The sequence below is a fragment of the Pocillopora damicornis genome, chromosome 1 (genome assembly GCF_964200805.1).
Source record: "Pocillopora damicornis chromosome 1, jaPocDami1.2, whole genome shotgun sequence".
Lineage (NCBI taxonomy): Eukaryota > Metazoa > Cnidaria > Anthozoa > Scleractinia > Pocilloporidae > Pocillopora > Pocillopora damicornis.
In genome coordinates, this window is record NC_142670.1 from 19,113,647 (window position 1) to 19,178,949 (window position 65,303).

Consider the following 65,303-nt stretch of genomic DNA (forward strand, 5'->3'; position numbering starts at 1 on the left):
CTCTCCTGTGGGCGTCTTCTTTCCTTTCTGATTGCATTCAGGGACACGACAACTCGTAACCATATCGAAAAGCGTAGAACAGAACGACTACAACACACTTACTCGATGGACTCGAAGGACGCGTTGTCAAAACAAACTCGAGGCCTCACTAGCCTCGCTTTCGCGCAACTAAACCCAGTCCTCCCAAGTGGTCCGCCATATTTGCATTCGGTGTATATTTCAAGTTTCCTGGCTTGAAAGTTACCTTGCCTTCAAGGTCAATAAAGCGAATCAAAGATGAAGCACGTTCTGCGATGAAATCAGTACCATTGATAAAACACAAGTCTCTAGCTTCGTTGAACGTTCTTTCGAGCACTTCAACCTCTACAGGTTGGTGCAATGGCAACTCTATTACACGAACCTCACGAGAGTCAAAATCGTAGTCCAACACAAGAATTTTGCTTTAGGTTCCACGTGTAAGGGCGATAGGTCTTTTCCATGAAGATGCCTGTACACCTTGATTTGATTTCCAGAAGCGACACTTTCTGGCACCACGGTGTGAACCACAATCGTGACTTCTTCTAAAACATCTAAGACTGCTGGTTTGGTAAGGCACACGATTGGTTCAATTGCCATGCGATCTTTATTTCGCACACAATCGAGGGTAAGGCATTTCTTAAGTTTTCCTCGAATATCAAGGCCTCCAGAATCACGTAGGGTGCGTATCAAGACAAGGTTACTTCTTGCGCCTTCAAGTTCAATGAATGTTGGCCCAGCTGCACTTAAGACTCTTACTAAGGTAGGCCACATGTGGCAAGGCAACAACAACGGACAGTTCTGCAGGCAAGGTCTCATTCTTTGCGCTAGAATTCAGTACTAACAAGGCCTTCCTATATTAAAAAAAAAAAAATATATATATATATATATATCTGGCATTTTATACTACAGAGTACGATTTTTAATTCGTTTCCTGTTCCAGCCAGCATGGCCGGAAGCTCCAGATTCCATTGCTCGTCCGTAGTTCAGGAAAAATTGTCGCTATTTCCTCCTAATTTCGGAGCCTTGTGATAAAGTTTCACATAAAAATCTCCCAGGCCATATTTACTCGACAAAAACTCCTTTGACCAAGGAACAAAATGAGATGCTTTTTCAGCGCCAGTACGGTGTTTACATCATTAATAGGAATGCGGCCTCTTTGACGCTCAAATGCCGTTTCCGAATCAGTTCGATAGAAGCGTACAACAGCTTTTGAAATATCAGCATTGAAGGCCATCGCGTAAGTCGACGATCGAGTCAGGTATCAAAGATCATAGAACCGATACATGACATATGACCTTGATAGGGATGGTCCATGCGGTAATTATTAACGAAATATGACACTCCGGCGTACTCCTACTTATATGTAATAAAAAATGTACTTTTATAGAACAAAATAAATCAACTGTCCTTATTTTAAATCCAGTTCTTAGGATATCTGGGGAGATCCGGTCTTTTGTCAGCTGTCAGTAAAAGCCCCCCACAAATGTCAGTTGTCAGTTAGATTTTCAGAAATTTTGGATGTCAGAAAACATAACGGATATTGGTTGAAAATTAAATTTGTTTAAATAGAACCTGCCAATCACTCCCGAACCAGCCAATCAGCGCGCGCTAAGGGCACTATTGACTCAGGTGTCAGTTACATATGAACAACAGGGAGAGGATGGCTGATAACTCAAAAATTAATTATGCAACGAACACTACTGAGACATTTTTTCTTTTTTTTGCGCCAGACCAAGTTTGAGACGGTTGCCCGTGCGAAAGATCATCCGCCTTAATTCCAAAGGAAATATTTCTTGTAACAATAAACGAAGAAATTCATAAGAAGGAAAACCATGACTATTTGAACTGAATTCATGTTGTAACTTTTTGATGTGGTTATCTGGCCGTAAAACTATTTCGCGACTGACTCCATTTGTGTCGTCGTGATGCCTGGACATCGGCCGTTTTTTTATCAGGTTTTTTTTCCCGGAGTCAAAAACGTTAAGATTACTACACCAGGAGATTTCAATCTCTTAACTACACTAATAAATAGCGTAGAGGTCATATTCTATGCAAATCAAATACCAAGGGTTTTACGTGGTTTGTTTCGATTTTTGGACATTCGTCAACCTTTTCTACTCTGTCTATTTTAGAATGTCAAGACTATAAAAGTCTGACCGGGGCAGGAAGAAAGATAACCTACGGCAATCCAAAAAAGGTTTGTGACCAAGGACTGAAGGGTTGGTATCGTTTTGAAGGAGCAGCAGGTACACGAATGCCTACTTCATGTCCACCAAAACACCGTTGTAACACTCACGCATCTGTTTGGCTAAATGGTGCCCATCCCACAGTGGCTGATGGTCAGGTCAACAGGACAGTTTGCTTCCACTGGGGGTCAAACTGCTGCAACTGGTCAAGTTCCGTCAAAGTGATAAACTGCGGCGGTTACTATGTTTACTACATTACAGGAACACCCACATGTTACCTCCGTTACTGCAGCGCAGACTAAATCGATGCTGGTTTAGAAAATTATCAATTGCTTGAGTCGTCTTGTGAAAGATGTTAACCATAATTCTTGAGCATTTTAGTTTAGCTATATCAGATAGTAAGTGTGTTGTGATTGGTCACAAATAATAATAATAATAATAATAATGATAATATAATAAATTAAAATTTTAAAAAATTAAGAAGAAGTAACATTAATTGAGGGACTTGTCATTATTTATGGCCCGGTACGTGAAGAATTTTGGAAGATCACAAGGTTTCTCAAGGGGGCACGGAGAAGAATTAGTCTTCGCCAACAGAGTATGAGGGAAGAAGACTGTAAGAATAATAAACAGTAAACTGGAAATGAGAGCGAAAGGGTGGGGATCATAAAAAATGTAGAGAGCGGCATGGAGAGGTATCAGGTAAATTATATTGTGACTCCAGCAAAGTCGTCCATCAGCAAAGCCCTTCACACTTGTCCCCGCCCGCTCCCCACACAAGTGATAAATAATGACAAGTCCCTTAAGTGTAGCTGTTTGTAAAAGTTTCCCAATAGTCTTAATGATAGAGAAGTTAGCCAGTGTGTAAAGCTTAAGGTTCTCCATAATCGAAACTTCCATTTTTCTCGCGTATTTAATGTAGCATTTTGCCTGGCTGAGGGCTGATAATGATTTTCAAGGGACGAGTTTCACATTGAACACACAAGAAACTTTCCTCGAAATAATTGCATGAAGTGGTACGCTGTGTTTTTGGTGGCAAAGGGTCTTTCAAATCACTTGCACTGGTTACTCATTGAAATAAACAAACAAAATACTCGCCAAATGCCTATGAGAAGATCCACTCTTAAGTTACCTTGACCACAAATAAACTGAGTCAGAACACCCAATTATCTTGGTTAAAAATAAAATGATTCAAAAACTCAAAATATCAAAGGTGGATTAATGAGAAACTTTTAAACTCAGTGTTTTCTAGTTATACTCGTAGTTTTGTTTTTACTGCTACCAAGAGAGTCTTAAACAATTTTTTTTCTTTTATCATAAATTTCATTCTATTTTTAGTTAAAAAACCTAAAAACAAAACCAAAAAATCGCCTGTGACATGCTGTGTTGAACATGGTCAGTGTGGCGTTTGATAACGAAACTTTATGTAAATTATAGGACGGCCCAATTCGACGAGCCTCCCATTTAAATCAAACTCTTTTCATTTTCTTCCACCGCCCGGATGAGTTTATGACATTACAGATAGAAAATGATGTACCACGATTTACCAGAGCAATTTATGGGCATAAGGTTTTTACGAGACCTCCTCAGGAAATTAGGTGCGCCCTGATTAGGAGGTTAATTAGAAAGAGATCAATTTGCAGTTGAAGGTTTGATATCAATTTTTTCATTCAAGATGACTTTATTATGGCGGTGAAAACGGTAACTTTCACTATTATTGAGCAGGGGTAAATTTGAGCGCTTGCCGCGAAGATTCGGAGCCAATTTCATATACAGACATTAAATTGCAGTTGCAAAAATTAGTTCAGCTGCTTTACCAGACTTCAACGTTTGAAAATTGCTCTTTGAACATGCTTCTGTATTAATTGCAATGGAATGGGCCGGCGCTTGTGGATGATTGCAAAGAAGAAATGCTAACTAAATGCGAAGCGTTAATTGGAAGTTTTTAAAAGACTTAAACTAACAAAAAAAGGGAGAATTTACTACAAAAAAACCTTGAAAATGCGGGCATTTAAATTGGGTGTCTCTGTAAGAGCGGTCGCGTCGATTTTGCTTGAGACACGGATTTCGCTCATTTCTTGTGTGTTGTAAGACATTCATGTATCTATACTAAAACCACAATCCGTTTGATCAAATTTCTTTATTTTTCAGTTTTATGGAAATTAAATTTCACTCCAGCGAAGGCTTGTCATGACGCTTTTCAAGATTTTAATTTAAGACAACTTTTGAGGATAATTTACAAAAAACTACGTAACTCAGCAAAAATTAAATACCACAGCCATGTACATTAACTCTATAATATTTATCGAGGCGACTTTCGTGAAACATCACGTTTCAATCAAGCAAACAAGAAGACTTATCGGTTCACCTAAGTCACACACACTAAAACCGATCAAATTCAAGGTATATTTTTGAAGAAGTGAGGCGTTCTTAACTGAACCAACTAACATAGCTAGGAAGTAGGTGCCATAGAAAAGGCAACTACAGAAAAAAACTTTGCGGCCCGACCTTTACGAAAGCTTTATAACTCTGTGAATGTACCTAATTTTCGGCAATCTAGCAGGTAGATCTGAAACCGTCAGAAATACATACGAAAGCAATTCAAATGAAATTTACTTTCAATACAAGCGGCAAAATTTGAAACTGTTCGTTAAACTTACCATTCCTACATCCCCATGCGACCATTTATTCCAACAATTCAAACACTAAAACTAGTGTTGGAATTCCCCTCGTCGATTCAACCGTAAGAAATAACCTGTGCTACCCGAGCTTTGACTCAAATGTGAAGTACGAATCAAATTACATAACTGCTTCATCTTGGAGACAATATCATGCTGGTATTTTTATTTTCAGATCGACAAGAACGGTGATCAGATATCGATCGCAATGCTTACCTCATAAAACTGATCGCTGACCAGCCGCTGAGTGAAAACAGTACGGCTCAGTGGGGACGGTACTCACCAATCACCAAGCCGGAGACAGCAAAATCACTTCCCAACTTCACACCTTTAGGCCCCTCAGAAAGCTTTTCAAAGAACTTTTCGATTGACTGATTTATACCAATTATTTATTAAACCTGGGAGATTTCTTGTTAAAGTTTAAATCGATTAATGAAAAAAAATAATATTGCAGAGTGTATACGTGTTATTTTCTAAAATAAACGGTAACTTACTTCAACATATTTGCGTGTCCTTCTTACCTACGCATTATCTATATAATGACGAGAATGCCAAATTTTATTCGCTAATTTTGAACTTCTCCAGGTTGTGTATGGTATGTGACCTGATTCAAAGAAAATTATCGACCGTCTACATATTAAGTCATGCAAGCGTTACGACTGATAAAGTTTATGCAACGATTCAGGACAACTCAGGATCCCTTTTACTTCCAATCGTTAGCAAAACTTTAAGCCCTTTATGTAGAAGATAAACAAAAGAAGTTTGAACGGTCAAAAAGATGTCTTGGTTGGTTTTCAGAATTATGCAAATGAGCTCTGACACTGGCGCAATGGAGGAAACACATTGATTTGCGTTGTTTTCAAGATGTTGGTAGATGAAAGCAAGAGAGATAACTGCAGGCTTGAGGTTATCAGTGACCTTACTGGTGTATGAACTTTCCACTGATATGCTTTTTTAGCCCGATTTACGCCTACATTTTGAGAATTCTTTCTTATACATCGGTGAACTTTTGGTATGCAAATTATGTTCGAACAGATGGGTCTCTACTGATCACGCTGGTATAAATAATATTTCATGCGAAATTTCCATATTCAATATGTACTCTGAGTGAATGAATCTTGTATATTGTAGCTAGAGAAAATTCTGTGAGCTATACTATTGTAGTCGCAGCGCGCTCGATTGCTGTCCACACGGGCAGTCTAGCCAAAAAATCAATTTTAGCTTGTGACGCCAAAAAAACAAAGAAGAGAGAATTGGAGAGCGACCAAACTATTTTTTGAGACATGTGTCTTCAAACTATTTTTTACGTGCAAAAAAATAAATGAAACCTTTCTTTCGACGGGAAGCGAGAGTACCGTTCTTGGCGAGAGTAGCACATAACAACGAAGTTTGCCTCAGTAAAGCCATGTTTTCTAAAAATGTGCTCTAAAATCTCTGAGGAAATTTGGTCAGAATAACACAGAGTTAGCAAGTGAAATATTAAAAAAAACCGGTTTTCTAGGCTTTTTTGTGCGCTTGCACTTTTACAGAGTTTAAATAATGTTTTCTTTTCTCTCGATGCTGCCTATAATGATTGAAATGTCTACAAGAAGGGTCCCTTTGAATAGCGAGTGAAAGATAGAAATAAATGCCTGAGGACAAAACTAACAAAATTATTTAGCCTCTCTGTGAGGAGCTGTTAGACATCTTTCAAAGTTCCAAATGTGATTGGCTAACATGTTTCCAGAAAGTTTGGCGTCAAATTGGTGATACATCACAGTCAACAAACTGCTGTTAAGCTTCTCGATTTGCTCAACAGTTACAAAACATCGAAATATTTCTTTTCAGCCGGCTTTAGAGGACATGGGAGTTTTTCTCCACTTGTTCTTCATCTCTGTGACTGTCCCCCTCGGACAAGTTCTATCCTGTCCAGATGGTGGGTTTTGAATCTTGCATTTGTTGATAAGAAACTTAAATATTTCTCTTCTGAAATTTTCAGCTATGCAATTTACTAATTTAAAAAGGGAACGCGAATTCTTAAGGACTGAAATATTTAAATTGTCGTATATACATGCAGAGGCCTAACTAACAAAATTGCGACAAAATACATAGTCCAATTCAATACGTGGTTGTCTTTTATTCATTCGAAGATATTCTCGATTCTTTTTCACCATATGCGAACGTATTTTTGCATAGTTTTTTAGGTATGACCGAACAATCTTCACTATTTCTTACCTAATCATATTTTCCGCTGCTTATAGTCTTGAATTCTTTGAAACACTCATATCAAAATAAACTAAAATTAAAATTAATGACAAGATTTTCGCAAAAAAGATCTTATTGTTATGAAAAGCCATGCACTCAAGGAAAGACAAATTAATGTGCTAACTAGTTGAAAAGGAAATTTTTACATTCCTTTATTTTTACATTCTCTTGTGGAATAAAAATATTCCTTTGGGAACATAATCATTCGTTGTGTCATACTTTTTTGACAAAATTTTATCATTCAAGACAACTTTTCTAGAAAAATTTTCCACCTTGAAAATATAATGCAGGCAGGTGTTAAACATAGACCAAAAGCTTGTCTTGTAACTTTTAGAAATCGGAATTTGATGCATATTTTCCTTGTTATAGCACTCCTGCTGTGTTTTGTATTGTGCGATATTTTAAGCCTGACGAGTAAGTTTTTCATAGCCAATAAAAACAGAAAGAAACTTGTTTAAATGCAGGGAAAGCAGTTATGTTTTCAATCATGCAAACGGAGTACTGACTGCGAATAAGTGGGCGCATTAAAACTTCTCACTTGACTGGTGGCTAACATATAGAAGTTATGGATGTGTAACCATCCCATGGTGATATTAATTAACAACTCTTTATTAGTACATTTTCATACTTCAATTAAAATCGAAGCACAATGAAGCGACGGGAAGATCTTAAACTTCAATAGCGGTTTATTAGGGGTCTTTTTAAAGATCTATTCAACACGTTCGCGTTTTATCGAAAACAAGTTTAATTGATACGAATGATGGAAAAACAAAACAGAACAAAAACAAAATAAAGATCATAATGTAAGACTAAGCATGGTTTGTGCTTAACGTGTGCATATCGTTGAATGGTACGGTGCACGAATGAAGTTTGCAGAGCCAAAAGGACTTTTCGACTCAGATACTTACTGTTCAAAACAAGAGTTTCCAATTTCGCAAGCCTCACTTGGGGTCAGAAAGCTCAGTTTCCTTCTTCACCGCCATAACTCGCACAGCGGTTAGGAATGAGAAACGGTTAAGTGCAAAGGTATTTTCGTGGATTGACAGAGCTTAAGGTTTTTTGTTTTGTTTTGTTTTTTTTTTTTTCGAGCAAGTATTATCTAGCATGTTTACAATTCATCTTGAGCTTCAGAAGGTGAATCTACATCAGGATGGAACACAAAAAACAATCTTTAGAGTTTTGAAACCACTCGGAGAGGGTAGACGGCAACTTACCTGCTGAAGTAAATTACAAACCTCGTGTTATGTTTGCTCGGCCATGCCTAAGTCGAGACACAATGAGAGCTCATAAGGAGTTTCGTAGGACTTGCAAACTCGCGCTTTGACATCATGACTTTGATAATAAATTTTGATTTGAAAGAATGTACAAAAGTTGGAAGTTCATGACTGAAACGTCTTACCTATCATATCATTTAACGTTAATTGCAGTTTTCTGAGGACGAATTTTTCATCGGAGTTTGGGCTCAACAATTTTACATTTTGAAACTTTTGAAGGTCACACCATCCTTTTCTGCCAATCATCTAGGCTCGAAAAAAAATCCTGTCCGATGGTAATGTTAATACAACTTGATCTCCGGTAACTCAGTGAATATGACATAAATATCGATATACTTACCACGTGCATCGAACAGCATCTGAGACCCTCAAAATTGATAACCCACTTCGCTTTTTAACTCTTACTAATTTAAATTTTTTAGATCAATGCCGTATATTGGCATTTCCATCCACTTTGTTTTTCGTGGGAGAACGCCTTCTTAACCACACCATAGCAAACATCAGTGTGATTGACAGGGACACGTGTGAATATCGTTGCTACTTGGATCACAACTGTGTCAGTGTTAATTTTTATTTTGGAGAAAAAGGAGCAAAAGCACACAACTGTGAACTGAATAACTCAACGAGTAAAGAGTACGATAAGGATCTGGTGAAAGCAGCGAACTATGTATACCACGGAACTAAGGTATCAGTCGTTAAATGTCAGTCCCACTACTCTCTCTTCTTTCAATTCATCAGAGCTTATATTCATGTCTAGAAAACGCTTTTTTATCCATCATTTGTTAATAAAAGTTTAGAAAAGTGCTGATGTCGTTACGAATCTTTTGAAGATAAGCACCAACAAAGAACAAAAGTCCTTTGAGTACCTTGAGGACACCCAACTCTATTAACAAAAGCAAGTAATTTTTCTTAGTCATTTCAGAACGTTGGTCGCCGGCCTTAAGTAAACAATTGATCGCTGTTTTTCTTGCAATAAAGAAAGCACAACTACGAAACACTTCATTCATCTTAAATATTTTTCGTGGGCAAGAATAAATGGAATGGTCTTTCGAATGCATTTCTGCTAAAGGTAGCTAGGGAAAGACAATTTACTCTATAATAGCCTGTCTACAGACACCCTTTCCTGACTTTTCTGAGTGATGGCAGTGACTTACACGGGCTACATTTGAATTTCCTTTCTCCGCCAAAATTATACTCAGGCTCTCGACGAAACTTCGAAGAGGGCTGTCAAGATATTAGACAGTTACTTGTGACATCTTATCCAGGGGAACGACAATTCATGTCACCTCATGCTGAAAATGTGGTATATTTAGCTCTTGAAGTTATGCAATGCGTCTAATGCAGAATTTCTCTTTTAAACCAGTGACGAGTTTTTATTATTATTATTATTATTGTCGAAGAATTTTTGCGCTCAAGCTCCATGCAAGAACTACGGCACCTGCCAGACGGGATTTACAAGAAAACTATATCGATGTTTATGTGCGTCTGGATTTACTGGTCACGATTGCGAAAAAGGTATCACTTAAAATGATAGAAATGATTTTTTTTTCGGATTTTAACACAGTGGTCTATTTTTTCATAGGTTCGATATTTAGAATCGTTTGCATTTATGACACGTATTAAATATGACCCATTGTGGGGAAAAGAAGGATTGGGGCGCAATTTTAATTTTCACGCTCTTTTTCTCAACTCTCGCTAGGCGTCTTGTTTACGATGAACAGCAAAGAACTCAAACCTCCTTACTTAAGTTTTGAATGCCTTTTTTTATTTCAAGATCATCCCGCCTCTTTCAAGTTGCGGTCTTACCCCAGGCTAGACATTCAGTGCCGGAAAAAGCGGGCTAAGAATTTTCCTCTCCACAGCCCCGCATTTTATTGCTCACTTGCTTCTTCAGTCGCCACTACTGACAAATAGCATGACACATCATATCTCCCCCCCCCACCCTCCGTTATTCAGTATCTTGAGCAGAGGTCTATTGATTATGATTTAGACATCGACGAGTGTGCTACAAATACCCACAAGTGCAGCCATGAAAATGTCACTTGCTTAAATACCGAAGGATCATTCAAGTGCATATGTAAACATGGATTCAGTGGGGATATATTTAATTGCAAAGGTAATGAAGATTGCTTAGAGCGGAATGTCTCGTCCTAAGTAACCTCTGGTAAAACAAACGTTTTGTAATTCTAATCATAATATACTCTAGTGATCACATCTAAGTGGTCACATCTAAGTGATCACATCTAAGTGATCACATCTAAGTGATCACATCTAAGTGATCACATCTAAGTGATCACATCTAAGTTATCAACTATCTTATATGAATAACATATGATAATCACAAATTTTTCTTCCTGTAGAAATGGATTAACGCGCATTAGCCCCTCTCCCCCCTTCATGGTAGTGACAATAACGGTCATGGGTACGATCCGTTGATTTTGTTTCAGACATCGATGAGTGTGCTCTAAATTCCCACAATTGTAGCGAGAATGCTAATTGTAAAAATACCGCGGGATCTCACATCTGCTCTTGTAATCCTGGATTCAGCGGGGATGGACATGAATGCGAAGGTATAGTCTGCAGAGCATGACCTTGTTAGCTAGAAAAAATTCCGTGTGCATTCCTTTCTCCTTAAGTACGCCCCTAAAAGATATAAACAATGCTACTCGCGATAAAAATAGTTTTTCGTTTGTAAACTCATTGAAGGTTTAGACATATGCTTACTGAATTAATTTATGGCACGATGGCTTAGCACATCAGGACAAACTAACAAAGGCAGGGTATCTGAAATTCTCATTATCTTTGGTAGGAGACGAGCCCCAGATTCCTGATTTTAATTTTCCTATACCATCAAAAATGGATGAGCTCGCAACGCTGTATTTTTTAAATAATGTGTATGAAAGCCTTCCTCCCTTGAATCGCCCTCTCTCTCCATCTTCGGATAGGCTGGAAAACCCATGAATATAACAAGGACAACGCCATTTAAAGAAATTACGAGATATCTTTAACTTGTATCTTCTCATTGTCATTCTGTAATTCAGACATCGAAGAATATGCTAAAATTACCTGTAACTGTAGCAATGATAATTCTACATGTGAAAGTTCGGAGGGATCTTTGAAGTGCGTTTGTAAACCTGGATTCAGTGGGGATGGACAAAATTGCACAGGTAACGGAATTTCTCTCCTTCTCAAAAGCGATTAAAGCAAAGATCTGTTGTTCTTATCTTTACGGTAATAAACCAGTCCAAATCAATTCGTAGTTTTTGGTAGAATTCAAATTGCCTTTTAACGTCAAGATCATACATTTACTATCCCAACTTTCCTTTTTCCCACAGAACTGTATCATCAGGTCCTACTGTCATTTCGAATTTTAACATTCAACCACCCCTTCCCCCCCTCCCCCCGCCTCACCTCCACATTCTGCCATATTCTTCCTCAATACGAACAAAGACGATCACGGCGTCATGGTGCGTTGATCTCATTTCAGACATTGATGAGTGCTTTGAAAATACTCACAACTGTATAAAGGAGAACGCAACTTGTACAAACACTGAAGGATCGTTTACTTGCTCTTGCAATCCTGGATTCACTTGGGATGGACACAACTGCACAGGTAATACAAATTAATCAGTGCAAGTTTTTTTGCCGTTTCAACAAGTAAAACTTACACAGCTACCTGCACCAAAGGCGATTTCTTTTTTGACGAGACTTTCCAGTTCTGTCAGTATCAGACGTGACGTATTTATTTGATTTCGCTCTCCGTGGTCGACACATGCTGTTGCTAATCCCAACTTTAATTTTACCTGTATCATCTTCTTTAGCTGACAATGGATAACTGTCGTTACAGTCTTTTCTGCATTTTTTTTTGGATGAAAATTCTCCGCTCTCAAGTCCTACTGTTATTTCAAAGTTTTATATTGTCTTCCCTCCCTCACCCCTTCCACATTCTGCCACCACATTCTGCCTCAACATAAGCGAAGACGATCACGGCGATGCGGTATGTTGATCTAATTTCAGACATTAATGAGTGCTCTGAGAATACTCACAACTGTAGCAAGGGGAAAGCCACTTGTGCAAACACCGCAGGATCATTCATCTGCTCTTGTAAGCCTGGGTTCACAGGAGATGGGCACAATTGCCAAGGTAAAATCCCTACAGCCTAATATCATTTACCCTAAAAAAAATTCACTGTTGCCGTTGTCTGCTCCCTAAGGGCGCTAACGCACTGAAAAAAACTTCAATCGACAGGGCCTGGTTGTTTTTTTATCGGACAATTTAATTATGCCGAAAAAGACATAACGAGATCTAAGAGTAACGTTATTTGACTGGTTTGTCTGGGGATCAAGGGTCCACCTGGCATTCTCAGTCTATCAGCAACGATGATTTTTTCCCTCGTCTTGCAAAACACTATTCCTCTGCAGCTTCCCTTACAATTTTTGCCCGGATTAATGGCATCATTTCATTCATTCATTCATTCCTATACCTGTTGTCTTTTTGCACTGTGTTCAATTTCTTTCCACCGCCTTGATTGACTTTCGTTTTCTCTGTCGCGTTAACTAAGAATCAGTGGCTTGACCCTTTCACTGCCATGGGCGACTTTAGTCGCCTTACCCATAGACCGCCATGGGCGACTTTAGTCGCCCAAACAACAGCATTAAAATGAACGAATCATAGTCCGTGTTCTAACTAACCAATGAAATAGCTTCTTAGATCAGGTTAATCAAAACACGTGCTGGTTTCATTTTCGACTCGAAACGAAGCAAATTTAGCTCATATTTGACTCGAGAAATCCATATTTTTTATTTGTTTACAACTTTGGGCATTTAAATATGGCGTCTAATCGAAGGTTTACTGTTGAAGAGGCTTTGGATACTATTTTTGGCGACAGTGACTCTGAAATGGAAGAAGAAGCAAGTGGTTCAGAAAGCGAAAGCGCCAGTGACACTGAAATCAACATGGAATCGGCTTCCGAAGGTGAAATGGAGAATAGCATTGATGATTTCGACACAGACATGTCAGCCGACGAGGAAAATTTGCAGCGAGCACGAGGAGCTAGACGTGGTATCGCTCGTGAGCGAGAAATAGAGTGGGAATTTTACGAGGATATTAATCCGTTCGAGTCCACATGGCTTCAAAATTTTGACAAACGGCCGGGAATACTTGTTGATGCATCTAATTATGTCCCAGTCGACTTTTTTTATCTCTTCTTCCCAAATGAAGCTTTTGAACTGATTTCAAGGGAGACAAACAGGTATGCACAACAGTATTTAGATACGCCTGCTGATTTTGAGCCTTGTTCTCGTTTTCGAGCCTGGAAAGACACATCTCCTAATGAAATAAAAGCCTTTTTCGCTTTGCAAATTGCAATGGGGCTTTGCCAGAAACCAGCCCATGCTGATTATTGGAGTGGATTTTGGTTGACAGCCCTGCCATTTTCATCTGTGATGTCACGCAACAGGTTTGAACTGTTACAAGCATTTCTGCATTTTAACAATATTGAAAACCAAATTGCCAGGGGTGAAGAAGGTTACAATCCTTTATTCAAGATTCAACCTTTGTTGGACATAGTCAACCCAACTTATGAAAAGTGGTATCAGCCAGCACGTGACCTTTCCTTGGATGAAAGTATGGTCAAATTCAAGGGGAGACTATTTTTTCGGCAGTACCTTCCAGCCAAGCCCACAAGGTGGAGGATCAAGCAGTTTGTGCTTGCTGAGGCAAAAACTGGCTATTGCCTGAGGTCCATTGTCTACACTGGCAAAGCATCATTTCCTCGATATAAAGGGGTCAGCCTTTCGGAACAGGTTGTTTTGTCATTAGTGCAAGGATACGAGGACAAGGGCCACATTGTTTACATGGACAATTATTATTCTGCTCCATCTCTATTCAAGAAATTAGAGCAAGAGAACATTGGTGCCTTTGGAACTGTGAAAGTAAATCGGAAACAAATGCCAAAAGAGCTCTTGCCATCAAGATTGTCTCTAAAAAAGGGAGAACCGCCTGTTTTTATGCGTTCAGATAATCTTGTTGCCTGTGCATGGCAAGACACAAAACGTGTTACCTTTTTTAGTACTGTTGAGAATAATTTGACAGTAGACAAGGCTGTTAGAAGTAAGAATGGGGAAGGGGGTTATAGGGAAGTTGAAAAGCCAGTAATCGCTGATCGATACAATTCAAACATGGGTGGGGTCGACACCCTTGACCAAATGCTAGGCACATACCAATTTCCTCACAAGTGTGTCAAATGGTATCATACCCTTTTCCATAGGGCCAGGGAAATTGCCCTCGTAAATGGGTTTATTCTTTACAAGAAGGCAAACTCCACTAAAAGAGTTAACCCTAAAAAGTTTAGAGAGCAAGTAATAACTGGGCTTTTGAGGGACTGGAACCCGCCTCAGCCTCAAAATGGGAGGCCCTCAGATACCCCAGACCCTCTAAGACTTACTGGACGCCATTTCCTAGGAAAAAATGAGAACCCCAAGCAAAAACTTGATTGTCGGGTTTGCTCTGACAGGAAAGATAAGAAAAGGGTGCAAACTTCTTTTTATTGCAAGCAGTGTGATATAGCATTATGCATTGTTCCTTGTTTTGAACGTTATCACACTTTGCGTCAGTATAACTTGTAAACATTACACTATGGTACTGCTCAGTATCACTTGTACACAACACACTGTGTGATATGACACATAAACCGTCATGTTTGTTATGATGGAGAATATATTAAGACATTTGTTTCTTTGTCTTTATAAAATTCACTGTCATTATTTGTTAGTGGTGCAACAGCAAACTTGTTGCTAAAAATCACTTTTTAGGAAGAATATTAGCCTTTGTGCTTGAATGTAACTTTGTAAAGTTATGATGAAGAGATTGTTCAGCTGAGTTAAGTCCTTTCAGTGTTTTAGGTAAAAAATACAAAGAGAAATGAAAGGGAAATTTAATGTAAAATAGTTATTTTTAAGAAACCCATAATGCCTTGCAATGAAAGTCAGGTCACATGACCCGATCACCCCCCCTGACAACGTAGAAAAAATATTTGTTTATTCCAGATACTATCCTGAAAATTTCATTTGAATATCTTAAAAACTGACTGAGATATAAGCCATTAAAGATTGAGAGTGATTTTTTGAGGTTACTAGTAAAAAAAACCTGGCAGTCAGAAAACAGTCTTTGTCAGAACTGTGGCAGTGAAAGGGTTGATCAATATCACTAAATGATGACGAAAGTTTTTGTTCTCTGTGCAAACTCTAAATCCAAATTATCTCATAAACAAAAGATTGCAAAACTCCTACGATTACAATGAGTATACTGCACTGAAGTGTTTGTCTGAAACCATCCTGCGCCATGAGTTTTACAGCCAAAACCATTACAACTGGCATGGTGTAAAATATGGACTGGACTATTTTTGGACCATTTTTGGACCATTTTATAGGGGGAATGTACACCATTAGTACCCAGGGAGGGGTGGGATGCAGTCTATCAGTACTGAGGGAGGGGTGGGAGGCAGAGTGTTATTACTCAGGGAGGGGTGAGAGACGGAGTGTTATTACTCAGTGAGGGATGAGAGACGGACTATTACTACACATGAAGGGGTGGGAGGTGGTTGTAATAGTAAACACTTTTGGTTCAAGGGTAACTGACGCCGAAATTTTCACTTTTTTTGTCTGAATACAGTCCTCTTACGTTAAAGAATCCTGAATGAGCAAATAAACGATATATTGTGCAAAACCAAATTTTCTAAAAATTTTTTTTGACGCTTAATCGACGGCCACTTTGAAACGTTCCGATTCAGATCAAGTGATATGATACGTCACACGTGTGTGTAAGGTAGTGAAAAGCGTCCTGACCTAAGCGTCAAGAGCTAAAAGTAACAACTTCGCCCTCGCTGTATGGCTGCTGCCGAAATTTTCGAGCGAATCCATTCTGATATAGGCCACCAATTAGAGACTATGAAAGACGTATTGAGAAATAAAGTAAGGAAGGTTGAATAATCGATACGCGACGGATCGCATGTCTTTAATTTATTCAGAGCCGGCACAGGTAATTTGCACGTCATTCCAAACAGCTGTAAAAAAAATATATTCCCATAATTTTCCTCGTAACCATTATCGAGTCCCATAGGTAAAGAAATATTTAACAATCCATGCCGAAAAATATTTGACTTTAGATTTTGTCCGATGTATATCACTGTGACCTCAGGCCCATCGATTCTGGAGTGAGCGTGACTAAGCGCCGCGTATCAATGGAGGTCGTCATCTGGTTTCGTGAACGAAATTCTTCTTCCACGTTTCGGAAATGTAAAAGAATTATCCTTTTTTAACGCAGACTAGTGAGCAACACAAAGGAATACTTCTTGCTGTAATAACTTTTTGTTTATTTCTTTCGACGCGTTTCGTCTCTAGCTGAGAGTTCTCCAGGAATTATTACAACAACTATAGCACATTCGTGTACCAAGTTTATTTAACTTCCAGTGGAAGTGTATAATAACAGAAACATGCTGTAAACGGATGTTGCAAGAAATGCCTCGTTAAGAACGTCACACTCAAGCGTTGTTTCTCATTTGCGACCGCACACATGATGAAACCAATCCTGTACGAAAGGTTACTCGTTTCAAAAATTTATCACTGTCAGCTGAGTGAACAGTTAATTACTCACACGCGTTTGTCGTAAATAAAACAAGCCGACAGCCTGAGAGAGGAAAACATTAAAGTACATGTCATGGGACTACCTAGCTTCCACCGTTTAAAAGGTAGTGCTTTGGTAAAAAGAAAGGAACCGAGTCAGCGACAAACTCGTGCTACGCAAATAACAAGCACGTAATGTTTCTTAAACTACGACCTGAATTTAAAAAAAAAAAAATATATATATATATATATGTTCATGCTCAAGTTATACAAAACTGTACCATTCTTAGTCGCGTTGACATTAACGATATGGACGGAAACCAACAGGATGTAAAGCAAAGAAAACGAAAACCGAAAGCTATTTTTTGCTGCATCGTGTTTTAAAGTAAAAGCCTATAAAACTTTAATCGTTCGCCAAATTCAACACAAGAAAACTTAAAACCGATTCAGTTGCGTGGAAACGTGTATAATCTATCCAATTCAACTCAACAAGCGTAGATGTTTATTTTTTCAGTCAGTGAAACCTTAGCGTCACAAGGTGCGTGCGTGTAGCATTAAAACAGTTCGCACCCACGTTATTCAAGAGTCTGCACATTCGGTTTTCTTTACTTGATCGCTCCTAAATTTAATAAGCGTCTGATTTTCAGATACTTTATTTACAAGCGTAAATGTACTCACCATTCTCGCTTTCTTAATTGAGGCGGCCGCGGCGCACGGGCTCATGATCCTCTTCTGACTCTCGGGCTCTATTCTAGGCTCGTCCTGGCGGTTCAAATCGCAAGGGCCGGATTTCACCATCAGGTTTATAAACACTTTCATTATACGTATACAGCATATAACTGTTAAATTTATCTATCTTCCTTTTGCCGTTGATCTTATCAGACGAGATCGCGAAATTTCCAGTCCTTAGCTCTTAACTTAGCAGCATATAGAATTCCCAAGCGCTACCGAAATTTTAACGTTTACACCTTTACTAAACAAAATCATTAGCGAACGATTTTGGGAGTTAATCACCGTCACCAGAAGTCGCGACCAGTTAATCCTCGAGACTCCTCTAGGTCTGTTTTCCAATTTGCCTGGGCCGCTGCCAATCACTTGTTGCGTAAAAACCTTCGAAAGCTGTGAAGTGGAACTATGGCGGCTACTCTTGCTGAGTAGTCCGAAAGTAGTCCTGAATTTTTTTTAATTATCTGGAGCTTGGATATGCCAGGAGAGTTTCATTGACAGCTGGATTATTCCCCATGTTGTGAAATACGAAAAGAGAAACGTGAGGCACCTGAAAGATGATTCATGCTAAACCTCCCTGCGTACTAATAGTTCGTCCTCCACCCTTCCCTCAGTAACAACAGTCTGCCAACCATCCCTCCATGAGTACTGATAGACTGCATCCCACCCAACCCCTAGTACCAATGCTCTGCCTCCTTCCCCCAATAAAATAGTCCATATTTTACCCTATGCCATCACAGCTAAACTGATTAATAAGCTTACAATAATTCAACGCTTTCATCTCATAAGACTCGACCAAAAATTACTCTTCAGTTTTTTTTTGATGATCACTTCCGCTCTTGTATTTGCAGCGTCAGTCATCACTGCCGACAACAGTCGTCTTCAGTTACTCCTAAGCGGGTAGCTCAGACTTCATGATTATATAATGAAAGCAATAATTAATAGATAATTACTGAGGCAGTTAGCGTTATGATATATATTAGCCTGACCCCCGTAAAAACCTATTGTGCTCGCTGTACATTATATTAGCGATTTCAGGCGCTTCCTTGTCATTTCTTGCTATACAAACAATGAAATTAGCATGAATTCCCCTTCAATAAGAACTCTTTTCTTTCTCAATTCTGGAATGAAATCATTTCAAGATCTTCCAAGTGACTTTCAGTCCTTGTGTGAAGGGTGTTTGAATAAGTTACGACTCCTCTGCACACAAACTTCTGTTTGCAAGTGCGCAGCATTGAAAAAGTCCTTTTCAACCACTTAGCCGGTCAAAATGTTGGAAAGAAGATCGTCACAAGAAGAACAAACTTGTGAAGAGTCCTCGAGCACAATATATTAGTGATATGTTTTGTTTTACAATGCCTCGATTGCAATTGGCTCCAATCAAATGATCGGAAAGGAATGTTCTTTAGTCTACTTTTCACCTAGGTTATAGGAGATATCTATTCTAAGCGTACCTTAGAAATTCAAGCGAAAATGGGCGGCAATTGGCCGCCCGGATCTAGAAACCGTAATTGGGATGATATCTTCATCCTCTCGGTCAGAAAAGTCGTTTTCTGAGCGCGTGTCATATTCGTCTGCATTTGTTCGCCCCTTCAACGATACAATCGTCAACGAATGTGACATCTGTCACTTTCCCACCTTCCGGAGGAGGTTGAACGGCTCCTTTTGTCACTGCCGAGCCTTACTGGCTGATCTCAAGAGTTAAAATCGTTCCCTAGTCCCGCTAACAAGTCCACTTTGGTGGAATCTTGTTTTTTCGTCATCGTCTGCACAGTTCTGCAGGCAAGGTCTCATTCTTTTCACTAGAATTCAGTACTAACAAGGCCTTCTCATAAATCGTTATCTATAGGTATTTTATAGTACAGAGTAGCCTTTTAACCAATACATTTATACAATACAACACCAAATACCAAGCCAATACACACTCTTTAACTCGTTTCCTGTTCCCGCCAGCATGGTCGGAAGCTCCAGATTCCATTGCTCGTCCGTAGTTCAGGCAAAATTGTCGCTCTCCCCTCCTAATTTCAGAGCCATGTGATAAAGTTTCGCATCAAAATCTCCTAGACCATTTTTACTGGACAAAAACTCCTTTACTCCAAGAAACGAAATAAGGTGCTTTTTTCAGCGCCAGTATACCAAAAAGAGAGTGTAAAAATATTAGATTCGAATTAAATTATTTAGCTCGTCAAAACGTGACTGGCCAATTGTTTCGCAGCAAAATATCTTAGTTCTTACTACCCGTGCCTGAGGGTCCTATTGGGTAAAATTGGCCCGAAGTCATGACAATACGGACCAATCACGGCGGGGCCTGTACATAAACGACTAAGGGCCAAAATTTCCATCACGGCTCAAGTAAGCGACTTTAGCAAGTAATTTTTTTATAAAGCGCTCTGACCAAACTTGCATATGACTGTGCGGCTTTTGCAAACAAATGTGCGCGTTTTATGACCGTTAACTTTTCAAACGACTACTATCCATATAAAAAAAAGCATAGAATCGACTCATTTATCTGGCCTGCAACATTTCTAGCGCAACACCTATTATTACTGGCTACACTGTATGTATTATTTGTACCAACCTGCTAATCTATATATCAACAGATACTGATGAATGTACCAGCGGTTTTCACAATTGCCATAGTTCAGCTTCATGTACCAACACTGTAGGATCGTTCAAGTGCTCATGTAACCAGCTCTACATATGGAATGGAAGATCTTGCATTCCTCTCCCATCAGGTACAAAACCAAGTCGGGTCTTCCAAAGTTGCTGTTCTTATAGGCATGCCTTCACGCAGGCATCTGGCTTGAAGTAGATACAAATAAGAGGGGTGTAATAAAGTTATTACTCAGATAGTAATCAAGCAACTGACAAATTCTTTATTTTGCTTCCTTTTGGATTGTTAATACGTCACATCTTTGGATATCATGCCACGTCATGAAAATGGAAGATGCAAAATAATTAACAAGTATCCACTTAAGTGGAGGAGAGTAGTGGTGGATAGCACCAAAATGTTAGTGCACGCCTTCGTAATATGTAGATTGGACAACTGTAGCTCTGTTATATGGACTTCCGAAATACTTAATTCAAAGACTTCAGTTCGTTCAGAACTGTGCGGCGCGTCTAATCTTATGCTGTTCTAAATATGACCATATTATTCCTTTACAGAGAGAACTACATAGGCCGTGGAACAGAGGATTGTTTTTAAAATCCTAGTGTTGAATTTTAAATCTTTAATTGATTTAGGTCCTAGCTATATTCGTGATTTGTTGCAAACTTACAAGCCATCCAGTGACACCTGGATCGAGGTTAAAATTTTATGTTATCGTGCTTTTTCGGTCTGCGCCCCTAGTTTAAATCTTGCATATTTTAAGAGCAACCTTAAAACTTATCTTTCTAGGCGCTATTTTAATTTGAAGTTTTGCTGTAGTATTTTTCGAATTTATTATTTACTAAGTTACTGCTTTAAACATTTTATTGTAAAGCGCCTTAGAGCTCTAGAATAGGGTGCTATATAAATTTTTGTGTTATTATTATTGTTATTTTATTTACCGAGCCGTCAAGCACCGAGGTAAATATCCGCCACTTTAACCGACAGTGGTAATGAAGAATAAATTTGTCTAAATAGAACTTGCTAATCACTCCCGAACCAGCCAATCAGCGCGCGTGAAGAGCATTATTGACCCAGGTGTCAGTTACATGTGAACAACAGGGAGAGGATAGCTGATGACTCAAAAAATTATCATGCAATGAAGGCTACTGGAAGTTTTTTTTTTTGTTTTTTTTGGTTTTTTTTTTCGCGTTAGAGGATGTTTAAGTAGGTTGCCTTCGCGGAAGATCTTCCGCCTTAATTCCAAAGGAAATATTGCTTGTAATAATAAACGAAGAAAGTCACAAGAAGGAAAACCATGACTACTTGAATTAAACTCATGTTGTAACTCTTTGACGTGATTATTTGGCCGTAAGACTATTTCGTGACTGACTTCATTTGTTGAGTCATGATATGGCTGGATATTGACAGCGTTTTTATCACATTTTTTCCTGGAGTCAAAAACGTTAAGACTACTACACCAGGAGATTTTAATCTCTTAACTACACTGATAGGTAGCGCAGATATATTCTATATAAATCAAATAGCAAGGGTTTTATCAGATTCATTGCGATTTTTGGACACACGTCAACCATTTCTACTCTGTCTATTTTAGAATGTTTAAACTATCAAAGTCTGACCAAGGCAGACAGAAAGATAACCTACGGCAATCAAAGCAAGGTTTGTGACAGAAGACTGAAGGGTTGGTATCGTTTTGAAGGAGCAGCAGGTACACGAATGCCTACTTCATGTCCACCAAAACAGCGATGTAACACTCACGCGTCCGGTTGGCTAAATGGTGCTCATCCCACAGTGGCTGATGGTCAGGTCACCAGGACAGTTTGCTTCCACTGGGGGTCAAACTGCTGCAACTGGTCAAGATCCGTCAAAGTGATAAACTGTGGCGGTTACTATGTTTACTACATAACTCACGCACCCGCATGTTTCCTCCGCTACTGCAGCACAGACTAAATCGATGCTGGTTCAGAAAATTATCGATAGCTTGAGTCGTCTTTTGAACGATGTTAACCGTGATTTATGTGCATTTCATTTAGCTATATCAGATAGTGTGTTGTGATTGGTCACAAATAATAATAATAATAATAATTATAATTATAAGTTAAAAATTAAAAAACAAGGAAGAAGTAACATTCACTAAGGGTTTTGTCATTATTTACAGCCTGGTAGGTAGAGAATTTTAGAGGATCAAAAAGTTTCTCAGGGGGAGATGGAAGAGAATCAGTCTTCGCCGACAGAGCATGACGGAAGAAGACTATAGAGAATTGAATTTCAATGAACTGGAAATGAGAGCGGAGGGATGGGGATCATAAAATTATACGGAACTGCACGGGGGGGTATCAGGTAATCGTGACTCCAGCAAAGTCCTTAATCAGCAAAGCCCTTCACCCCTGCACCCTCCCCCTCCCCCCGACAGGTGATAAATAATGAAAAGTCCCCTGAGTATGACTGTTTGTAAAAGTTCTCCAGTAATCTTAATGATGAAGAAGCTGGCCAATGTGTAGAGGTTCTATACATATTTTTTCTCGCGTATTTAATAAAGCATTGTGCCAAGATAACGATTTTCAAGGGCTGAGTTTCACATGAAATACACAAGAAACATTCCTCTCAATAATTTCATGATGTGGTACCCTGTGTTTTTGGTGGCAAAGGGTCTTCCAAATCATTTGCACCGTTTACTTACTGAAATACACAAATAAAATACTCGCCAAATGCATCTGGGAACATCCACTTTTAAGTTACCTTGACCAAATAAAACTGAGTTAGAATACCCAATTATCTTGGTTTAAAATTATTATTTCGAAACTCAAAATGTCAAAGGCAGATTAATTAGAAACCTTTAAACTCAGTGTTTTTTTAGTTATACTCGTGGTTTTTGTTTTGACTGCTACAAATAGGAGTCTTAAACATTTTTTTTTCCTTTTTCATACATTTCATTTCATTTTTAGGTCCAAAACCTAAAAATAAAAGCAAAAAAACCGCTTAGGAGATATTGTACTGAACGTGGTCAGTATGGTGTTCGATACTTTACGATACATACGAAACTTTATGTAAATTATATGACTGCCGAATTCGACGAACCTCCCATTTAAATCAAACTCTTTTCATTTTCTTCCATCGTCCGGACGGGTTTATGACATTACAGATAGAAAATGATGTGCGACCATTAACCGATGAAATTTTTCGGCATAAGGTTACTACGACACCTCCATGGGAAATTAGGCGCGCTCTGATTATGAGGTTTATTAAAAAGCGATCAATTTGCTGCAGAAAATTTAATAAAATTTTTCATTCAAGATGGGTTTATTAAGGCAGCGAAAACTGTAACTTTCACTACTTTTAGGCAGGAGTAAATCAGCGCTTGCCGCGAAGTTTCAGAGCCAATTTCGTATAGAGGCATTTAAAATATATTTTTCTGACAATTGATTGCAAAAAAAAGTCCAGCTGCTTTACCAAACTTCAACGTTTGAAAAATGCCCTTTGAACATTCGTCTGTATTAATTGCAGTAGCTTTAGATGGAATCGGTCGGTACTTGTGGCTGAGTTGCAGAGGAGAAACGCCGATTGAAGGCGTCACGTTAAGTGGAAGTTTTCAAAAGACTTCAAACTGACAAAAAAAGGAGAATATACTAAAAGAAAAACCGTGAAAATTTTTCCAGGACAGAGGAAATTTAAAATACTTCTCAACATCTCAGGAAAATGTAGTTCATGTTCTAGTCGAAGATTATACAATAGAGTAATTTCCTAAGTCATTAATTTCCAGCATTATTTTGGTGAACAGTATTAAATTATAAATTTCATTATGAAAGCCCTCTTATAATTACTAATTTACTGTATGTTATAAGGAAGGTATAAACGAATTGATAGATATAAAACACACAGGTATGTTCCAGTGGGTTGATTCCCTGAACGAAGTTATAAACCTGAGCTTTTATTAGGAGGATGATCTAATCTCTGTAAGAAAGGAAATAATGTATGTAAAGGAAATGTAAGGATCAGGTCCAGCAGAAACATGTAAGGAGATACAACGAAACGAAGAGGGAGAAGCGACCAGCGGCGAGTACTGGCTTTACTCCATCACAACGGGAAAAAGTGTTCTTGTTTCTTGCAATATGGAAAGAGAGGATGACAAAACTGAAGTTTTTTTTGTTCTTGTAATTGATGTGAATGTGAAAATTTTAATTCTTGTGATGTAAAGCTAGAGTAATTGATTTTTTGTGCACTGCTTGTCTCCTTTCAATGAAATCCTTGACACAACCGTCAAATATAGCGGTAAATATTATGTTATTTTCTCATTTTTCCATGTCTGTATTACATCAGTTAAAAAATTTGGGAACACCTTACCCAAAGTAAGGATACGGTAGACCTTCGGAGGCTAATTTTCTTTTTTTGTTTTTGTTTTTTTGCACTAATTATTCAGCCCGTCAAGTGTTCATGGCCAACTAGAACCTGTCAACACGAATAAGATATACTTTTTGCGGCAAAACATTTTATAAACGGTAGCTCTTCAAATTCAATCGCGTAAACATTTCCTGATTTCGATCGCACGTGAAGATCTCTGCAATCGGTTTGGGCGTAGAACTGGACAAAAGTCTAACAAAGATAGCCTGGCCGAGAAGAAATTCGACACGAAAAGGCGAAAAAGGCCTCTGAAACAGACAAAGGTTCGTGGTTTGAGGAATTTTGGCTGACCGCACTCGATCAAAAAGTTCTACCGCGGCTGCTCGAGCCGTGTGAGACTTGAAATTGCCCATAAGCAGAGTTCAACAAGATGTTTTAGTTGCAACTTGTAGATAGTATTCTACGAAACATATTTTTGCTAATGTCTCCTGGGCCTTTGCAGATTGCCCCTGTCTTTCTAATGGGGGTCGACATTTCTAGTGGTCAGGGTTTTCAAGTAGTTTAACATATGGCCACCTAGAGGAGTGAAAGGCGTTAATTACAAATATTGAAAAAAACGAAAAAAAAAAGAAAAAAAATTCTTCGTTTTTATACAAGTGTGTCCATTTTCCATAAATTTTTCAAGCGTTAAAATGTCACCTGGATTTCTCGGTGATGAAATACGTTGTAGCTGTAAGGATTTTTAGATTTCTAAAGGAGTGCATATTTGTCCCCCTCGCGGACAAACCGGCAGAGGCAAAGAAGGACTTATTGACTGACCATCTTGTTGTTTGTAACAAGTTAATGTCAATTTACATTTTTCATGGATGATATATTTGCTTATTTTCGACAGATATTGCATTAATTGCACAATCTTATTCTTTTAACCATTTTTTATACAGAGGTTCATTTTACGGTCAGTGGGAAAAATGTCGCTTTGGCACTGTACAGACGTTTACAATTCCACGGACCACTCGCTATCTCAGGGAGAAACACTTTCATACGATTATGGAGACTATCCAGGAACATATTATGGTGGAAAAGGAGTGTTTAAAGAAGGGAAGTTTAGACTGAATAAGGGAACAGTGTTAAATATTGTGGTGGGATGAAGAGGAGGGGATTCAGTGGAGGTTAGAGGAGGACAAAGCACGAAGCAGACTGCAGCTCAACTTGGAAAATCTGTGGAGGACAATGCTAGCACTGGAGGAGGGGGAGGAAGTTCTGTGTATACTGCAGATAATGTTCTGTTGCTGGCTGCTGGAGGAGGAGGAGGTGCATCGAGTGGGTATAGTGGTGTGGATGGTCAGGCGGGATCAAGTGGCACCAATAGTGTGAAGAAAGAATCGTCACAAGTTCGAAAAGGAGGCACAGGTGGGCAGCCAGGCGAATACAACAGTGAGGGTGGTTACTACATGGAGGAGCGGGAGCGGGTTGGTTTGATTAGGGTTGTACCCGGCTAGGCTCCTCTCATGGGGAAAGAGGTGGATCACGTGCCCAAGCGTGGATCGGAGTTCAAGCCGGAAGCATGAATAGAGGTAATAATAGGGGCCCTGCATCAGGAGCAGTTGGTGTGTTTGGTGGAGGTGGTGGCTACTCTGGGGGAGGTAGTGGTACCCGTTGGAAACAAGCCGGAGGTGAAGGAGGCTCGTACTGTAATGGCGAAGATTGTTCTGGTTTGGCCGGTGGGAACTCAAATGATAATGGCCTTGTGCAAATTATAGAATTGTTCGGCTGATTCCAAAACGTTTCTTGAGTATTACAGTAATTTTTTCAAAAATGGATTTTCTGTATTATTAGAAAAAGTAGTTGTGGTGGTAGCTGAAGAAGTTTTATATACATTCAGATCCCTTGTTCCTTTTTCTCCAAGGGAGACGATAAGAATCCTCTTCCTCTGGCTACAAATGGCATCGTCTGGGATTATAATATTCAACACACTTAAGCTTAACATTGTGAGATTTGTTAAAATTCGTTAAAAGTTTACTCATAGGAGTGTGGTCAAAAACCATTATAAAGTTGAAAATTTGAAGGGAACTCTCCAATAATTTCCATCTATTAACTATCCTATTAGAGAAAGTCTTTTAGATATTAAACTCTTCAAAACTGGTCCCGATTAAAACAAAGAGAACGCTTCACGGTAAGCACACTCGTCTACAAATTTGCTGTATAGCATAATAAGTCAATTAGAAGAGGTAATGCAGAAACAAATCGTTCGTTAGACATAAGAGTATCCTTAAATTTCGCCCATATTTTCTTGCAACTCTTTAAAGCTAAGTTTCAAGCTCTTTTTCTGTGACTGATGTTGGCAATTCTCGCAAAGAACGAAAATAAAGCTTTTTATTGTTTGCAGTCTGAAAAGACAACATTACTTGTTTACAAACGTGATAAGGTAAAAGAAATTTTGCACGTAAGATATTAAAAGACTTTTTACCAAAACTGATATTAAAAAATAAATTAACAAATTGAAGCATTAGTATAAAAATTAACAAAATTTGGGCACTAAAAAAGTGGTCACTGTATTATGCAAATGACAAATCTGAAAGAAGTTGAATATTTCTTGAACAAATTGGGAATTTATTGCGGCAATTAAATCTCAACGTTACTTCTCAACATTTGTCCTTCTATAAAACTTAATATATCAGGTAAATTTCTCAAAACTATATGAAACAAATAATATTCTACAATCTTGGCTATATTTATCATTTATTTATCATTTATTTATCATTTACTTATCATTTATTTATCATTTATTTATCATTTATTTATCATTTATTTATCATTTATTTATCAGTGTTATTTACTACTCATTTCATAGTTTAATAAGGCAATGGTAATATTGAGCACAAATAAAAGAACACCAAAAAAAAATGGGAAAAAATTGTTTGTACGAAGATGATGATGGAAAAAAATGTTTGCGCAGACGTATGTGTTTATAAAAATGTTTCCAGAAAAAAATTTTTTATAGCCCTTTCCAGAAAAATAATGGTCGGTACCTAAATACGGAAAAAGATCTCTACTGCTAAAAGTTTCGATGAAACACGTGCTCTGACTAGTTGAAACAGTGTACTCTATAGTAGTACTGATACACGGAGAGAAAGCTCACCATTGTGTCTGATTTCAGTTCCAATATTTCTTCGGGTTTATCCAAAATTCAAATTTTGAATGGTATGTCTCAGAAAAAAAGCAAAAACTACGAGCTACCTGTCTGCAACAAAAAAAATCGCCACGTTTGGATTGAAACAACGGCAAGAGATAAACTGACATTGCTGGTGAAGTTTTTAGATTTCCCATCAAGCAAGATATTCGAACTTCCCAAACACATTATGAAAAACCCTAAGGGTAGTCTGAAACAGGTGTCAATTGAGGAGGAAACAGCTAATCGGAAAATTGTTGTGAACTCGTATTGTGCGCGTGTATAATTAAACTAAGCAAATTATTATTGTTGTAAGTAGGTTGCAGTTATTATTCGAGATGAACACGTATACGATGTGAATCGAACGTGTATGCTGCAAGCCTTCATCAGGTGATAATGTCGACTGGATACGCCTGCAGCTGTGTTCTTTGATCGTTGGAACCATGCGGTCAGATGCGATCGATCGACACGTCGCGATCCAAATAGACACCATCGTAGAAAAAAACGATTTGAATTCTATAAAAATTCATAACTTTTTCCTTTTTCTGCAAAAATATGATCCACTTAGTCTCACAGAGCGGATTCTCTGGTGTTAATCAAAAAGTAAATATTTAATATGCATTGAAGACAATACGTGTCGTGTTTCTTTAACTTTGCTAAAAATTCTTACTGCGACTTAATTTTGGCGGAGAGAACCGACGTCAATAATTTGCATGACGGGGTTACTTCAGTAGTATAATCAACTGAGTTGATAAGGTAAATTGTACATTGGAGCGATTGGAATCGCTCTGACGAAGGGTTAACGAAGCTCTTGATGAAGGGCTAACGCTCGGAACGTCAGCCTTTAAAGTCTTTAAACTCTTTACGGTGGCCAATTTACGTTATCAATTCAATGGATAAACTAAATTACCCTGTTATACTCTCCCACCGACGTAGCACCACGGTTTCTTTAGAAACTTACCCCCACTATTGATTTGCATGACAGTCACCTTCCCTCATCATATACCAGAGTGCCTAAAAACAACACCAGGTGACTGGGCTCAGATATCTTTCTGGAAAGAGAGTTCTCACAAGCCTCGTAGTTTTATTCCAGTTATACGGATATTTTAGACTTTTCATTCGCTACTAATAATTAGCCAGAAGTTTGCGTTTGATTCAGCTGACAGAAACTCGACTCACACAAAGGAAAAAATGATAATGACCGGAAGTTGCCGGTTATGAGGAACACTCTTGCGTGAGTACCAGAGTTCTTTCTAAAAGATTAATTTTATTTGATATGTATCACAAGCACACTACGAGAAGTCGAGCCAATGTCTTCACCTTGGATGGTTTTAAATTAGTTTCTCCTTTGTTATGTAGCTGACCACACAGGCTATCTTCAGGAAGCCAAGTCAAAGTATCTCATGGGGGATATGTATACTTAAAGAAGCCAGTTTAGTAATGTATTACTGAGCTACAGACTTCAAGCCTGATTTAACTCACGGCTCTGTCATAAAAAAAAGTGAAGCTCTCATGCCCAATTTTTCTTTCAAAACATGATTCGCTGATGTCAGAACCTCCTTTTGTTAAATTATTCATACGCTTTTGAGAGAAGTTTTGATTGTAAGGTTACCAGTCGTTTCTTACCTTCGGTGGTTTCGTACGCAGCTAGGACGCTTCGTACCCAAATAGTTGAAACCTCTCGTATCCAAAAAAATAAATGATAAATAAATGATAAATAAATGATAAATATAGCCAAGATTGTAGAATATTATTTGTTTCATATAGTTTTGACGATGGTGTCTATTTGGATCGCGACGTGTCGATCGATCGCATCTGACCGCATGGTTCCAACGATCAAAGAACACAGCTGCAGGCGTATCCAGTCGACATTATCACCTGAAGAAGGCTTGCAGCATACACGTTCGATTCACATCGTATACGTGTTCATCTCGAATAATAACTGCAACCTACTTACAACAATAATAATTTGCTTCGTTTAATTATACACGCGCACAATACGAGTTCACAACAATTTTCCGATTAGCTGTTTCCTCCTCAATTGACACCTGTTATGCAGCTAGGACGCTTCGTACCCAAATAGTTGAAACCTCTCGTATCCAAAAAATCAAGTCCTTTCCTACCCATCTCAGTTGTTTTGTACCCAGCTCGGTCGTTTCGAGCTGTAAACAACTCTCATCAAACAACTAGTTTAAGTTCGTCTTTTCCCCTATTTACACAATATCTTCTTTTCTTATTATCATTATTGTTAGAATTCAGTCAATATTGACTGGCATGTCCCATATGATGGTGATGTTGTTATCTTTCGATTGTGCATCACAGTCTCATCAACTTTGATTTTAGATGTGGCTCTGGAGGACTGCTAGTGATTTAACCCATCGTGTAGAATGCGTCGACACATCCGGGTACTTTTTAAGTCCATCGGGGGTAAATTTGAGAGGCCCTCCAAGAGAAGAGGCGAAACAATAAGGAATATGGCTAGAAATCGCCTGCTTGCGTCTTCTTTTTTTCTTTCAATTTTGAACACAAACTAGTTTCATGCAGTAGCTATTTGCGAACATATGGATTTTTTAGAAGAGGGTTAAATAACCAAATATGACCTTTATCGAGTATGCTTTGAAATATCGATATTCTAGATGTCTCCAGTAAGGAAGCTGATCTTCAGATCGAATAATCCCATAAACTATTCCTCTTTTCCTCCTTTAACTCATGTTGCTCGACTTAGTAAAGCCTATTACAGTTGGCTTTACCTTCGGACGGTATTTTGAATTACAGGCGCGATCGCAAACTTTATTCAATAAATTCAACACTAGAAAAAATGGGAAATCAATAAATTCAACACTAGAAAAAATGGGAAATCAATAAATTCAACACTAGAAAAAATGGGAAATCAATAAATTCAACACTAGAAAAAATGGGAAATCAATAAATTCAACACTAGAAAAAATGGGAAATCAACAAAGCTACCAAGGGTCAAACTGGATTTTGCGCGCTGTAGTTTTATTTTCTGGGGTGCCTCGATTTTTTAATTCGTTACCTTTAAGTTTGAGGAATATTAATTCTAGAGTTTTATTCGGGAAGCCTCGGAAGATTGTTCCTTCTGATTTTTATTGTAGTTTCAGCAGTTTTTAACTAAGTGTCTTGTATTATAGGTACTATCTTATATATATAATAATTTCTTATTTCTTAGTTTTTAATTCTTAATCAGCAGGACCCCGGTGATAACAGTAAGCTATTGCGAACTCTATGTATTTTTTAGAACGTCTTACAACTCTAGCAATTTACCAACCAGCAGGAGAATTAGTGCTTTAAAAGAGAAATAACTGATATCCACAGAGGTTAACTGATACTTTATTCGTACGTCGAGACTAACATAGAGATATTAGAAATCAAACTTAATTAGTTTTGTGAACAGCAGGTTTTGAATGAGTTTCCCCTTTCTGAAATAGCGCATGAAAAGAGGATCAGTTAAATCAAATGTTAAGTACGAAAAAGTCCACTATTACATATAAATCTTCGATTTATGGGAATTTCTTGAATGTTTATCAAAAGGCTTTTGAAGACATGACGTGTCCCTTGACAACGTCTCATTGGCGTATTTCCTTCCTTATCAAATATTTCATTTGATCATTAGACGTAAGAGTATCCTCAAATTTCGCCCATATTTGCTAGCAACTCTATAAAGCTAAGTTTCAAGCAATTTTTTGTGACTGATGCCAGCAATTCTTGTAAAGAACGAAAAATAAAGCTTTTTAAATTCAAATTAATGTTTATATGACAATATCAAGAAATTTAGATAGCAACTTTTTGTATTTTTCGCAATTTTTAGAGACTATTCAAATTAGCAACTTTCTAGCATCTTAGGAGCCCATTCGGGACAGGCCTAGTCTCAATGGGGTGATGCTTTTACCGCTTGTTAATAGTTAAAATTTTCATCCTTTTACAGCTAATGGTTAATTTCTTTCTGTCATTTTGATTATTTTGATTGTGTCACGATAAACCGATCTCCCTACTAAGGCTCTGTGATGTTCTTATGACCACCCCCCGCTCCTTGTTGGCTGTGAATTTTCAATAGTCCCCTCGATACACTTTATTGGAGACGACTGACCCCCCCCCCCGCTCCCCTTGAAATCCATGTGATATGTGATCACCCCAGAATCCCACAGCCATCCCCCCTCCCCCTCCCCCTCCCCCTCCCCCTCCCCCTCCCCCACAAGACGTAATGAACCACTGACTCAGCTTGGCCGTTATCGGTCGTTGAAAACATTTTTTGTAATTAATTATTTTTGCCATTAATCCGGTTGACTGGTGTATTTAGGTAAGAGTATGTAGACACTGTTGGAGCGTTGTATTTCCTTGACTTTTTATGCAGAATTTGATCTGGGGGAGGGGTGGGAGACTCGTCAAAGTTTATGTGAATTGCATCACGGGTTTGCCAGCCGTCTTTGTATTTATACGAGGCTATGTAAATACGGAAATAGACCTCTGTTGCCAAAAGTTTCGATAAAACATCTGCTCTCACTAGTTGAAACAGTGTACTTTATTATAGTATGGATACGCGAAGAGAAAGCTCAGCAGTGTGTCTCATTTCAGCTCCAAAATTTCTTCTTGTTCATTCCAAAATTCAAATTTTGAATCGCATGTCTCAGAATAAAAAGCAAAAACAACGAGCTACTTGTCTGCAATAAAAAAACACTCGCTACATTTACATTTAAACAACGACAAGAAATAAACATCGATGGCGTTGTCTTAAGATTTTATTTCTGGCAAAATGTTCGAACCTCATCGATATTTGTCAAGATTTACTTGCTTTCCTTTAGTCTAGAATATTCCCAACACATCTTTGAAAACCATATGGGTAGTCTGAAGCAGGTGGTTGGCGACAAAAACATTGTTATTCGCTATCAGCTCTTGAACCGTAAGTTTAGGAGGAAAGAGCTAATCGGAAAATTATTGTGAACTATTATGCGCGTGTTTAAACGTATCAAATTATTACTATTGTTAATAGGTTGTAGTTATTAATCGTGATAAATACAGTTGTCTACGATGTGAATCGAACGTGCGTGCTGCAACCCTTTTCAGGCGATAAGGTCGACTGGATACCCCTGCAGCTGAGTTCTTTGTTCGTTGGAACCATGCGGTCAGATGCGATCGATCGAAACGTCGCGACCCCATCATGGAAATAACTATTTTAATTCCATACCACTTCATAAATTTTTCCACTTTCTGCAAAATTTGATCCGCCAAGTCTCACATAGAGGATTTTCTAATGTTAATCAAAAAGTAAATATTCGAGAACAATACCCGTTATGTTTCTTTTGCTTCATTAAAAATTCTCATTGTGACTTAATTTTGTCGGAGTGATCCAACTTGAATAATTTGCATGACAGGGTAAATTAGCGTAATCAAATAAGTTGATAACGTAAATTGGCCACCGTAAGGAGTTTAAAGACTTTAAAGACTGACGTTTCGAGCGTTAGTCCTTCGTCAGAGCGATTGGAATTGCTCTGACGAAAGGCTAACGAAGCTCTTGACGAAGGGCTAACTTTCGAAACGTCAGCCTTTAAACTCTTGACGTTGGCCAATTTACGTTATCAACGTAGTTCATTACACAAAATTACCCTGTTTCATATCCTACCGACGCCGCACAACTGTTTCTATAGAAACTTACCCCATTATAAATTTGCATGACAGTCAACTTCCCACATCATATGCCAGAAGTAAACGGCTGGTCGTGCCTCAAAACATCACTAGGTGATTAGGCTCAAATATCCTTCTGAGAAGAGAGTTCTCACAAGCCTTGCAGTTCTATTGCAGTTATACGGATATTTTGGACTTGTCTATCGTCACTGAAAATTAGCCAGAAGTTTGCGTTTGATTCAGCTGACGGAAACTCGACCCAAACAACCAAAAAAAATGATGACCAGAAGTTGCCAGTTATGAGGAACACTCTTGAGTGAGTAAAGTCCTTTCTAAAAGATTAATTTTATTTGATATGTCTCACAGGAATACTACAAGAATTCGAGCCTATGGCGTCATCCTGGATGGCTTTAAATTAGTTTGTCCTTTTTATGTAGCTGACTACACAGGCTTTCTTCAGGAAGCCAAGTCAAATTGTTTCAAGGGATATACTTCAAGAAGCCAGTTTAGCAATGTATTACTGAGCTAAATACTTTAAGCCTATTTTAGCTCACGACTCTTTCATGAAAGAGTGAAGCTCGCGTGCCCGATATTTCTTTTAAAACATAATTCGCTGATGTCAGAACCTCCTTTTTTAAATTATTCATACGCTTTTGAGAAAAGTTTTGCATCCGCTAGTTTGATAATGTTGGACTATACACTAGCTCACACTAGATTTTACTCCTGAGCACGCTACGTTTTGTCATGAGCCATGATTTTTAGGTCCCATCAGTGATTGCACTGAAGAGTAAGAAAAGAAAACAAAATATTTACGGCAGAAAGTCTGCCGGTGGCAGTAAAACTTATTAGATGAAGCATCCTGTTACATAGTGACACCACTTGCGCACGTTCTGACCTGTACAAAGTTCCAATTTCAATGCAGGCTTAACTTAGTTTCAAAGTTATTTCTTTCCCAACGATCAGTTTTTCGATCTTGAAAAGAAAAGGAAGACTGCGTTAATCACTTAGGCAAGTTCATAGCATTGGAGAAGTACCGTATGGTTCTGTTATCATCATGATAGGGTAGAGCTAAACTAACAATATCATATTGGGAAATTTTTATAAGCGTTGTCAGGGGCGGCGAGCCGTGTGCTATTTTAAAAGTATAGCGTGAATGTTTGAATCAGCAGAAAGAGCTGCTAATACATTAGGGAATGATTCTTAAAGAATTCAGTTACTTTATTAATTATTTAAATGTTTGTTTCCAGTTTGCATGCATTGAGACGACCACCGTTCTTTGTTCTTAGTAAAAACTATTTTTTTCCACTGAGGAATTGCATTTAAAAAGCTTTGACACTACTTTTTGGAAAACTAAGCGAAATTTTTTATTTAATCATAGACGAACGCGCTATGTAACTGTTTTTCGTATCCGTGTCTTATCGACCCGTGTCATCTAATGCACGCCTCTTCACATCAAACTTTAAATTTGTCGTATGCGTGTCGTATAGCTCGTCATGTGTGTGCGATATGTCATACTGATTGAAACAAAGCCAAACAATAAGTGGCTCTGCAATTATCGCATTATCTGTTTTTCTGTGGATGGCCACATATTGTATCACTGTGCTCTCAAAATTTCAACCCTAATTAGGATGCTAATAAGCTTCACCGGCACCCGCTGGTTTGATGATGTTGGACAGTAAATGAAAACTTAAACTTACCTTATCTCTTAAACTCGCTTCTTTCTGAGATCAGCCATGGTTTTTAGGTCCCAGCAGTGACTGCACTGAAGAGCAAGAAAACAATCTAAACAATAAAGACAGAACTGTCAAGAAAAGTGATTGCAAAGAAGTGCCTCTTGTCAAAGTGAAAAAAACAGATCCAAATTTAGAGACGGAAAACTTATGTGAAGTCTCCCATTTTGATATAAAAATGAATATAGGAGGTCAATAGCGCATAAACAAATATGAGAAATCAAGAGAAAGAGCAGCAATCATTCTATAAAATGCTTTTTAGATCGGGTTGGACGGGAAATTATCTAGCTTTCGTTCATGACGTAAGGACCAAATGCGTTCAGCCTTAATGTCATGACTTAGCGAAAAATACGTTCACCGCAGTTCTGCCCTATTCGAACAAGAACAATATTATATTGTGTCAAACGAACGAGAATAAGAAATAAGTTTTGAAAAGCCAAATAATTCTGAAAAAAATGTTTTTATTAGACAAAACGAAGAGTTTCGCTGCAATTTACTTACATTATAACAACGATGTCGTATTTTGAATGTCCAAGAAAATGGAAGTTCTGCGTGGATCTCAGCCAAAACGCTTTCAAACAAAGTCTGCAGGTGGTATTAAAAGAAGTTTTAAAAATAGCATGGTGTTTCATAGTTTTATCCTTAAAAATATGTTGTGGTCTGTAACGTTCCTCTTTCAATGCAAGTGAAGTTCAATTTAAAGTCAATTTGTTTCCAAAGAACTCTTTGTCGATTTTGAAAAGTGAAGGAAGACTGCGATACTCACTCAGGCAGGTTTATAGCATAGGAGAAGTACTCTATGGTTCTGTTATCATCCTTATAGGATAGAGCTAAACCAAACATATAATTTTTGGAAATTTTTTAATAAGCGTTGTCAGGGGCGGTGAACTGTGTGCTATTTTAAAAGTATAGCACGAATGTTTGGATCAGGAGAAAGAGCGGCTAATACGTTAGGGAATGGGTTTTAAAGGAGTCTGTTACTTTATATTTCGATGTTTTTTTATTGCATGCATTGGGAGTACAACCGTTCACTGTACTGAGTAAAAACTGTCTCTGCCATTAAATAATTGCATTTAAAAAGCTTTGACAACTTTTATTGAAAGAAAATAAATAAAACTTTTGATTAAGCCATAGACGAATGTGGAATGGGACTGTTTTAGTATCCGTGTCTTATCGACTCGTGCCATATCTCACGCTTGCCCTTTCAAATAAAGCTTTAAATTTGTCGTATGCATGACATGCGTGTGGGCGATACGTCATATCGCTTGAAAAACAGCCAAACAATAAGTGCCTCTGCAGGTATTGTATTCCCTGTTTTTCAGTGCACGGCCACATATTTTTATCACTGTGCTCTCAAACTTCATGATTTCATTTCAGGTGAGATTATATAACCACAATGGGAGTCCAAGAGTTCTTTCATTTACCAGTTTTCCTCTCTATGTTGGTTTCGTTTGACTCAGTTGTTACTCAGTGCCACTGTAATACACGCGAAGTCTCCATCCTTGGTAAGATGCTTCAAAAACACATTTTTAAAACAATCACTGGAGCAGCATTCGGTGATGTGTGTTTGCGGGAGTGTTATCGTGATGCCAGATGCCAAAGCTTTAACTATGTGTTCACCCAAAACAAGTGTGAGCTGAGTAACCGCACAAAGGAAGCCAGGCCTGAAGATTTTGTACCCAACTCTGAGAGATATTACTTCAGACGAGATAGGAAGAGAGGTGAGCATTAAAGCAGAATGATTCAGCTAACTGTTTAAGAGGGGGAGATATCACGTTTTTTCTTCCCTTTCTCCTTTTCTTATTTTCTAGCTATTCTCGGTGCCATTCCCGAGCTGTCTGCAGACTCGTGCAAGGAAATCAAGGCGAGTGAAGGTGGACAAGCGGTCAGCGGAAAATACTGGCTGAATTTTATCAAACCTGACACTCCTGTGTTGGCTCATTGTGACATGAAAACCGAAGGTAGAGTAAGACAGTTAAACAGAATGGATATGCTCTAAAAAAGTATTGTACCTTGCACAAAAGCTAACGGTCAGCTTTGTGCCAGGTACAATCCTTTTTCGTTGTTGATCCTAAGTCAAAGAATTATTAGAATTGTTCTGAAAATGTTTAAAACTTGTTCCTTGGAAACTAGTTATGAAGCAGCAAGGAATTTTTGTGTCAGCCCTTACAAAGCAGATGACTGGCACTTAACCTAACAGCAGAAAACTAAAATCAACTTAAGTTGCATCACCCACGGATAAGCGCCTGCGCATTTAGAAACATGGCACATTTTTTCCAATCTTATCTTTTATCTTATCTATATATTTCGTATCTCAACCATTTCGACTAAAGATGACAGAAAGAATTGCGTATTCGTAGGAATATATTTTTTTCAAAGTAGGATTTGATAAATCTTGACTCATTTGCATCCTACTAAGTAAGGTGAACTCGTTGTTTATGCCTCGCTTTAATTCCCAACACCAAACAACGATTCAATATGTTATTGGAATGATAAACATAGAAACTCTTGGAGAGCCTGCTCGATAAAATTGTTTGACACACACTTGGTTTTTTTTAAACGGTGAATAACTTGATTAAAGAGGAACTGAACAGTAGTTTGCTTAAAATTGTGCATGATGATCAATTTATATTGTCGCTCTAAACGATTTGGATATTCATTAACAGATTCTGACGAATGCAATGCCTCCGTTAGCGTTTGTGATGTGAACGCTGACTGCAAAAACACTCTGGGATCGTATCGCTGCTCTTGCAGAGCCGGTTTTTCTGGAGATGGACATACTTGCAGAGGTTGGAAGAAATTTAATCAGAAAACGCACAGTTTTCTTGACGCCATGCCGTTGCAAGGAATTAATTCTTTGAGCTTTCTTTGACTATTACTTCATTAGGTCTAAAATTGTTTCCCGTCAACAATTTATTCTTGATCTAATTTAAAAGTTTGGTGCAAATGTTTTGAAATCTTTGTATTGTTTTCTTTCGATAAGATATTCTTTAATTTTATCTTACTGCAAAGAGTTTATTATGCGTATCAGCGATACGGCGGAACTTCCATGATAAACCCTTGACATCTTAGACCTCAATTTCCAGGTGTTAACCCTATCGTCAATAGTTTTTGTATAGTGTGTTTGTTGTTCAACTGAAAGTGATAAAATGCTGGGGAAAAGAAACAACTACCTCAAGATAAAGGCCGCAGAATTTGCGTAAAAGGCAGAAAAAGCCGATTGTCAGAACATTTTAGGCTCTTATCAGTGTTCTCGCAGACCTGGATTTTTTGGCATTGGTACAACTTGTTACCGACATTTGGGTTTGGATATTTGGGTTTTTAAGACAGATTAACTAACTTGTTATTTTCAACGCTTCAAATTCGATTCACGTTTTTTGTGGACATTCCCCCTAAAATTTCACAGATATCATGTTCAGGAGTAAATACTTTTTTTCTTTTTAAAGGTGCTGTGAATCTAAAAACCGATGGGAGAAGGGGACGCTTTGGAACTATACAGACGTTCGTTGTTCCACGGACCACCCGCTATCTCATCAAAGCCTGGGGCGCTCGGGGAGGAACACATTCATACGATTATGGAGACAATCCAGGAACATATTATGGTGGAAAGGGAGCGTTTAAAGAAGGGAAGTTCAGACTGAATAAAGGAACAGTGTTAAATATTGTGGTGGGACAAAGAGGAGGAGATTCAGTGGAGGTTAAAGGCGGACAAAGCACTAAAAAAACAGCAGCTCAACTAGGAGTGTCCGTGGAAGACAATGCTGGCACTGGAGGAGGGGGAGGAAGTTTTGTTTATAGTACAGCTGATGTTCTGTTGCTGGCTGCCGGAGGAGGAGGGGGTGCGTCTGGCGGATATAATGGTGTGGATGGTCAGGCGGAATCAAATGGCACCAGTAGTGTAGGGCAGGTTTCGTCACAAGTTCGAAATGGAGGCATAGGTGGGCAGCCAGGTGAATGCAACAGTGAGGGCGGTTACCACCATGGAGGAGTGGGAGCGGGTTGGTTTGGTCAAGGTTGTACCCGGCTAAGCTCCTCCCATGGGGAAAGAGGTGGATCACGTGCGCAAGTGTGGATCGGAGGTCAAGCCGGAGATATGAATAGCGGTAATAACGGGGGCCCTGCACCAGGAGCAGTTGGTGGGTTTGGTGGTGGGGGAGGTGGAGCAGAGGATAATGGTGCATCAGGTGGAGGTGGTGGCTACTCTGGGGGGGGTAGTGGTACCCGTTGGCAACAAGTCGGAGGTGGAGGAGGCTCGTACTGTAATGGCGAAGATTGTTCCGGTTTGGCTGGTGGGAATTCGAATGATGATGGCCTTGTGCAAATTATGGAATTGTTCGGCTGATTCCAACACATTTTCTTGAGTTTTACAGTAATTTTTTCAAAATGGATTTCTGTATTATTAGTAGTTGTGGTGGAAATTGCAGACGTTTTATATACATTTAAATCCCTTGTTCCTTTTTCAACAAGGGAGATGATAAGAATCCTCTTCCTCTGGCTATCTATTAAAAATGGCACCGTCTACGATTATAATATTCAACACGCTTAAGCTTAAAATTCTGAGGTTTGTTGACACTTTTTAAAATTTAACTTGTAAGAGTGTGGTCAAAACCATTATAAAGTTAAAAATTTGAAGGGAACTGTCCAATGATTTCCATCTATTAAGTATCCTATTATAGAAAGTCTTTTAAATAGTAAACTCTTCAGAACTGGTCCCGAGAAAAACAAAAAGAACGCTTCACAGTAGGCACAGTCGTCTAGTAAGTTATTGTATAGCAAAATGAATAAATTAGAGGAGGCGATGCAGAAACAAATCGAACATTTTGATGACCTCCTTTAAAGTGTGTAAGAGAGCAAAATATCACAAAACCATAATATCATGCCGGTTTAACGTTACTCTCAGTCAAGCCATGTTCACGTGTAATAGTGGTCGTTCATAAACACGAGCGGGAAACGTTCCATTGCTACCTACTGATGTCAAAGATTTTGTAATGTTGTCCACTCAGATCAAAAAGTTCACACAGACAACAGTTTTATTGTTGGATGTAATGTTACCCCAAAGTAACCAATGATAGTGCCCGCTGTTAAGAAAAAAATACAGTTGTATAACAGGATCAGTTTTTGATGCATGAGATTGATTGTAAGGTTACCAGTCGTTTCGCACCTTCGGTCGTTTCGTACCCAGCTAAAACGTTTCGTACCCAAACAGTTGAGTCGACTCGTACCCAAACAATTAAGTCGTTTCGTACCCAGCACGGTCGTTTCGAGATGTAAAACTTTCATCAAGTAACTTGTTTAAGTTCGCCTCTTCCCCTGTTTACACAATTTTAAAAGCTGAGCCTCCGAATGAGTCAATTGATTTCAGCTTCCTTGTGTTTTGCCCCATTTTCTCCATGTTAAAAATTCGTTTCGGGCATAAGAGACTAATGGACATCAATTGATTCATTAATATCTTTCTTTTATTATTATTATTATTATTATTATTATTATCATTATTATTATTATTATCATTGTTATTATTATCTCTTCCATCACAGTCTTTGCTGGTGTTCTTTTTGTGCATCCGCTGGGCGCAAACCATGCACCTAGGGCATCAGTCACTCAAGTCAATCATTCTGTTCATACGCTAAGCACCTTTCTGAGTATTTGCATAGATCCCAGAATGCAGATCTTTTGAATCTGTGTCACATTAGCTTCTTCTGATACTTTCGTTATGTTTTCCACCATACACTTCTTTACTGTACCAAGCGCACCAACAACCAGAAGGAGAACTATGGTTTTCATACGACACATGTTCTGTATTTCTAGTTCTAGGTCTTTGTACTTGCTGTTCTTTTCCATTTCCTTCAGAACGATGTTTCTATCAGATGGAACAGTCATATCAATCAGTTTGCAGTTGGAACTCTCCGAATATTTAAGAGAGGTTGTCAGTAATTTTCGAGAATCCGGCGACAGAAGCAAAAATTCAACTTTGTTTTTATTTTCTCAAAAAGACCCTTTTGGTGAATCGTTTTCAAAAATAATATTCATAAGTTCCAGCGAGTTTTTATTTTGGAAAAAAATATGAAAGTTCGAAATCGGCCAAAACGTACCTAGTTTGCATAATTTCTATTGGGCTTTCAGTGCATTTTCACAACGCTCGTACAAGACAGCGAAAAATTATCTTGGATTCATTTTTTCATAAGTTGTTTTCATCCCTCGGAGTAGCTTTGCAACTATATTTCATCTCTAACTGAACTTTCTTTCGTTTGTAGCCACCCACGTAAAGTACACTATATTTTCTATTCAGTTTTTACGCTGAATTTTGCTATATTTCAGACGACCATAACATCGGGGGTATACAAATTTACATAAAATAAATGAGCTCATTTCAACGAAAAATTCTTCGTGTTTATCATGTAAAAATATTGTTTTTGGTCCGTGAAAAGCGAGCGCGCCAGACCAAAATATATAGCGTGCAGTTTCACAGAGTTAGGCCATTTTCCTTGCTGTACTCCTACTGCAAATCGCACGCTATTGCGACAAAACTCCACGTGTCTGGTCTCTACTTCAGTTTTGATTCATTTAAATATATCGATTTTAACTTAAAAACTAACCTTCCTTTATTGTTAAGTGAAAAAACCACCGTTTTAGGTAAAGTTTTTGAGTTGACTTTTCTCGAGTGCTAAATAAACAAATCGCTGTTTACAAAGATACCAGCTCCGTCGACGTGTTTTTAGCTGAAAAATCGATGGGAAAATCGTAGCGTTTCTTTCTCCTGTCTTTTACTATTTTAAAGATTTGCTAAAATCAGGAAATAGGGCACTTGTACAAAACCAAAACATTCCTTAGTCTACAATTTGATTGTTTATTATCATTATCGCACAGTTCACAATAAGGAAACTGTAACAGGAGAGATTTTTAAATTCAGATGCCGCGTGCTTGTTGACGTACAAGTTCCCGAGTGTAACAATTTCGGCTTTTCGGGAAACTCTGCTTCTCTTATATGATAGGAAATATCAATAGCCCCATAAAATTCATTAACTGCGCCGTGTTTCCAGAAAATAAGACTGGAAAATGGTTTTTCCAATTTCCGCCATCAAGAAATTCCAGGTAGAAATAGTATTTGTAGCGTGACTACGTGACCTTTCATGAGAAGTAAAAATTGTTTTTCTTTTTTTTAAGAAGACACCTCCAGAAAGTTCTTTATCCTTCTGTCATCTTATTTGCCTGTTTTTTGACTGCAAATATCATCTGCATTTGCCATTATTTTCGCTGATTGTCCTGCGTGCACGTGCGAGCAAGTTCATATACAGCACTCTTTCGAGTTTCTTTATGTGGTGTCGGGCATAAGTGTGTAGGTCTGGCTCAAAAGATATCTGTGCGCTGCAACACTGGTTTCTATGTTTTCTCCTTTTTCTTTATTTGTATTTTTATTCTCCTCCTTGCATTATCACACATGTATGTTTTTTTTTATTCCCTCGGCGCGTTCCCTCAGATTTGAAAGTATAAGGCTATGAAAAGTCGATATTGACCAGAACTGAAACCTTTTCTATCACTATTTGTTTCAAAGAACCCCTGTTATTTATAACTTTATTTCTCAAGAGAATATGTTTTTATTTGCCATTTACTTCCATTAGTACATGAAACTAGGTCCCGATAAGTTTTTTTGTTTCGTGACTCCCAAAAGCTGTTTGCGACAACATCAGTTGAGAACTCAGAGCAAATTAAAGCAATTACACCCGAGAAATTCGCCTGTAGCCTTCTACGCGCAGAAGACAAATCCAAGTAATGAAGCTTTCTAAGACCTCTGTAAACTAGAGACATTACGTGACGTCGAGGGGTCAAATATTTACACTAAATCTGTGACCCTCAAACAGATTACGTACTCGTACATGTAACGTCCGAAAAATGTCACGCATGTATAACACCGTAGGCGCACCTGGCGAATTATATCCACTGGCTTCAATAGTAAAGAGACAACTTATTTACTATTTGTATTAGAGCAAGCTTATTTACCCTACTTGTAAAACTCCTTGATGAAGTCTACTATTGTCAGACGAAATGCGTGGGAGATAACTACAAGTTTTCACTTTCTCAGTTCGTGCAGTGAGTTCAACAGAAAAATTAAGCTCACCCTGTCATAATCAATGATTTGATACCGTAAGTACCAATTTAGGTACATCATTGGGCTTTGATCACTAAATGAAAAAAATGTGCGTTTCCCCACGCTTGCCACATTTATTCTTTGGAAAATTATTTTACTGGAGGGCGATGTCACTTAGCTTGGTGCGTCTTGACTCTGGCCGACGAAAATTATCGAGGTGAACCCCATGAAATTCTTGTCAAATGTTTTATAAACTTTGTCTACCCTTGATTTGCACGCAATAAAAGACAAATTCCGAACGATATTTCAAAATATTTTATTCACTGGTCAATTTATGACCTGTTTTATAATATTTCATTTTTCCCTGTAAATTTAAGAGAGGGTCAATTTTTTGTGGCAGCCAAAGATAGACATCTCTGAAAAGTCTCTGAAACTCTTAAAGAATTTACACTGCCGGTAATATTTTCCTCCTTCTCGCAACAGCGCAACAGACATTGTCAATCCTTTGTAGTGTAGGTGTATCAGTTGTATTACGTCTTCATAGTGATGCCGTATAAGAAATCGAGTGTCTAAAAAGCTCTCAATTCTCGCGCTGGCCAGGGACGGCAACAGCTCACAACTCTAAACTCGTGGGTGTACAGCGTAAAAAAATAAAAAATTAAAACATTTGAGAGACGTCAATGTGTCCCAAACATGCGTTTCGTCCGAGAAGAACCTTTTTCTAGCGCGTATTGGCTTATTTGGAGATTAGGAAAGCCGCCATTTCGCGATATGCCTCAAATATCGTGCACAACTTGGTATGAGATTCACCTCGTCATAAAAATCGGACACGTACAGTTGAGAGAGAGGTGAATCTGAAGATGGCAGAAGAAATCAAAGCTGGTGGCGAGTCTTCCTTGTGGCAAGGTGACTGTAAACCTAATAGAACGCGTACTGTAACCGCTATCTTAGAGTCAGCAATGAATAAGGAAGAAGGGCAAGAAGAGCGCTTATCTGAAAATCAGTTTTCCTAACTAATGATTTGTGACTGAAATGAACTTTATATCATATGATTGCTAGGGATACGCAGGTACTGTAGAGACGCTCACATAAATAGAGGTGGGCGACCCTCCCTCTGACTTTAGAACTGCGACAAGTTTATAGCGCAGACCAACTGGCACAGTTTGGAGCACCTCAGAGTCTCACTAGGCTCATCGCATAAGAAACCTTCAGCAAACTAATCGTAGAAGTGGGTGGTTATCAGCAACGTGCACGGATCCCTGAACGCGGGCCATCGCGAGAACTATATCCAATCCGTCACGGACGGAACAAGAAAGCGAGATGTTCTTGCTAAGAGGAAGGATGTATCAAGACATTTCAGTCATTGGCTGCCATCCAAAAGCACCCTAACAAAGGCAAACACAGTGAAGCTGACAAAAAAATCCGCCTATGATAAGATCAGGAGAAAATGGACGAAGACCGGCTTGCCATTTTAAAGGGGGTGGTTACGTTCAAGGTTGAATCTCAGGTAAACTTCTGACGAAACATCCCTAACTAACTAAATGGACTTTGCATGGGCTCTTTGGAAAACACAAAAACCAGCCACCTTTTCTCAGAAAGCAAAGAATTATTTCATTGATATGAGCTGGACAGGGGAGGAAACTAGTAAGGCAACCGCCTCTAACAAGGCAGAAGATAAGGAGTGACCTTGAAAATTTAGACGAAGACTGCAGGAGAGGGTACAGCTGCTATTAAGCTAAAAAAATAATAAAGATCCTTGCATCTCACTTTTCAAAGTTGTCAAATATTTGGATGAATCGAAAAGTCTAAAAACTCAGTCGTTTATGTGCCTCTGTTGACTGACAAGCCGTCGATCAAATTGACTGATACTTGTGGTGGACATTAACTAAGGGTCAAGAAAAACCGGGGGGTGATCTATATCCCCCCGGAAAAAAAACAAAACAGAAACCAGTTTGTCTTTTTTAGTTTTGGGGTAGATCCTTTAACCTGGCAAAGTTTCGTTAAAATCGGTGAGATTGAATGTAGCACGACTGCCCGGTGCTACATGCCATTTTTCTCGGATTTCTTTGACAATTTTTACCAACAGAATTCCAACCTACAGTTGATTTGAAAATGTATCTAAACAGGTGGACTACACAAACATACTGTTTTACAGTGACAGTGGTAGAAATCTACAAAAGCGACCGAGCAAAACACCGAGGTTCATGCACAATTAAGCGAGTATTTTCATGCGACAACTACATGTTTCGAATATTTTAAGTATGCGAAGATTTTATTTAGCTCACGCTCACGTATTTTCAACAACATTTATAGTTACATGTAATTTACTCTAAATTTATGCCAGTGGGATAGATTGTTAATTAAAGAACAATATATGCGACGGGCCAATTTCAGCTAAAAACACGTCGACAGAGCTGGTATCTTTGTAAGCAGCAATTTGTTTATTTAGCACTCCAGAAAAGTCAACTCAAAAACTTTACCTAAAACGGTGGTTTGTTCACTTAACAATAAAGGAAGGTTAATTTTTAATTTAAAATCGATATATTTATTTTTCTACAAAGCATGTAGAATTCTGATTATGTTACATTTTTTGACAATGAAATTTTTTACTGCACACTTGTCTGGAATTTTCCCCTTACACTGACCACTATTTTGGAGTAAAATACCAATATTAAGGTCTTACAGTTGTACAGACTAGGATTGTCTAGACACTATTTCAGTTGATTAACTATCTATAATTTGCCTTTGCATGATTCAGCTTAGTCTGTTTCCCTAATCAAAAGTACATATTAAATAAGCTAAGAAATACACTCATTAGTCAAGATCACCCATGTAAACTTGCAAACATGCTCCTCACATAAGCTGCAATCCAGAATCTTCACTGATAATCTATGAAGACAAAGGTGCCAAGAAGTAGTTTTTTAATGACTATCTTCTACTCAACCAACTAAATGAGGAAGGAAAGATTACTTCATACACATCAGAAATCTTCTCCACTTACTTTTAAACCTTTTGACCCCTTAAAAGTAACTCAAATCTATTCCCTTACAGTATCACCACTGAATACCAAATTAAGATCACCTCCTTAAAGGAAATTATCACCAGTTAAAGAGGCCCTTCATTGTTAAATAAATTCTCCTTGTCAGCACCTTAGGAAATGTCTAAAGAACAGCATGGAGAATACTGATTTAAGGACGTAAAAGGGTTAAAGATAATTATTGGCAAACTTTAAAATATCTAAACCCTAGATTTCTGAAATAAATTTCAATTCCATATTAACCTTTCTATAACTCACGTGGGAAAAACTATGACATATAAGAGATTTATACATCTTTAAAAAACCAAGACTTACTACTGATATGAATAAGTATAGTTTTAACTAGTTGGACTTTATATTTCTGGTCTTTTTACACAACCTTTCCATAATTAAAAGCCGACTGTAAGCTGTAACTTGTACAATAGTCGTGTCTTGTGTATCCTCTTTTATGGAATATTCACATTTGGTCTCTGTTGTGGTAAAATGTTTCTTGCCCTGAAGTAGTCTGTCAGTTGCTTGAGAACCTCAGCTAAGACTTCTTTTGCTAAGGCAGCAGGAGAAACCTAAAACACAAGCTTACTACTTACTCTATTGATCATGCCATAAATTCTTAGTTGATGATCAGAAGATATTTATTATTTTATTACTAGCTCTGCATGTGGGTAAGATGAAGTGAAATCTGTGTTTGAATTGATTCACTTCACAAACAAAACCAGTCTATCTTTCCTGTTTTGAATTGGCAACTGAATTTACATGACTGTATTGACTTCCCTCAATAAGATAAACTCTTGGTTTATTAAGCTGGCTTTCTTGTTCATAATGTAGACATTCTTTTTCCCATTTCATAGACATAGAATTTCACCTTGCCCGTGACACACTGGCACACCCACACAATGTGGCTTATATCAAGCCATCTTGACTGGTGATGACAAGTGTAAAGGGTTTGTGATGGAATCATACCTGAATAGGAAAAAAATTTTCCTGGATCAAAAACTTTACCTAAAACGGTGGTTTGTTCACTTAACAATAAAGGAAGGTTAATTTTTAAGCTAAAATCGATATATTTAAATGAATCAAAACTGAAGTAGAGACCAAACACGTCGAGTTTTGTCCCAATAGCGTGCGATTTGCAGTAGGAGTACAGCAAGGAAAATGGCCTGACTCCGTGAAACTGCACGCTATATATTTTGGTCTGGCGCGCTCGCTTTCCACGGGCCAAAAATACTGTTTTTACATGATAAACATGAAGAATTTCTCGTTGAAAAGAGCTCTTTTATTTTATGTACATTTGTATACCCTCTATGTTATGGTCGTCTGAAATATAGCAAAATTCATCGTACAAACGGAATAGAAAATGTAGTGTACTTTACGCGGTGGTTACAAACGAAAGAAAGTTCAGTTGGAGATGAAATATAGTTGCAAAGCTACTCCAAGGGTTGAAAAACAACTTATGAAAAAATGAATCCAAGATAATTTTTCGTTGTCTTGTGCGAGCGTTGTGAAAATGCACTGAAAGCCCAATAGAAATTATGCAAACTAGGTACGTTTTGGCCGATTTCGAACTTTCGTATTTTTTTCCAAAATGAAAACTCGCTGGAACTTTTGAATATTATTTTTGAAAACGATTTACCAAAAGGGTCTTTTTGAGCAAATTAAAAAAATGTTGAATTTTTGCTTCTGTCGCCGGATTCTCGAAAATTACTGACAACCTCTCTTAAGTACGATGTCTGGTATGTTTGCTGTGATAGTTCAGTCAGTACTGGCATGTCCCATATGATGGTGATGTTGTTGCCTTTCGATTGTGCATGACAGTCTCTGGCTCAAGTTGGTAGCATTTGTCTGTAATCTCGATATCATGATCTTTATAAATGCTCCAGTGGAGATATGCACAACACAAACCAGTTTCATGCAGTAGCCATTTACCAGCATGTGCATTTTTTAGAGCAGGGTTTATCGAATATGCTTTGAAAAATTCATATCCTAGATTTCTCCAGTGAGGAAGCTGATCTTCAGGTTGAATAGTCCCGTGTTTCCTCCTTTAACTCGTTTTGCTCGACTTAGTGAAGCCTATTACAGTTGGCTTCACCTTCGGACGGTATTTTGAATCACAGGCACGACTGCAAACTTTATTCAATGAATTAATGTTACGTAAAAGTCTGGCTCATGCCTAGCACGCTTCGACCTGTTAATTCGCAGGTAGTTACTAGCAACTGAATGGTTTGAATAACACCGAACCTTTTTTAATGTTTTGATCGATCAAAACGGATGCAAGTAGGAATATTTATCTTATTGTTCGCAGAGCCGTAAGGATGTTTCAGGCGGGCGCTTCTTTGTTTTTTTTTCTCTTTATCATCCGGAATTTAATGAGAAAAAAACGTGCTAACATACTCTCGTTCAAGACTACGTTAGCCAGGAGAGTTAACTCTTTGTTAGCTCTTTTAGAACGCTTTTAACATAATAAGATTTCAGACTAACAATTTTCCATCTCCTTTGCAGTAGATGTTTTTGTAATCGCTTTATCCTTCTTTTCTTTTTAGAAACAAGGAAGAATAACCTCTATTTAGTTATTAAGTCCTGATGATCAAAAACCATCAGTGGAGTATAACAGTTCGAGTGTGAAGTATAAGGGAGTGACCCATGCATCGCCCTGCTAACAATGACCCCAAACGATTGGGCCGTTTTTTCGTGATATTTATTTTCTTTACGGGAGGGAGCCCGCTAAAATCACTTTAATTGTTATTCCTAAGTATTGCTCTTCGCATCCTACACTGTGCCTAAAAAAACACACATAAAAATCTAGAAGTGGGGACAAACACGAGACTATGTCTCGTGTTTCTTCCTAGAATTCCTTCTTGTTCTAGCTGCTTCCTGTGTGCTTTACAACAGAATAGAGCACAGTCAAGGCTTCTCAATTTATTACATATGAAACATTGTGCGCTATTGCTAATTCTATATTTTTCGAACATCTCACAACTCAAGCAATTTACAAACCAGCAGGAGAGCTAGTACTTTAAAAGAACAAGGATTGATTTCCATAAAAGGTTAACTGATACCTGTGAAGGTACTTTTTTTAACTTGTACTTGTACGTCGAGACTGACATAGTGATATTGGAAACCAAACTTAATAGTTTTGTGGACAGCAGGTTTTGAATGAGTTTGCTCTTTCTGAAATAACGCTTGAAAAGAGAATCAGCTACTCACATATTAAGTACGAAAAAGTCAACGATTTCATAGAAAACTTCAATTTATGCGAAATCCTTGAATGTTTATCAAAAGGCTTTTGAATACATGACGTGTCACTTGACAACGTCTCGTTGACCTATTTCCATTCTTATTTAATACTACATTTGATGAATGATGTCTAACGAACCATGTGTTTTGTTCGTTAGACATAAGGGTATCCTTAAATTTCGCCCATATTTTCTAGCAACTCTCTAAAGCTAAGTTTCAAGCAATTTTTTGTGACTGATAATGGCATTTCTTGTAAAGAACAAAAAATAAAGCTTCTTAAAGTCAAATTAATGTTTCTATAACAATATCAAGAAATTTAGGTAGCAACTTTTTGTATGTTTTTGCAATTTTTAGAAACTATTCAAATCAGCAACTTTCTGCTTTTCAGGATCCCAATCGGGACAGGCCTAGTCTTAATGGGGTGACCGCTTTTACGGGCCATTAACGGTTAAATTTTTTTATCATTTTACGGCTAATGGTTAATTTCTCTCTGTCATTTTGATTATTTTGGTTGGTGATACTGGATTACGACTAGAAGACGTAATGAACCACTGACTCAGCTTGGCCATTATCGCTCGTTGAAAACATTTTTTGATCAGTTTTTTTCCATTAATTAGGTTGATTGGTTGTTTAGGTAGGAGTATGTAAACACTGTTGGAAGATTTCATTTCCTGGACTTTTTAGGTATAGTTGATCGGGGGAGAGGGGTAGGAAACTCCTCAAAACTCATAAAAATTGCGTCACGAGTTTGTTAGCCCTCTTCGTATTAAGATAACGTTATGTGAGGGACGGACCATTATTTTTCTGGAGGAGGGGTATGAGAAATATTGGAAAAATTGTTTACAGGGTCTGAAAAGACAAAACTAATTGTTTACAATGTGATAAGGTAAAAGAAATGTTTGCAGAGAAGTCAGGTAACATATTAAAAAATACTTTTACCAAAACTGAAATAAAAAATAAAGAAACAATTTGGAACATTGGTATGGAATTTAACAAAATTTGGGCAATAAAACGTGGTCACTCTGTAATACGCAAATAACAAATCTGAAAGTGGCTGAATATTTCTTGAAAAAACTGGGAATTTATTGTGGCAATTAAATCTCAACGTTACTTGTCAACATTTTGTTCTTCTACAAAACCTAATATATCAGGTATTTTCCTCACAACTATATGAAACAAATAATATTCTTCAATCTTGGCTATATTTATCATTGTTACTTAATACTTATTTCATAGTTAAATGAGGCAATAGTGATATTGAGCACACATAAAAAGAACACTAAAAAAAATAGGAAAAATTGTTTGTAACATGTTTATAAAAATGTTCCAAGAAGAAAATTTCTTATAATCCCCTCTAGAAAAATAATGTTCCGTCCCTAAATATGGAAAGAGAACTCTACTGCTAAAAGTTTCAACGAAACACGTGCTCTGACTAGTTGAAACAGTGTACTTTATAGTAGTGCGGATACACGGAGAGAAAGCTCACCAGTGTGTCTGATTTCAGTTCCAATATTTCTTCGGGTTTTTCCAAAATTCAAATTTTGATTCGTATGTCTGAAAAAAAAGCAAAAAACGAGCTACCTGTCTGCAATAAAAAAACTCACCGAGTTTAGATTGAAACAACGACAAGAAATAAACTGATATCGATGGCGTAGTTCTTAGATTTCCCTTCTGGCAAGATATTCGAACTTCATCGATATTTGTCACAATTTATTTGCTTTCCTTCAGTCTAGAATATTTCCTAAACACATCTTGAAAAACCCTAGGAGTAGTCTGAAACAGGTGGCTTATAACAAAAACATTGTTATTAGCTATCAGCTATTGAACCGTCAGTTCAGGAGGAAACAGCTAGTTGGAAAATTGTTTTGAACTCAGTATTATGCGCGTGTTTAATTAAACGAAACAAATTATTGTTTTAAATAGGTTGCAGTTATTATTCAAGATGAACACGATTGTATACTATGTGAATCGAATCTGTATGCTGCAAGCCTTCTTAGGGTGAAAAGGTCGACTGGATACACCTGCAGCTGTGTTCTTTGATCGTTGGAACCATGCGGTCAGATGCGATCGATCGAGACGTCGCGATCCAAAGTGACACCATCGTAGAAAAGATATTTTTATTCTATACAATTTCATAGCTTTTTCGATTTTCTGCAAAACTTTGATCCACTTAGTCTCACATAGTGGATTCTCTGGTGTTAATCAAAAAGCAAATACTTAATATGCATTGAGGACAATACCTGTTGTGTTTCTTTTGCTTTATTAAAAATTCTTACTGCGACTTAATTTTGGTGGAGAGACACGACGTCAATAATTTGCATGACAGGGTTATTTCAATAGTTTAATCAACTGAGTTGATAAGGTAAATTGTAAATTGGAGCGATTGGAATCGCTCTGACGAAGGGGTAACGAAGCTGTTGACGAAGGGCTTACGCTCGAAACGTCAGCCTTTAGAGACTTTAAACTCTTTACGGTGGGCAATTTACGTTATCACTTTAGTTGATAAACTAAATTACCCTGTTATACTCTCCCACCGATGCAACACCACAGTTTCTTTAGAAACTTACCCCCACTATTAATTTGCATGACAGTCCACTTCCCACATCACATACCAGAGGTAGACGGCTGGTCGTGCCCCAAAATAAGGCCAAGGTGACAGGGCTTAGATATCTTTCTGAGAAGAGAACTCTCGCAAGCCTTGTAGTTTTTTGCAGGTATACGGATATTTTGGATTTTTCTATCGCTACTGAAAATCAGCCAGAAGTTTGCGTTTGATTCAGCCGACAGAAACTCGACTCACACAACGGAAAAAAATGATGATGACCGGAAGTTGCCAGTAATGGGGAACAGTCTTGAGTGAGTACCAAAGTCCTTTCTAAAAGATTAATTTTATTTAATATGTATCACAAGCAGACTAAGAGAAGTGGAGCCTATGGCTTCACCTTGGATGGTTTTAAGTTAGTTTGTCCTATAATTTGTTATGCAGCTGACCACAGAGGCTTTCCTCAGGAAGCCAAGTCATTATTTCAAGGGACATACTTCAAGAAGCCAGTTTAGCAATGTATTAATGAACTAAATACCTTAAGCCTGATTTAACTCACATCTCTGTCATGAAGAAGTGAAGCTCTCATGCTCGATTTTCCTTTCAAAACACGATTCATTGATGTCAGAACCTCCTTTTGTTAAATTATTCATATGCTTTTGAGATTTTGGCTGAAAATTTTTGATTTACCATAGACGAGCTCGCTATGAAATTGTTTTCAGTATCCGTGTCTGATCGACCCGTGTCATATCTCATGCACGCCTTTCACATCAAGCTTTAAATTTGTTGTTTGCATGTCACATCGCTCGTCATGTGTACGATATGTCATACCGCTTGAAACAAAGCCAAACAATAAGTGGCTCAGCAGTTATCGAATTCCCTGTTTTTCTGTAGACGGCCAGATATTTCTTTCACTGTGCTCTAAAAATTTCAATTCTTATTGGGATGCTAATAAGCTTCACCAGCACCTGCTGGTATGATAATGTTGGACTATGGTGAGGAAGAAGAAGAAGAAGATGCTTTTATTTGGTTAGGGTAACTCCTACAGTTACAAAAACTGATATCCTTAGAGGCCCTAATATATATACAAATGTTAAAAGTACATAAAACTAGTCCAACTTAGCTAATAGAAAGATATCCTAAAACAACATTAAAATTATTACAACTATTAATAAAAACTATAAATTACGATTAAAAACTTCACATCCATGATAATAGAAAGCTTTTTTCGTACATTGTCGTTTGATGGAGGGAAAACGGAGATGATTACTTTGCCTCGTTTTTCTCTGTACAATATCTCTATTAAAAGAAAAGTAATCCATTAAAAATTGCGGGCAGCGCTTATTCAAACATTTCTTCACAAGGTTTAGCGCACGAGACTCCCGTCTAAGCCCCAGTGTATCATATCTAAGGTGAGATAGCGCTTCATCACTGCTGTTGGTTTGCATGATAATCCTTGCTGCACGTCTCTGTAGTTTTTCTATATTATCAGCATTTATACGTCCGTAATAATTCCAAACGGTATCACAATAGTCAAGAACAGGAAGAATAAATGATCTATAAATTATACCAGCAGTATGCATACTAATGCTCCCCCTAGTGCGGCCAAGAATTCCTAATCTTTTACTGACTTTGCTGATTAAATAATTCACGTGTGCGTTCCATGAAAGCGACTCATCCAAAATTACTCCAAGGTATTTACACTCAGCAACCCGTGTTAGCTCCTTACCATCGATATTCACAACCCAATTAACCCCTCTAAGGTCTTCACAAAACTTTGCAGGGTCGTATTTAGCATAATTCCTGAAAATCTTTGTTTCTGGGGCAGCTTTCATCCAATTTAACTTTCTTATGCAAAAAACCATATCATGATCGCTCAAACTCAAACTCAAAACCCCGCATTCTCTAATGTTGTGGGGATAGTTCGTGATAATAATATCCAGGAGTGTTTGGAGTATTGAGTGATGCGAGTGGGCTGATTTATGAGTTGAGGAAGGTTTCCTTGTCTCAGTAGCGCCTTGAGTTGTTTACAGTCCGACTCTGTAGTCCGTTTTGGCAAAAATCACAATTTAAATCGCCAGTAATGATCACCTCCTTATTTATAGCCATAGCACACTTAAGACAGCTATCAAATATAGGCATGGAGTCTTTGACCGCATGATTTAAAGACGTTGGCGGCTTATTAAATTTTCCAATTAGAAAGCTACGTGACTTTGGTGGGCAAACTTCGACCCAAAGACCCTCCATGGTCGATTCCTCAAGGTCGGGCCTAGGCATAACTTTCACATCATTTTTTTACGTACACTGCAAGGCCAGCCTCCTCTGTCTCAAGCTCAGAGTCTGAAATTTCTTTATGTGCCCAAGTTTCAGAGAAACTCATGAACTGTAGACTCGAGCGCAGTTCGGAAGCGATGAGACGCAATTTATCAATCCTACCAGTTAGACTCCTAATATTTTGGCGGACAATCTTAAAGCCTTTGATCGCTAAGATGTCACTTAACTTCTGTGATAGAAATAGGCCATTATCGTCCAAGTTGTTCTCGATTTCATTAGCAGAATGATTCTGACAGGTGCACAAACTACAGGATTTGTTAAAATTTAAGTCAGGCGCAAAGCATGTAAGATGGATCAACTTTAAACAAACCGAGCAGTCCGCAAAAGATTGGTTTTTCTTGATAATCTTTCTACATATGCCACAGACATTCCTCGCTGCAGGCCCAGGATTAAGTTCAAGGTCGCCAGCTAAGTAGATGAGGCAAAGAGCAACACCAGACTGCTTGCAAAGCTCGAGTATCTTTGGAATAGAACATGGCCGTCGTTGGGATGGGCGAACGAACACGGAGAAAAGTGTTCTTCCACCCTCTACCAAAGGAGTTGCGGACAGTCTAGTCCCCACATAGAGCAGTGTTGATGTAGATTCCACGGAGTGCTGTTTAAATCGGCCTAACAACACCAAAAGAAATAAAAAGCCGCTTAGCCTACGGAGCGACCAACACGCCTGACCGACCGCCATGATGACCGCCAGTATTCTCTGTTCTATTAATGTTTGGCGTGATGAAAACTTAAACTTAACTTGTCTCTTAAACTTGCTCCTTTCTGAGATCAACCATGGTTTTTAGGCACCAGCAGTGACTGCACTGAAAAAAAATGTAAAATGTACACGGCAGAACTCTCACCAAAAGTGATTGGAAAGAAGTGTCTCTTGTCAAATTGAAAAAACAGATCCAGAGGCAAAAAAATTATCTGAGGTCTCACATTTTGATATAAAAATGAATAAAGGAGGTCAATAACGCATAAATAGGTGTGAGAAATAAGGAGAAAGAGCAGCAATAATATTATAAAATGCTTTTTAAGTCTGGTTGGACCGGAAATTATTTAGGTGTCGTACACAGTTCTGCCCTATTCCTAACAAGAACAATGTTAAAGCTGTGTCAAACAAATGATAATTAGAAACGAGTTTTCAAAAGTCAAATAATTCTGAAAAAAGTTTTTATTAGATAAAACGAAGAGTTTTGTTGCCATTTACTTGCATTATAACAACGACTTCGTATTTTGAATTTCCAAGAAAACGGAAATTCTGCGTGAATCTCAGCAGAAATTTTTTCAAAGGAAGTCTGCAGGTGGTATTGAAAGAAGTTTTAAAAGAGCATCGTATTTCATACTTTTATCATTTAAACATGTTGTGGTCTGTAAAGTTCCTCTTCCGATACATGTAAAGGTCCATTTAAAGTCAATTTGTTTCCAAAGACCTCTTTGTCGATTTTGAAAAGTGAAGAAAGACTGCGATACTCACTCAGGCAAGTTCATAGCATAGGAGAAGTACCTTATGGTTCTGTTATCATCATCATAGGATAGAGCTAAACCAAATATATCATTTTGGGAAATTTTAATAAGCGTTGTAAGGGGCAGCGAACCGTGTGCTATTTTATATGTATAGCGTGAATGTTTGGATCAGAAGAAAGAGCTGCTAGTACGTCAGCGAATGGGTCTTAAAGGAGTCTGTTACTTTATATTTAGATGTCTTTTTTTGCATGCAATGAGGCGACGACCGTTCGCTGTACTTAGTAAAAACTGTATTTGCCATTGAGCTTTGACAACTTCTTATTAGAAAAAATAAGTCAAACTTTTGATTACGCCATAGACGAACGCTCAATGGGACTATTTTAGTTTCCGTGTCTTATCGACTTGTGCCATATCTCACGCTTGCTTTTTCACATCAAGCTTTAAATTTGTCGTATGCATGACATATTGCTCATGCATGTGCGCGATATGTCATACTGCTTGAAAAACAGCCAAACAATAAGTGGCTCTGCAGTTGTCGTATTCCCTGTTTTTCAGGGGAGTCTACATATTTGTATCACAGTGTTCTCAAACTTTATGATTTCACTTCAGGTGAGATTATCTAACAACAATGGGAGTCCAAGAGTTCTTTTATTTACCAGTTCTCCTCTTCATGTTGGTATTGTTTCACTCAGTTGTTACTCAGTACCAATGTGATACACGTGAAGTCTCCATCTTTGGTAAGATGCTTCAAAAACACATTTTTAAAACAATCACTGGAGCGGCATTCGGTGTAGTGTGTTTGCGGGAGTGTTATCGTGACGTCAGATGCCAAAGCTTTAACTATGTGTTCACCCAAGACAAGTGCGAGCTGAATAACCGTACAAAGGAAGCCAGGCCTGAAGATTTTGTACCCAACTCTGAGAGATATTACTTCAGACGAGACATGAAGAGAGGTGAGCGTTGAGGCAAAATGATTTGGCTTATAGTCTTGGAGGGGAAGATTTCGCATTTTTTCTTCCCTTTCTCGTTTTCTTATTTTCTAGCTATCCTCGGAGCCATTCCCGAGCTGTCTGCAGACTCGTGCAAGGAAATCAAGGCAAGCGAAGGTGGTCAAGCGGTCAGCGGAAAATACTGGCTGAATTTCATCAAACCTGGCACTCCTCTGTTGGCTCATTGTGACATGAAAAGCGAAGGTAGAGTAAAGCAGTTAAACAGAATGGATTTACCGTAATGCTTATTGTGCTAGCTAGCATAAAAGCTAACTGTCAGTTTTTCTGTCAGGTGCAATACTTTTTTTGTTGCTAAACGTAAGTCTGATCGTTTGGTGGTGGAATCACCTGGAAAAGATTGCTATTATGTCAAAGAAAAGCTAGAATTGTTCTAGAATGTTAAAGATTTGTTCCTTGGAAACTATTTATAAAGCAGCTAATGTTGTGTCAGCCCTTACAGAGCAGATGGTCGGCTGTTAATTTAACAGCAGGAAACTAAAATCAACCTAAGTCGCGTCACCCACGAATAAGCACCACATTCCATCTTATATCCTATCTATATATTTCATACCTTAATCCATGTACGATGATAGATGACAGCAATAATTGCATATTCATAAGAATCTAAGTTTTTCAAAGTAGGATTTGATAACTCTTGACTCGTTTGCATCCTACTAAGAAAGATGTACTCATTGTTTATGCCATCCTTTAATTCCCAACATCAAGAAACGTTATGTGTTATTGGAATGATATACCTGCTAGGGTGGGAAGAAACTTTATCAGAAAACGTACAGTTCTCATAAAGCAATTGTGTCGTTGCAGGGAGTTATTTCTCTGAGCTTTATTCGATTATTACTTCATTAGAACTGAAATTATTTCGCGTCAACAATTTATTCTTTATTTAAATTTAGAAGTTCGATGCAAATGTTCTGGAATCTTTGCACTGTTTTCTTTCGATTTGATATTCTTTAACTTTACATTTAATTTTATCTTACTGCAAAGAGTTTATTTGCGTGTCAGCGATACGGCGGAAAATAAATCCTAGACATCTTCCAATTTAATTTCCTAGTGTTGACCCTATCCTCAGTAGTGTTTGTCAAGTGAGCAGCTCTCTCGGTTCGTTGTTCCATTGAAGGTGATAATATACAGGGGGAAAAAAACAACTAAGTCAAGATAAAGGCCGCGCAATTTTCCCCTAAAATTCCATGTTCATAGGACATTTCAGGCGTAAATATTTTTTCCTTTCCAAATGTACATTGAATTTATATTTTTCATAGATGTTATAGTGGCTTATGTTCGACAGATATTACATTAATTGCACAATCTAATTCTTTTAACCTTTTTCATACCGAAGTTAATTTTACGGCCGATAAGAGAAGAGGATCCTTTGGCATTATATTGACGTTCACTGTCCCACGGACCGCCCGCTATCTCATCAAAGCCTGGGGCGCTCGGGGAGGAACACATTCATACGATTATGGAGACTATCCAGGAACATATTATGGTGGGAAGGGAGCGTTTAGAGAAGGCAAGTTCAGACTGAATAATGGAACAGTGTTAAATATTGTGGTGGGACAAAGAGGAGGGGATTCGGTTGAAGTAAGAGGAGGACAAAGCACAAAAAAAACAGCAGCTCAACTAGGAGTGTCCGTGGAAGACAATGCTGGCACTGGAGGAGGGGGAGGAAGTTTTGTTTACACTACAGATGACGTTCTGTTGCTGGCTGCCGGAGGAGGAGGGGGTGCGTCGGGTGGATATAATGGTGTGGATGGTCAGGCGGGATCAACCGGCACCAGTAGTGAAGGGAAAGATTCGTCACAAGTTCGTAATGGAGGTACAGATGGGCAGCCAGGTGAATGCAACAGCGAGGGCGCTAGCTACCATGGAGGAGTAGGTGCAGGTTGGTTTGGTCAAGGTTGTACCCGACTAGGCTCCTCCCATGGGGAAAGACGTGGATCACGTGCCCAAGGCTGGATCGGAGGTCAAGCCGGAAATATGAATAGCGGTAATAATGGGGGCCCTGCACCAGGAGCAGTTGGTGGGTTTGGAGGTGGGGGAGGTGGTTCAGAAGACAATGGGGCATCAGGCGGAGGTGGTGGATACTCTGGGGGAGGCAGTGGTACTCATAAGCACCAAGCCGGAGGTGGAGGGGGCTCGTACTGCAGTGGTGAAGACTGTTCAGGTTTGTCTGGTGGGAACATAAACGATGACGGTGCTGTGCAAATTAATGAATGGCTGGGCTGAGTTCTAAACTAGTTGACTATTGTATTTGGTTTTCTTAAACACACTCTTTGTATTGCAGAAAACAGAAGTTATAGTAGTAATTGGAGCAGTTCATCTAAATTCCAGTCTAGTTCCTGTTTTCATTTTTGTTTCAGCCTTCAAATCTAATCATCTCAAATCCTTTTATACAGGAAAAAAGAAGTAAAAAGTAAAATCACTTCCCAATTTCACACCTTTAGGCCCCTCAGGTAGCATTTCAAAGAACTGTTTGATTGACTGATTTATACTAACTATATGTAAAACCTGGGAGATTTTCTGTTAAAGTTTAAATCGATTAAAAAAGGAAGAATAACCTTGCGGAGTGTATACGTGTTGTTTACTAAAACACACTGTAACATATTTTAACATATTTGTGTGCCGTTTTAGCGACGCATTATCTCTATAACGATGAGAATGCCAAATTCTATCGGCTAATTTTGAACTTCTCCACTATGTGTTTGGTTTGTAACCTGATACGATGAAACTTATCGAAGAGGCGCTTGTTCATGACCGCCTACTTAGTAAGTCATGCAAACGTTACGAGTGATAAAGTTTATGCGACGATTCAGGAAAACTGAGGATCTTTTCGCTTCCAGTTGTTTTAAAACTTAAAACCCTTTATGTAGGAGGTAAATGAAAGAAGTTAAAACGGTCAAAAACATGTCTTCGTTGATTTTCAGAATTTTGCAAATGAACTCTGACAATAGCGCATCGGAGGAAACGCATTTATTTGCATTGTTTTCAAGATGTTGGTAGATGAAAGCTAGTGGCTATCAGTGACCAATTGGTGTAGAAACTTTCCACTGATATGTTTTTCCAGCCCGATTTACGACTACATATTAAGAATTCTTTCGTACACATTGTTGGATTTTTGGTATGCAAATTATATTCGAAACTCTGATCGCGCTGGTATGAATAAGATTTCATGTAAAGTTTCCATATTTTATTTATACTCTGACTGAAAAAATCCTGCAACTGAAGCCAGAGAGAGAATTCCGTGAGCTATATTATTGCAGTCTCAGGGGTTTAGCCAAAAAATCAATTTTAGCTTATAACGACGCAAAAAAAAGAGAATTGGAGAGCAACTAAACTATTTCAGAGACATATGTCTTAAACTGTTTTTTTATGTCCAAAAAAGTAAAGGGAAACTTTTTCCCGACGGGAATTCGAGAGGCACTCTCTTAGCGAGAGCGGCACTGAACCACAGAGTTCCCTTCAGTGAAGCCATGTTTTCTAAAAACGTGCCTTATAAATCTCCTTGAAAACTTGGTCAGAATACCACAGAGTTAGAAACTTGAAATCTTAAGAAAACAGATTTGTAGGCTTTTTCTTCGTGCGCTTGCATTTTTACTGAGTTTAACTATTATATTTTTTTCTTTTGATGCTGCCTATAATTATTGAAACGTATACAAGAAGGATCCCTTAGAATAGCAAGTGAAAGATGGAGATAACTGCGTGAGGAGAAAACTAACAAAATTATCTATTTTAGTACACATCATTTAATCTAATAGCGTCTCTGTGGCGGGCTGTTAGACATCTTTCGTATATCAGAATGTGATTGGCTATCACGTTTCAAGGAAGTTTAGCGTTAAATTGCTGGTACATCGCAGTCAACAAACTGCTGTTAAGCTTCTCGATTTTCTCGACAGCTACAAAACATCGAAAGGATTTCTTTTCAGCTGGTTTTTTAGAACATGGCAGTTTTTCTCCACTTGTTCTTCACCTCTGTGGTCCTCTCCCACGGACAAGTTCTATCCTGCCCAGATGGTGGGTTTCAAATCTTTCATTTGTGGATAAGAAACTTTTATTTTTCTCCTTTCAAATTTTCAGCCATACAATTTACTGGATTAAAAAAGGGAACGCGAATTCCCAAGGACTGAAATACTTAAATTCTAGCATATATATGTAAGGGCCTAATTTAACAAAATGGCTACATAATTCACAGTCCAAATCAATGCGTTGTTATGTTGGATTCACTCAGAAATATTTTCGATTCTTTCTCACTACATGCGAACATATTTTGGCAAAGTATTTTAAGTTATGACTGAACAATCCTCTCACTCAATTCCGTAACTAATCATATTTTTCGCTGCTTACAGTCTCGTATTCTTTTGAAATACTCATATAAAAACAAACTAAAGTTCTATTAAGGTCATCTAAAATTAATGACAAGGTTTTCGCTATAAGGATCCTATCGTTATGAAAAGCCGTACACTCAAGGAAAGAGAAATTGATGTATTAACTGTTTAGAAATGAAATGTTTTTCATTCCCTTATTTTTACATTCTCTCGTGGAATAAGAATGGGTACATAATTATTCGCTGGTTTCATATTTAGTTAACATATATATATATATATATTTTTTTAATTTAAGATAACTTTAGTAGTAAAGTTTTCCACCTTGAAATTATAATCCAGACATGTGTTAAAAATAGACCAAAACGTTTGTGTTGTAGCATTTTAGAACTCTGAATTCGATGCTCATTTCCCTCGTTATAGTACTCCTGCTGTGTTTTGTATTGTGCGATATTTGAAGCCTGATGGGTAAGTTAAATCATTGAAATGCAGGGAAAGTTTCAATAATGCAAACGGAGTACTGACTGCGAATAAGCGGGCATATTAAAACCTCTCTCTCGACAGGTGGCTAATTGATATGAAAGATGGAAAAACAAAACAGAACAAAACAAAATATAAATCGTAATGTAAAATTAAGCATGGTTTGTGCTTAGCGCGTGAAAATGGAATGAAATGGATGCACGAACGAAGTTTGCAGAGCATGAAAGAAATGAGTTGCTTGAGGTAAAGCCAATAGCAATTTTAGCTTCTCGAGTGTTCTCTAAACTTCCTTTGTGGATCCATAACACGATATTTACTCGCTAAGAGCACGAACCAATTATTTTATAACATAGCGGATACAACTTGTGCACGAAGATAAATTGTTAGCAGAATTGAGTCGGGTATTCACGGTAATCGCTTAATACCAGAAAACTATCGATAAAAGACAAGGCGAAAACGATCAATAAATATTTAGAGACCAAAGCTTAATTCAAAGAAGTGCTGAATTTTCTGCTTAGAAGCGGAAAACGAACGAATTCCCTGCATTTACGACACCCGCGTGATTGCTTCAGCATGCTGGAATGGTTTTTTTTACTAGAATTCATAACCAGAATGTGTGGCTTTGTGTTTAAAATTTGAAATTCTGAAAACTGTTTGATTTCTGTAATTCAAAAACATTTATGGTACTTGTCAACTCAAACAATACTTAATGTGCTAAAGAAGAGTTTCAAAAGTCTCAAAGCCTCACTTGAAGTCAGAAAGCTCAGTTTCCTTCTTGATAGCAATAATTCTAACAGCGTTTGGGAATGAAAAAAACCGTTGACTCCAAAGGTATTTTCGTGGATTCACAGAGCTCAAGGTTTTTTTTTTCTTTTTTAGCAAGTATTAAATAGCATATTTACTATTCATCTTGAGCTTCAAAAATTGTGTCTTAATCGGAATGGAACTAAAAGTGAATCTTGAGAGTTTTGAAACCGCTCGGATAGGGTAGACGGTACCTGCTGAGTTGAATTGCAAACCTCGTGTTATGTTTGCTCGGCCATGCCTATTTCGAGAAAACATGATGGCTCGTTAGGATTTAGTAGGACTTTCAACGCGCGCTTTGTTATAATAACTTTGATAAAAAAATATGATTTGAAATAATGTACAAAAGTTGGAAGTTCGTGATTGAAATGTCTTACCTATATCATAACATTAAACATTAATGGCAGTTTTCTGAGGACAAATTTGTCATCGGAGTCTGGGCTCATCAATGTTACACTTCGCAACTTTTTGAGGTCATAATCCTCTTCTAACGATCTTCTAGTCTCCAAAAAACCTTATCCGATGCTACTGTTAATACAGTTTGATCTCCGGTAACGCAATGAATATGTCACAATTATCGAAATACGTACCACACACATCGAACAGCGAGATTGACAACATCTGTCACCGTCAAAATTAATGACCCATTTTGCTTTTTAACTCTAAATGGTTTGAATTTTTAGATCAATGCCGTATATTGGCATTTCCATCCAGTTTATTCTTCGTAGGAGAATGTCTTGTTAACCACACTATAGCAAACATCAGTATGATTGACAGGGACATGTGTGAATATCGTTGCTACTTGGACCACAACTATGTCAGTGTTAACTTTTATTTTGGAGAAAACGGAGCAGAAGTACACAACTGTGGACTGAATAACTCAACGGGTAAAGAGTATGATAACGATCTGGTGAAAGCAGCGAACTATGTTTACCACGGAACTAAGGTACCAGTTTATAAATGTCAATTGCACTACTCTCTTTTATAAATTCGTGAGTGCTACAGGGGTACTCTTTTTATTCATGTCTGGAAAACGCCAGATTATTCATTTGTTTCTGTTGAAGACTTTTTGCGCCCAAGCTTCATGCCAAAACAACGGCACCTGCCAGTCGGGGTTTACAAGAAAACGATATCGATGTTTATGTGCGTCTGGATTCATCGGCCACGATTGTGAAAAAGGTAACACTTGCGTAATAGAAATGAATTTTTGATTTTATCCCAGTGGTCTATTTCTTCAGAAGGTTCAAGATTCAGAATCAGTCGTACTTATGACACATACTGAATATGACCCATTGTGGGTGAAAAGAAGGATGGGAGCACAAGTCCAATTTTCATGCTCTTTTTCTCAACTTTGGTTAAGCGTCTTGTTTACGATGAACAGCAAAGAATTCAAGCCAACTTCCTTAAGTTTTGGATGCCTCTTTCTTTATTTCAAAGACTATCCCGTCTCTTTGAAGTTGCAGACTCACCCCAGGCTAGGCATTCAGTGCCGGAAAAAGTGGGCGAAAATTTTTCCTCTCGGCAGCCCCTCATTTTATTGCTCACTTACTTCTTCACTCGCCAATGCTGACAAATAGCATAACGCATCATATCTCCTTCCTCACCTTTCCACAACCTCTGTTTTTCAGTATCTTGACCAGGGGTCTATTGATTATATTTTAGACATCAACTAGTGTGAAACAAATACCCACAAGTGCAGCAGTGAAAACGTCATGTGTTTAAATACCAAAGGATCATTCAAGTACATTTGAAAACATGGATTCAGCGGTGATATACATAATTGCAAAGGTAATGAACATTACTTAGAGCGGAGTGCCTCGTCCTAATTGACCTCTGGTAAAAACACACGTTTTACAATCATAATAATAATGTACTCCGATGATCACATCTAAGTTATCATCCATCTAATCATATGATTTGTCATTTGATAATCACATATTTTTCTTCCTGTAGAACTGGAATAACACGCAATAGAGTCGGTTTTGCTCAGCCCATTAGCCCTCTGCCCCACTCTCCCCTCCTTGGTTGTGATGATAACGATCATGGGTACGATCCATTGATTTTATTTCAGACATCGATGAGTGTGCTCTAAATTCCCACAATTGTAACGAGAATGCCGATGCCTTTTAATTGTTGTAATTTACCACTATAATTGATATGGACAGCTTATTTAATTTCGGAAATTGACGAATGTTCTCAAAACAGCCGCCTCTGAAGCCACTTAACTGCCACTTGCGAATGGTTCTAACTGACTGCGAATCCACCGTGAGAAAGAAAGGACTGGTAACCAGAGATTCTGAAGGCAATGTGCTCATAAGAAGTTTTCGAGGAATCAACCTAATCATTTTTCGTTTTTGATATATGTGCATCTCTCCTAGAACACTCTTCAGAAAAGAAAAAAAAAGGATTCTAACAGTCCTAGTGGTTACAAAAGAAAACTGACCAAAAAATGTTCTTCTTTTTAAATCAAAGAGCTTGGATTGTATGTATTCTCCTGGCACTTTTTTAGTTCAGATTGGCGATCAACACTTAAATAACTTGTAGTTTTTCTTCCATGACAAAGTAACTACAGGTGACGCTTGTGAACAGATCTTTCAAAAACCTGATAAAGTTGAGAAGCAAAATTCCAACTATTGCAGTGTAAGATATCTTTTTCAATATGTAAAGCTTTTTGTCTCTATTGCAAAGCCCGTTCGACCGAAAACATGCGTAAAAGTATAATTTTTTTTCTTAAACAAAAACGAAGGTGTCTGTAAAGATGTCTCTTTCCTGAAAGCTGTGATTT

The 65,303-nt window shown here is 38.1% G+C and overlaps 4 protein-coding genes across 4 annotated transcripts in view; 3 read left to right on the forward strand and 1 right to left on the reverse strand.

Annotated features, from left to right (window-relative positions):
* The window catches only part of LOC149052526 (uncharacterized), a 2,289-nt gene extending 2,191 nt beyond the window's left edge, over positions 1–98 (reverse strand). The window contains exon 1 of the mRNA XM_089204489.1: positions 1–98. This exon is cut by the window's left edge and continues 2,191 nt beyond it. Coding sequence (XP_089060615.1) covers positions 1–63 — 63 coding nt within the window. The 5' untranslated portion in view covers positions 64–98.
* A 1,203-nt stretch (positions 99–1,301) lies between these two features.
* Positions 1,302–2,506, forward strand: LOC149052528 (pancreatic secretory granule membrane major glycoprotein GP2-like). Its single transcript, XM_089181167.1, has 2 exons — positions 1,302–1,335; positions 2,151–2,506. The coding sequence occupies exons 1-2, from the start codon at positions 1,302–1,304 to the stop codon at positions 2,504–2,506; spliced, it is 390 nt and encodes a 129-aa protein (XP_089037293.1).
* A 34,122-nt stretch (positions 2,507–36,628) lies between these two features.
* LOC149052529 (uncharacterized) lies at positions 36,629–39,749 on the forward strand. Its single transcript, XM_089181175.1, has 4 exons — positions 36,629–36,953; positions 37,044–37,193; positions 37,899–38,021; positions 38,679–39,749. The coding sequence occupies exons 1-4, from the start codon at positions 36,629–36,631 to the stop codon at positions 39,572–39,574; spliced, it is 1,494 nt and encodes a 497-aa protein (XP_089037301.1). The 3' UTR covers positions 39,575–39,749.
* Positions 39,750–56,536: 16,787 nt separating this feature from the next.
* On the forward strand, positions 56,537–59,141 carry LOC149052530 (uncharacterized). Its single transcript, XM_089181185.1, has 2 exons — positions 56,537–56,861; positions 58,252–59,141. Exons 1-2 carry the CDS (start codon positions 56,537–56,539, stop codon positions 59,139–59,141), a joined length of 1,215 nt encoding a protein of 404 aa, XP_089037311.1.
* Positions 59,142–65,303: the final 6,162 nt, after the last annotated feature.

Excerpts from the sequence above, each read along its gene's own strand:
- LOC149052528 (XM_089181167.1), top strand. The coding sequence starts at position 1,302 with ATGACATATGACCTTGATAGGGATGGTCCATGCG. Across the intron at positions 1,336-2,150 it reads TGATAGGGATGGTCCATGCG|AATGTCAAGACTATAAAAGT; the intron begins GTAATTATTAAC and ends TGTCTATTTTAG.
- LOC149052529 (XM_089181175.1), top strand. The coding sequence starts at position 36,629 with ATGGGAGTCCAAGAGTTCTTTCATTTACCAGTTTTCCTCTCTATGTTG. Across the intron at positions 36,954-37,043 it reads CAGACGAGATAGGAAGAGAG|CTATTCTCGGTGCCATTCCC; the intron begins GTGAGCATTAAA and ends CTTATTTTCTAG. Across the intron at positions 37,194-37,898 it reads TTGTGACATGAAAACCGAAG|ATTCTGACGAATGCAATGCC; the intron begins GTAGAGTAAGAC and ends ATTCATTAACAG.
- LOC149052530 (XM_089181185.1), top strand. The coding sequence starts at position 56,537 with ATGGGAGTCCAAGAGTTCTTTTATTTACCAGTTCTCCTCTTCATGTTG. Across the intron at positions 56,862-58,251 it reads CAGACGAGACATGAAGAGAG|TTAATTTTACGGCCGATAAG; the intron begins GTGAGCGTTGAG and ends TTCATACCGAAG.